Source organism: Caretta caretta, chromosome 6 (genome assembly GCF_965140235.1).
Source record: "Caretta caretta isolate rCarCar2 chromosome 6, rCarCar1.hap1, whole genome shotgun sequence".
Taxonomy (NCBI): Eukaryota; Metazoa; Chordata; order Testudines; family Cheloniidae; genus Caretta; species Caretta caretta.
The window spans coordinates 15,787,270-15,841,200 of NC_134211.1; the positions used below are offsets into that span (position 1 = coordinate 15,787,270).

The 53,931-nt window shown below is 43.2% G+C and overlaps 1 protein-coding gene across 1 annotated transcript; it reads left to right on the top strand.

Annotated features, from left to right (window-relative positions):
• The first annotated feature begins 4,334 nt into the window (after positions 1-4,334).
• Positions 4,335-43,034, top strand: LOC125638285 (NACHT, LRR and PYD domains-containing protein 3). The gene is made up of 11 exons (XM_048853829.2): positions 4,335-4,375; positions 6,039-6,334; positions 8,368-10,081; positions 12,814-12,900; positions 13,299-13,466; positions 22,659-22,829; positions 24,554-24,724; positions 26,640-26,810; positions 27,933-28,106; positions 34,026-34,196; positions 40,592-43,034. Exons 2-11 carry the CDS (start codon positions 6,073-6,075, stop codon positions 40,677-40,679), a joined length of 3,177 nt encoding a protein of 1,058 aa, XP_048709786.2. The 5' UTR covers positions 4,335-4,375; positions 6,039-6,072; the 3' UTR covers positions 40,680-43,034.
• Positions 43,035-53,931: the final 10,897 nt, after the last annotated feature.

A 53,931-nucleotide genomic window follows, 5' to 3' on the forward strand; every position in this document is an offset into this window, starting at 1 on the left:
ACACTCATAAACAGCATTACAGAATGCTAGTTAATTGGAGATGAGTGAAAGGGGGTGCAAGTGTGAGACTTCATGGATGTTATTCAAGGGGGAAAGTGAGCCACTCTAATCTAGAAGTTAGTGGTCTCAGACTAGGTAACTGGGCCCAAAGCAGACAACCAGGTTCTAATTAAAATCTAATTGTTTGGATTCTGGTCATGTGTCTTTGGTGGCCCATTTGGTATTTGCTTTAGGCTGGTGGAGTGGTGGTAGAGAACCAGAAAAGAGCTGGTAACTGAGCTCCGTGTAAGAGCAAACTGGAAGAAACCAACATCAGTGGGCTGGAGTAAATCCACAGCAAAGGGGATCTGCTGCATCCATTTGAGTTAGATGGGGATGGATTTAAGGATGAGGCATTGCTGGTGCTTTGCTGTGAACTAGAATTGAGGCTAGTTGGGCACAATCCAGATGATCAATTAGTTTGGTGATTGATTTGTTTGGTTACCCAGAATAACACTGGTTGTGTTCCCCATTTACCAAGATTCCATTTGTGGATGTGAAGGGAAGAAAAACAGCATTGATGGTGACTAGGGTAATTATATTTGAACTTCCAAGAGCAGCACATGTGAGTATGGTTGTAGATGGGGCTCAAATGTTTTATTTATCTAAAAAGAACTTTTAAATCTGACCCTTGCTACTGAGATTAGGATTCCAATACTGGATTGTCCATTCACAGGGAGCTGATCTGAATTCTCACTATATACTCCTACCTGCAATTAACCTCTCTATACCCACCCATGTTGATAATTCATCTCCATTCTGGCCTCCCAACACCTTTGGCTAATCTATTATAATCTATTTGGCTAATCTATTCCTAGCCACCCTCCTTCCCTGGACATGCACTTCTCCTACATATCTTTCAATACAATACATCAAAAAACCCTTTCATACAATAGTAGTAGAAGGGGCTAATAATCCAATTTTACCATTTATGTCATGAGGCGCTGTATATTTGATTCGTTCAGATATTCTATAATGTGTATTTTTGGCCTGATCCTGAAGCACATTGAGTCCTCTCTACTCCCACTGACTTCATTTGGAGTTGAGGATACTCAGCATCTCACAGCATTGGGCCCTTGTAAATGGGAATGTATGGATCTGTCTGTGGGTTTTGTTAGCAGCAGCTCAGACACTGGAGGTGGAGTTCCCAGAAGAGCAGACAAAAGCCAGAGCCCTTCCTGCCAATAGATAAGAGCCTAAATTTTCCCTTCAGGTTCTTCCTGTCTGTCTAGTCCACCTAGACTGAGCTCATCTCTGTGGCAGGTGAGTTAGTACAGTGGGGGCCTGAGCCAAAGTCCATAGAAATCAATTGGTGTCTTTCCATTGACTTCACTGGGTTTTAGATTCATTCTACTTTGGGGGGAAAAATGGGTTCTCTAACAGTGGCAAAGATGGGTGGGGAAATTGACAATCATCCAATGATTCCTCTGTGGATGGTGGTTACAGCGGTTGCGTTCAGTCCTGACCCCTGGCGATGAAAGGGGTATGGCGTACGGTGGCTCAGTTACGGACTGTTACAGTGGGATGGGTGATCAGCAGCATACATGGTTGGGTCATGTTCCAGTGGCCAGCAGACTGATGCCCATGCCACAGAAACCACTGTTATAACTGGCATTAACTGCCCCGCTTTTTAACATTCTCCACACAAAGAGCAGGGATGGGATGGGATGGAGGTGCATAATGAGCTGTTCTTTAACTCCTTTAATGTCCAGGTCATTGCTGGGGAAAACACGTGGTGTCGTGGAGAAATTGTATGGTCCGTTCTGGTGTGGGACTAATTCTGTAGATGAACAATAGGTCTTCGGTCACCCATCTTGTTAATCTGGCACTTTTCACCACCACTAAATTCACTTACATACATGGCTTGTGGTCCTCATCCCCAGTAATTAGAACTCAGGTGATAATATGCTCATGTCTCAAGCCATAGTCCTTATCTGTGAGGGGCAGGGACTTCCATTTACTATATGTCTGCATTGTGCTCAGCACGATGGGGCCAAAGGCTGCCTGGTTTCTAGGCACTACCACACCATAAACATAAAATAATAAAAGCAGGCGTGATGTTGCACTCCACATTCTTTGTGGAAATATGCTTATGAATATGACATAACTGGAATATGCTTTATGCAAAATGCTTCACGTAACATATAAGTGGAAAGGTTACAATTTATTGAATGTGTGTATCCTATTTGTATGCATGTATCATTTCTGTATCTGAAATTAGGAATATTGACCTGTGTATCTGTATTTCATATTTGCTTCTTTGGGTCTCTCCCAACGCTGCAGGAGATGCTCATGCAGCATTTTAAGTGTAAATGTGCCCTGAGTGATCAGGAAAATCTTCCTAACTGTGGGAACAGTAGGACAATTGAACAGCCTGCCTAGGGAGGATCTTCACTGGGAGTTTTCAAAAGGAGACTGGATAGCCACCTGTCTTGGATGGTCTAGACAAAACAAATCCTGCAGCTTGGCAGGGGGTTTGTCAAGGTTCCTTCCCCACTCTGAACTCTAGGGTACAGATGTGGGGACCTGCATGAAAACCTCCTAAGCTTACTTTTACTAGCTTAGGTTAAAACTTCCCCAAGGTACAAACTATTTTACCCTTTGACTTCCGCTGCCACCACCAAACTTTATCTGGATTCCTGAAAAAACATAGTTTGGAAACGTCTTTCCCCCCAAAATCCTCCCAACCCTTGCACCCCACTTCCTGGGGAAGGTTTGGTAAAAATCCTCACCAATTTGCATAGGTGACCACAGACCCAAACCCTTGGATCTTAGAACAATGAAAAAGCATTCAGTTTTCTTACAAGAAGACTTTTAATAGAAGTAAAGGAATCACCTCTGTAAAATCAGGATAGTAGATAACTTACCTTACAGTGTAATTAGATTCAAAACATAGAGAATCCCTCTAGGCAAAACCTTTAAGTTACAAAAAAGACACACAGACAGGATAGTCATTCTATTCAGCACAGCTCTTCTCTCAGCCATTTAAAGAAATCATAATCTAACACATAGCTAGCTAGATTACTTACTAAGTTCTAAGACTCCATTCCTGTTCTGTCCCCGGCAAAAGCATCATACAGACAGACACAGACCCTTTGTTTTTCTCCCTCCTCCCAGCTTTTGAAAGTATCTTGTCTCCTCATTGGTCATTTTGGTCAGGTGCCAGTAAGGTTACCTTTAGCTTCTTAACCCTTTACAGGTGAGAGGATTTTTCCTCTGGCCAGGAGGGATTTTAAAGGGGTTTACCCTTCCCTTTATATTTATGACAGGGTTAGAGTAGTCGACCCTGCAGGCCCCTCTAACTCAATGATTCTATGACCTAACCCCCAGTGTAGACCGTGCTAAGTTGATAGGAGAATTCACCTGTTGACCTAGCTACTGCCTCTTGGGGTTCATTATAGATTGTGGTGGTGAACCATAAATCCAGTGGTCCTTATTGAGTCCATGATCTTTTTGGTGTCTAGCACAGTTATGAATTTAAGCTCCCAGGCTCATCTTTGAAGGTATTGTGCAGGTTTCCTTTGAGGATGAGGACTGAGAGGTCAGCTACAGAGTGATCGCTTGGGCTCATTTCAACAGTTTGTAACCCACTAGGGTGACCAGATAGAAAGTGTGAAAAATCAGGACGGGGGGGGTGGGTGGGAATAGGTGCCAATATAAGAAAAAGCCTTGAATATCAGGACTGTCCCTATAAAATCAGGACATCTGGTCACTCTATAACCCACTAATCCTCCTTTGTCCTAGGACTGCAGAAATGTTAACTGCCCATTACACCTTGAGTGAGCTCTTGCAACGTGTTAACTCCTTATGTGTTCCACCTTGTATTTAGCTGCGATATCTTTCTCAGAGCTGAAGAGCAGCTCCGTGTAAGCTCAAAAGCTTGTCTTTTACCAATAAAAGATATTACCTCACCCATCTTGTCTCTCTGATATCCTAGGACCAACACAGCCATGTCACTGCAAACACCTATTTCTTTTCACACTTCAGTTTTTCCCATTATTTTAGCTGCAGTTCTTTATCATTTCTAGGGCAGTGCTACTTATCAGTCACTAGTGTAGAGATTGTGAGCCACACATCAAATCCTATTTGTTCCCCTTCTTAAATAAGGTGGATCTTAGGGGCTGGCAGGGTTTTGGTCAGGTCCTTCTCCAATTAAAGTACCATGGGGTTGTGCTATAGAGTAAGTCCTCCAGACGTGTAGAGGTGCCCCGCTTCCTGCATACATGCAGTCTCTGTGATGCTTCCTGCAGGCTTGATTCTCAGCTGATGCATTTCCTTCCGTGCAGTAAACAAAAAGAAACCCTCCGAGGACACGGCTGTGGCTGGCTTTGCAGGGGTGGGCAAACTTTTTGGCCCGAGGGCCACATCTGGGTGGGGAAATTGCATGCAGGGTCATGAATGTAGGGCTGGGGCAGGGGGTTGGGATGTGGGAGGGGGTGCGGTGTGCAGGGAGGGGGCTCAGGGCAGGGGGCTGGGGTGCAGGATGCAGGAGGGGGCCCAGCTCCGCTTACCTGGAGCGGCTCCGGGGTGGCAGTGGCGCACACCGGGGCTAGGGCAGGCCCCACGCCGCTCCCAGAAGCGGCCGGCACCATGTCCCTGAGGCCCCTGGGGGAGGGGGGTGGGCAGAGGGCTCCATACACTGCCCTCCCCTGCGGGTACCTCCCCCGAAGCTCCCATTGGCTGCGGTTCCCTGTTCCTGGCCAATGGGAGCTGCAGGGGGCAGTGCCTGCAGGTGAGGGTAGCGCATGGAGCCCTCTGCCCACCCCCCTCCCCCAGGGGCCGCAGGGACGTGGTGACAGCCGCTTCCAGCAGCGGTGTGGGGCCCAAGGTGCCATGGGGGTGGCAGTCTAAGGGAGGGATAGCTCAGTGGTTTGAGCATTGGCCTGCTAAACTCAGGGTTGTGAGTTCAATCCTTGAGGGGGCCATTTAGGGATCTGGGCAAAAAAATTGGGGATTGGTCCTGCTTTGAGTAGGGGGTTGGACTAGATGACCTCCTGAGGTCCCTTCCAACCCTGATATTCTATGATCTATCTCGTGGGCCAGATCCAAAGCCCTGATGGGCCAGATCCGGCCTGCGGGCCGTAGTTTGCACCCCAGCGCTACAGAGTAGTAGAAAGTTTGTTGCCTCATTTCTGTACGTAGCTCCTGTTCGTAATCCAGGGTTTACCTTGACATCACTCTGCTCATCAGTAAGATATGACCTGGTACCATGAGTTGTCGGCACAGCGTATTGGACCAGAGAGAGATAACGTAGCAATGGTAGCAAACGGCATGTGCAACTGCAAGTAATGTCCCCACCCACCCTGAGAATCGGGGGAAATGCTGAATGTACCTGGAAAAGGTTCAAACAGCATTTCAAACTGAGGAGGGGTTGAGGGAGGTGGGGCCACAGTCCGGACACCGGGACCCCTTCTGAGTGTGGGCCTGGTGCCATGGAGCCACTGGCGCCGGGGTAAATCCCGTACTGCTTAACTCCACACCTCCCTTTCTTTGTCATTTTAAAGCTTTCTCATACCCCAAAATACAAGCCAGTAATCAACAACTGAAAATAAAATTCATCTCCTTCAGAACTATTTAGATTAATCTTAACCCTTGAGTCAAACTTTCTGCCCTAGGTCAACTGTGTTAATGCTTGGGTTTGGTGACAGACATTATTTTGTTGCTACTTAATTTTTTAATTTCAGCATTTTTCTTTGTCCCTCCCTAACTCTGGCCAATGCGCCCTGCTCCCAGCTGGGACCCCCATCCTACTGCTCTTGCCAGAACCCTATTGATTTGGGGAGAAATTTGAAAACTGGGAAAGCCCGATTTTAGTGGAAATCAGGATTTTCAGATTACTCCTTCCCCAAAATCAATAGAGTTCTGACCAGCATGGGTGGGCGAGGGGTCCAGCTATAGTGGGGCTGACTTCCTGGCTGGGTGTACAGGTTAGCCTATGTGAACAACAAAGTGTGTGATCTTCAAGTAATTTAATTATCATCCTCTATCTACGGTTTCAGATTATTTCTAGAGTCCTCAACCCAAGCAAAGGAAATGGATGAACTCCTTCTAAATGCTCTGGAGAATCTCTCAGAGGAAGACCTTAAAAAATTAAAATTAAAATTATGCTATACTGACTATGAAGGCAAAGGGACTATCTCCAAAAATCATCTGGACAAGGCTGCTCATGTCACAGATCTTATGCAACTCTTGATAGAATTCTATAGTGAAGATGCAGTGGATGCAACTTTATATTTTTTTGACAAAATGTGTGTGAGAGATTCTGCTGCTCGACTCAGAAAGGCTATAGAGAAAGGTAAGCAAACCTAAAGTTAATGCAGCTTTTGAATCTTTTCCTTTTGGCTGATTGTGTATGGAACCAAGGAAGTAGAAACCTATGTGGGAGAGATGTGAGCCCAATTCTGCTCAGTTGCACCGATGTAAACAGACTAAATCCACTTTCTTTATTATGACTTTTAATCCCTATGGAGCTGGGCAAGACCTAAACAGGTGCCCTAAAGGTGAAAGGCTCATTAGTTGATCGGCAATGCCCTAGAGCATCCACTCTTCTAGATAAGCTAATGTTATACCTTTGAGAATAAAAGCTTGTTTTCTAGAAATATACATTTATTAAGTCAAATTTGGATTCTTTTGGAGCGTACACAGTCAACGTCTTCCATTCTCTGGACACACAAGCAAAATTTCCTATGCACAGCTCTCTATCTCCTGAAAACAGAGTCTATAATCAACAGTCACAGCCTATTTGTAATAGGACTGCTTCCATTAAGCAAAATGCAAGCACTAAAAATACATCACCACGAATTTTAAAACATTAAAATTTACTTTTAAATACAATGTTTTTCAATATATGATCTTTCCAGCAATTGTTCCAAGCCCCTTGCTCTTTTTTAAAAACTACATATTTATTGTTATGGCAAGTGCCACTGTTCCTGGAAGAAGGGATTGCCCTGCATGCTGTGTGACCACCTCTGTTCCAGGGCTGGTGCTTTATTTACACACACATGTTACACTTACAGTTTACCCAGACTCCATATCACTGATTTCTTCTCCTTATGGGAAGCCACCTTGCAAGGCCCTGAACATCTGCTACTGCTCTGTAGAAGGGCAATGCTGGTGTCAGAAAAAAGAGCAAAAATTTTCATATGTATTCCACTCACCCCACCTCACATCATCATCAGGCTTTTACACCCTCAGTCTTTGAATCTGCAGTCCAGATCTCTTCCATGTTTCATAGAATCATAGAATAACAGGGTTAGAAGGGACCTCAGGAGGTCATCTAGTCCAACCCCCTGCTCAAAGCAGGACCAATCCCCAATCAAATCATCCCTAGGAGTTTGCCCTAGGAGTAACTGGCAGTGGAAAAACATGCTGTTATCCTCTGTGTGAACAAGCCCAAACAGGGAGAAAATGCACACGCTGTCACTGGGTTACATGAGTATTTGTGAGACAGTATTGGAGTGATGGGCACCTGTGTTCCTGGTTTCTTTTCCTGGCTCTGTGAGCACAGTGTTGTCTAATAGTTACAGACAGTATCACCAAGTGTAATACCCTGGTGGTCATCTGTGGGGATTGAACACCAGACCTCTGGATATAAATGTATGAACCTTCACCACTTCAGCTAAAGGGTCAGTCTTTTTTGGATGAAGGTAGTTGCACTCATATATCTCTACATGTGGTCTCACCACTAGGAGGGTGATACAGAGCTACTCTGTTACACAAACACATAACTTGGTTAAATTCTTCTGGAAGTCCCTGTGACAAAGTGGATGAGACTTGGGTCTATTGGATACCTGGTTTCTGTGCCTAGTCCTTCCTGAAGTTGCCTTGTGCAAGCTCTTGGGTGTCTTATCTGTAAAGTCTGGGAATGATTATTACCTCCCCTAAGTAGCTGTCTGAGGCCATAGACCTACTACCAACAGTTGGGGAAGGGCTAGGACTAGAACTCAGAGTGGCTTGACTTGCACCTCCATGGGCTTTATGCTTGCTTGTGTGAGACTTTTCCTTCCCTATCCCCTTACGTTTTCACTTGTGATTGACGGGTTTCACCTTACAGGTGGCTGCATTTCAGTGGTAGTTGAAAGGATTAATTCCTGTATATTTCCCCCAATTCAGCAAAACACTTGTATATGCACATATATAACTTTAAGCTAGGGCTGCAGAGTCTGGAACATAGGTAAGTGATTTGAGATCCTCTAGGATAAAAGGTACTATATACATTTTATGTACTCTTATTATTATGGTTTAAATAGAAAAATATTAATGTGTTAAAATTAAGCTCTCAGCTTCTAGTTCATTGTTTGTTTGTAATGCTTCTTGTCACTGATTTAGATTACAGGGTGAAGTATAAAGAACATATTAAAAAACAGTACCAGTTAATAAAAGAAAGGAACTCTCGTCTTGGTGAGAATGTGAATCTAAGCAAAATATATACAAAATTGACTATTATAAGCAAGCTTCGTTGCAAAAAGGAGAGAGAACATGAAATAATGGCCTCCGGATGGAAACATGCAAAAATCATGACTGAACGAGCTCGCTCTTCTGTTACCATGAACTCTTTATTTGATTCTGATGAAAATGGACAAACACCACAAATTGTTGTTCTGCAGGGAGCTGCAGGTATTGGAAAAACAATGACTGCAAAAAAGATCATGTTAGACTGGGCTTCTGGAGATGTGTATGAGAACAGATTTGCTTACATTTTCTACATAAATTGTAGAGAAATAAACTATGGAAGTAAGTCAGGAACAGTGATTGACTTAATTACTAAAAATTGTCCTGACAGAAATGTACCAATTAAAGAGATTTTGTTCAATCAAGAAAAACTTCTCTTCATAATTGATGGTTTTGATGAGCTGAGGTTTTCCTTTGATCAAAAGGAAGATAGTCTGGGCACAGATCCCAGGAAGGAGATGCCAGTAGAAGATACGTTGAGCAGTTTATTTAGGAAAAAGTTGCTTCCTAAATCCTACTTAATTATCACTACGAGACCCACTGCTCTGGAGAAACTCCAACAATGTATGGCGTGTTCACGCTATGCAGAGATACTGGGATTTTCTGAAGACGACAGGAAGGAATATTTCCACAAGTTCTTTGGGAATAATATTGATGCAACAAAAGCCTTTGATTTTGTGAAACAAAACGAGATGCTTTTCACCATGTGCTTTGTCCCCATTGTGTGTTGGATCACCTGCACGGTTATGAAACAACAGCTGGAGGCAGGTATAGATTTTGCACAAAATTCGAAAACACTCACCGCTGTGTATATGCTTTTCTTATACAGTTTATTAGAGCCACACGGCCACAGTCGAAACCAAAACATGCAATATAATCTGAAGAAACTTTGTTCCTTGGCTGCAGATGGAATTTGGAAACAGAAAATACTGTTTGGGGAGGAAGAAATAAAGGAGTACGGTTTAGATAAATTCTACTCTCTCCCCCTCTTTCTGAATGAGAGTGTTTTTAAAAGGGACATTGATTGTGTCTGTGTCTACAGCTTCATTCACTTAAGCTTTCAAGAGTTTTTTGCTGCTTTGTTTTATGTACTGGAGGAAGATGAACAAATGAAATATTCAGTGACTCCCAACAGAGATGCAAAACTGTTGTTAGAAAACTATGGACAATCTGGAAATTATTTAATGTTAACAGTGCGATTTCTGTTTGGGCTCTTAAATGAAGAGATAATGAAGGACATCGAGAAAAAAATTGGCTTGAAGATTTCACCTAAAATAAAGCCAGATTTACTGAAATGGGTAAAACCAAAAAAATTGTCATTTTCCTCATTGCACGATGAGCTGATTTATAAGCTTGAAGAGTTTCACTGTTTGTACGAGATCCAAGAAGAAAGTTTTGTGAAAAGTGCTTTGGATCGTTTCACCGAAATAGATATATATAATTACCCTTTAACCCAAATGGATCAAATGGTTATTTCATTCTTTGTAAAGAGTTGTCCTACACTGAAGTCACTTTGGCTGTCTGTATGTAAATTTGGAGTTGAAGACAAGAATGAAGAATTAACCCCACCACCAGCTAAGCGGTTATGTCTGTAAGTATTAGCTGACTGTCACCAATTGTTTGTAAAATTTCTTTAATAGTGATACCTGTTTCTTTCTTGTTTTAATAATTCTCAAATGGCTTACGTGACCCACAAACAAAACACCAATTCTAATTTCAGAAAGTTAGTGACATGATTGTGGAGGCTTCCCTGGGTGTTAGTATCAACAAAAGTGCACTGATCCTATAAGCAGACCCCAATACTCGTGGAACATCCTTTAAACCCACTGGAGGGTGGAAGGGGGAAGAAGGGGTAACTACTGTGTGTAAGAGTCCATTTCTATGGACCAGTCTGCAGCATTGGGGCCAAAGTTACCTTACTCTTTTGTCTTTTGTCTGACACTTTTTTTGTCTTTGCCCTCTTAGTAACTATTTCATTTTCCATATACATACCACATACCTGATAAGATAGCTAGCAATGGGCAGGTTGTACTAGTCTAAAGAAATATGACTGTTAACGCTGAGATTTATTTATTGAACCTGATTCTTATTTACATTAAGGCCACTTTACATCACTGTGGTAAAGGATATACTACCCTTACACTCAAAGTGAGGGGAATAAGTGGACTTAGTTTAAATGGGAATGGGGCATATTCTCTATGCTTTAATATTGACAGTAGTGTTACTTTTGCTAGCTGAAAGGCATAACTAGTCCTCCGCTTTTGTTTCAGGTACACTGTGTGCCTGATATATAATTCTGTACAATAAAAGTAGAACAGGTTTAGAATACTTTTCTGAAATGTGGCATGCTGGCTGACACCACAAACTTTTGTGGCCAGAAAAGATTTTTTTAAAAGCTATAAAGATGTCTGAAAATGTCTAAGAATTAATTTCTTCCATGTATAAATCTAATAACTGATACAAAGCTATGACATTAAATGTACATATAGCATTTTATATTTTCACACCAAAAACTTCATCAAGATGCATGAGTATATTTTCTTACAACACAAACGAAAACCCAGATCTGACTAAGTCAGGGCACGGGGGTGGTGGCAACAGAAGTATTACTCCCCGCCAAAACATACCAATTTCCCAAGGCTACAGAGATCTAAAAAACAATTAAAATCTTTAGAGTGTGGGTATACATGTGTTGTTTCTTTAAATCTATAATAGGACGCCAGCCGCAGGGAACTGGGAGAAGTTCCAGGCGAACATCTACAGTGAAGCAGAAAAAGACAGTAGCGGTGGGAATAATGTTCTGTTTTGTTCTTTTTTCAATGTGAAAAGAGAGTCATTCTTTCTTTCTGTGATTCTCTAGCTCTGTCATATGACATGGTGTCATTGACTATCCAATCAAAGCCTACCTTTTATGGACTATGTAAAGATGTTTCTCATTAGTGAGGTGTATTTTCATGCCTTGTATCAATTTTCAGCTCCCAGCTGTTTCAGTGCTAAAGCTAGCTTAAAAACACTCTCCATGCATTTTTAAATATTGGGATGTAAAAGATCGGCAGTCTTTGCCTGAGAACCCTATCTTTTAACAGGAGTTGATCCGAGTGGAAGTTTTTAAGTATTGACTCAGTGTTGCAAGTATCTGACTAATAATAATACTGTTCTCTTCCATCACCATATATATATATATATATATATTTTTTTTTACAAGTGTCCTCACCCTTTCAATATTGCACCAACCAGACTGCCTTATTCCCCACTTCCTTTCTGTCCAATGACATGGTCATATGAATCCAAAGTCCCTCCTACTCTTTCCTCCCTTTCTGGACCCCCTAGGTATCACTTACTGGCTGGTGTGCATTTTTGGCACCATTCAGACATTGTGAAAGAGGCTATCTTTTTCTTCTATTTAATTAAACCTTACAAGAATCATTACGAATATATTTTATGCATTTTCCTCTTCAGAGGGAAATAGTCTAATGCATTTAGCACACATTCTAAACAAAATTTAATTATACAAAGCTGCTAGTGTACTTCTAAATACGTTAAATAAATGCAAAAAGGCAGAACGCTGGACTTAAATAAAGGCAATAAGACGAAGTATTAGGGTGAGAAAATAACTTGTATATTTCACTGACATATGTCTGGGAGGGGGTTATTGTTCCACATACTTTGAGAAATATTTTTTTTCAAAATTTGTCTCACTGTACTACTTATATACATGTGCTGTCATAAAATGTCCTTGACCCATGCTGCTGCTCTCTGGAGTCAGGACCTAAATAGTTGCCCTTTCTGATAACTGAAATGATGCTAAACTCAGTACAGTGTAATTGGAGTTATGCTTTCTGAAGTTAAATCACTATAAGACTTTAAGTAAAATTCCTCTGATTTTTTTTTATTGCATCTTTAAAAGTGATAAGCAATCAGGGCTTGAGTTTCAGAAGTGCTAAGCGCCAGCATCTGCAGTTGATGTCAATAGAAGTTATGGCTGCTCAGCGTCAGAGAAAACCAGACCCTTATTCAGGAACCCAAAAGCAAATAATCTTTGCAGAGACCACAACTTGCATGAATGCCTAATACAGCATGTGAATGTCCAAATAACCACTGTACTGCAGGTACAGAAAATGAACTGGTTCCACTTAGAATAGGTTGTACAATTTGACTGTGATATTGAAAGTGCATCTTTCTGAGCTCAATATATTTTTCTTTAGGGGAACTTACAATGAACTGCAAATGTAGCAAAATCCATATACTTCATATAGAAGCCCCATTCAAAGTGCCATGTTCAGGAAAGAAATTTAAAAATCTATTTTCCATTTTTTTTTCTAGGCAAGAACAGGCTGAACCAAATAATTCACCTGTCTACCTGCTGTGTCAAGCACTGAAGGATCCAAACTGCAAATTAAAGATATTGAAGTAAGAAACTTTCATAGAATATCAGGGCTGGAAGGGACCTCAGGAAGTCATCTAGTCCAAACCCCTGCTCAAAGCAGGACCAATCCCCAACTAAATCATCCCAGCCAGGGCTTGGTCAAGCCTGACCTTAAAAACTTCTGAGGAAGGAGATTCCACCACCTCCTTAGGTAATGCATTCCAGTGTTTCACCACCCTCCTAGTGAAAAAGTTTTTCCTAATATCCAACCTAAACCTCCCCCCACTTTCTCCTTTCCCTGTTTTAAAATCTTCTTTTTACTTTTCCCAGGAATGAAGTAACTGTGTAGATGCTAATTAGTCAGTGAGTTGGGGCTACCAGGGAAGGCCACTTATTAGAACAGCCAGAACATGTGTTCTCTCTGTGCTCCATTCTTCTGCAGGTTAGAGAAGTGCAATCTCACAGTTGCTTGTTATAGGGATCTGTCCTCTGCTCTCAGCATTAATCAGACCCTGAGAGAGCTGGACTTGAGCTATAATGACCAGAGAAACCGAGGAGTGCAGGACCTATGTAAGGGACTAAAACATCCAAACGGCAAACACTCAGGTAAGTAGCCACAAGTATATACATAGCCCACCATGTATATGTGGCTAGCTGATTTTAGGTGTATGAGGAGACTGAAAAACAAGTGTGTCTCTAGGACTTAACATGTCAGTAATTCACATTGCGTGTGCAGCCAGGAAGGTTTATAACAGAGAGAATTTAGATAAGAATGAGTTTAAACAAGAGCACTCTGTCTGAACCCCTCTGAACTCAGGGGAAAACAGTTTAAACTTTTTAATAAAGAAAATCAAACACAATGCATTTTCCAAGAAAATTTGGAACATCATATTACTCTTTTTGATAATAGCCTAGTTTAAGTACTTGTTATTTTAAAAGTTATTTTACATTAATTTTCATTTAAAACAAAAGTACAGAGCCCCATGGTATCCGAGAATCCTAAATATCCCAATAGACCTAATTTCTGTCTGACAGGCATCATCCCATGGTGATAGCCTAGTGCATGATAAAACCTTTGAACAAAAACTGGTATGTTTACAAATGGTCTGTGATAAGCTGAAGGGCTGCCATTCTGGAACTGAAGCCAAAGAAATGTGAGTTGTTCCAAAAAGAGAGACTCAATCTGTGATGGGGGTTGGGAATTTCCACTGACAGAAAACTCAAGCTTTGCAGAGCTCGCAGACACTCACAGATGTGCAGAGGTCTGTGGGGCTTTGGTTCAGTTACAGAAGGGTCCTCTTTGGGTTTTCCAAAGGATTTCAATGGTGAGGTGAGAGAAGGAAATGGTTTGACTGCTCAGCAGTGTGAGATTTAGCATTTTTAGAATTGAAATGCTTGTGACTGCTCCTATCTTGGCCTACCCATGTTGCAAAACCCCTTTCATGCTGCAAACAGATGCTAGTGCTTATGATTTGGGGGCAGCGTTGACACAAGAACACAACGGATTTGAAAAGGTGGTGGCTTATTACAGCAAAAATCTAAATTCCCAGGAGAGAAATTATTGCTCCATGCAAAAGGATTTCCTGGCAACGTTTACATCTATAGAATATTTTCATCACTATTTGCATGGGAGGAAGATTATGGTTGGGACAGACCATGCAATCATGAAATGAATGGGCTTTTCAGTTTTAGGAATCCGGAAGGGCAATTTGCCAGGTGGTTGGAAAAACTGCAGTGCTGTGATTTCAAAGTTACGTAAAAGCCTGGGCACAAACGTGGTAAAGCTGACGCCTGTTGATGCCTTGTCCAGTTGGCTGTCTTGAGAGGCTTATTGCAAACACTGCCCTAAGCAGGAGAGCAAGGAATTGGTAACTCACATGCATGAGCGTGCTCAGGAAGAGGTGGCTGTCTCCTGTCTTCCTATAATTTACAGAAGAGCAAATGTACCTTGTTTATCTCCTGGAACCAGTGATACGGGGTTGCAGGAATGAAGTAACTGTGTAGATGCTAATTAGTCAGTGAGTTGGGGCTACCAGGGAAGGCCACTTATTAGAACAGCCAGAACATGTGTTCTCTCTGTGCTCCATTCTTCTGCAGGTTAGAGAATCTCCTGTTTATCTCCTGGAACCAGTGATACGGAGTTGCGGGAATGAACTTTAGAGCAACAGAAAGCTTCCCAAAGAGAGGATCCTGATATCAGAATGGTGCATGATAGAAAAATCCATTGCTAATCTCAGGCTACTTTCCAAGGTGCATCCCCTCACTGTTATACCAATAAAATAAAAACCAGCAGGATCTTATTAAAGGGGAAAAGGCAAAATGCCACATTTATTGTGAATACAGAAAGAATCACAGTAAGCAGTTAGTTATAGCTATAACATTCCATTCAATTTCACATTGATTCACACATTCATTCATACACACGCACACACACACACAGGTTCTGCAAGGTTGTTATCATAGTTACCAGCCTTAGAGTTGCTCATGCCAAGCCACTGGCCAGGTGGCCTGGACATGAGGAGGGAGCAGGGCCTTGTCAGATGCTCATCTGATGCTCCTGGAAGTTAGTTTGCAGAATCAGACCCCAAAGTTTTCACTTTCTAGAGTCCATTTTTATAGGAATTTCTTCCTATGCCAGTCTATGGGAATTGCTTCATCGTGCTGTTGCTGAATCAATCAGCAGATGGCACATTCCTGACGGCTCCATGCTGCCAGATGTTACCTTGTTCTTTGGTTCTCCCATTCTTGAGGCTGTTGGGTGGATTCCAGTCTGCCCTCCGGGGGTCCTCTGGTTATTTCCACTTGACGCCTTCTTCAGCCGATGGACATTGGATTCTTAGGCTGGCACCTCCCTGATCATTCAGTTATTATCCACACCAAGCATCCATCCACATACATCCTCTATCTCTATTTTAATCACAATTGTTAACAAAGTGAGATGAATACAACAAAAGGGCGGGGAGTCTCTGGGTGCTGTTTCTGTTGTTACAGAGTATTGCTTTGAGGCTCTCTCTGTGTGAGTAGTTGTTGTTACAAAGAATTGCTTTGAGAACAGACTCTGTTTTAGGATGTACTAACACAGTTAGCAGCTTGCAAGTTTCACACAGAGAGGGAGAGAAACAGTACCAAAAACCAAGAGACCTTTTAATTTGTAATACCCTGGAATTTAAACTATGGGGAATCAAACTCATTTGTGATTTTAATACAGAACTTCTTTAATATGATCCAACATCACCACAGCACAGTTGAAAGCTAAGTGGTAAAACTTGGAGATTAAAGATGCAATACTGTATGGGAGATGGGAAAAAGACAGGTGAGGGTACAGGTACCAGATCCATTGAAAATTGAGGTTCTGTCATGATTTTAAAACTCCTGGGCATTTTGGGGATGTAAAAACCTTAGCCAAGCTAAGAGAGAATTTCTGTTGGGTAAAATGTAGAAAGGATGCAGAAAATAGGGGCAGGAAATGTGATGCTTATATTGCAAAGAAAGGCCCCAGGAGAGCCCCAAAGCAGCAGTATCTGGTGCAGGAGCCAATGTAGTGTGTTGCTGTTGATGGGCTTGGGCCTTCATGCCTAGGACAGACTGGTAATCAATATTTGCTTGTAGTGATTTTGTGAATTAATACATGTGCTGAAGCTTCTCCAATAAGAAATCAAGAGGCTGTGACACTAACTGGGGTCCTAGTGAATGAATTCTTCACCGAAATTGGGGTCCCGGGTGAATTGCACAAAGATCAAGAGAGAAACTTTGAATCCAAAGTAATTCAGCAAATGTATGGGATTCAAAGGATTCACAAAACTCCTCCCGCCCCATCCCACCTACACTCTAATGGGATGGTAGAAAAGCTCAGAAGGACTCTGGGGTTCAGCTGGGTACCCTTGTAAAACATATCCCATTCCTTTTGATGGCTTATGGAACAGCAGTCAATGAGAATATTGAATGTACCTCAGGACTCCTTGTGGTTGGGCATGAGCTGCAGACCCCAGCAAACCTCTTGTAGGGAGTTCCTGAAGAGGAAGAAAGGGACTTTCACTGTGTAGAAACCCTACAGCCCAAGACTGAGAAGTTCACACCCTTTGCTAGAGAGAATTTGAGGATAGCCTCTGTAAAAAGAAAAGACTATGTTGGAAAGTCATATCGGGACACCTTTTAAAAGCAGGGACTGTGTCTGGCGAACAGAGGACCTACATTCGGAATAAATGTAGAAAGCAATTGAGCTCTGCTAGGAAATAGGTGGCTGAAACAATGGGGATATCACCCAAAATGTAGGCAGAGGGCAAGTTGTCATAAATATAAAGGGAAGGGTAACAACCTTTATGTGTGCAGTAATATAAAATCCCTCCTGGCCAGAGGTTTACCTGAAAGGGGTTAAGAAGCTCAAATAACCTATTTGGCACCTGACCAGAAGGACCAGTGGGGAAAGAAGATACTTTCAAATCTGTGGGGAAAGGCTGTGTTTGTCCTCTTTGTTTGTGTGCTCTCTTGAGCCAGAGAGGGACCAGGGCAGAAAAATTTATCTCTTATAGACAATCAGAAATAAGCATCTAGGATTACAAAAATAGTAAGTAAACCAAGGAAAGGCATTAGATTATCTTTTGTTTTGGCTTGTGAATTTTTCCTATGCTAGAGGGAGGTATGTTCCTGTTTTTTGTAACTTTGAAGTTAAACCTAGAGGGGAATTCTCTGTGTTTTAAATCTTTTTATTTCCCTGTAAAATTACCTTCCATCCTGATTTTACAGAGGTGATTCTTTTACTTTTTTAAAATAAAATTCTTCTTTTAAGAAGCTGATTGATTTTCAGTGTCCTAAAGACCCAGGGGTTTGGTCTGTGCTCATCTGCACCAATTGGTGAGGATAGTATTCTCAAGCCTCCCCAGGAAAGGGGGTGTAGGAGCTTGGGGGGATATTTTGGGGGGGAAATAGGACTCCAAGTGGTCCTTTCCCTGAATCTTTGTCTAAATCACTTGGTGGTGGCAGCGATACTGTCCAAGGACAAGGGAAGGATTTGTGCCTTGGGGAAGTTTTTAACCTAAGCTGGTAGAAATAAGCTTAGGGGGTCTTTCATGTGGGTCCCCACATCTGTCAACCCCAGAGTTCAGAGTGGGAAGGGAAGCTTGACACAAGTCTTGAGTAAAAGCTGAGCCATGTGGCTGAAGGAACCAAATAGTTTCCCTGAAGACTGCTAAAGTGAACATGGGGCTGGGCTATTGATTGGTGGAGCTGTGTGCCGCTGTCTGGGGGAGAAGCAGCAGAAAGTTAGACACACCCAGAGAGATACCTATAGTGTGAGCCTGAGAAAAGCAAAGACAGAACTTTAGGGCTCAGTGCTAGAGCAAGGGTTCTCACACTCCATTACACCACGACCCCCCCTTACCCCCCCCCGACAACAAAAATTACTTCATGACCCCGGGAAAGGGGACCAAAGCTGAGCCTGCAAAGCTGAAGCCTGAGCCCTGCTGGCCTAGGCTGCGGGGGAACAGAAAATCTTGAGGGTTTCAGCCCTGGGTGGGGGAGCCTGCAAAGCCAAAGCCTGATCCCCACCACCCAGGGCTGAAGCTCTTGGGCTGAAGCTTCAGCCCCGGACCCGAGCAAGTCTAATGCCAGCCCCGGCGACCCCATTAAAACAGGGTCATGACCCACTTTGGGGTCCCGACCCACAGTTTGAGAACCCCTGTGCTAGATTAAAGAGGCAAACAACACACTGATGAAACCCTGTTTATTTACAAAGAAATACCTGACTCCTTCATCAATTTCCTCTCCTAACAGAAATGACCCACAGGACTCCAAAAGCCAGCTAACTGCTTGGGTGAAAAGGGGGTAACAATACTATAAGGGAAGCTGGTTGCAACCCCTATGTTGAGGTGTCCTAACCTCTTCCAGTAGAAAAGATTCTTGTGCCTTTTTTCTTTTTTTGTAAAGCTCTAACTGCTCCCATTGTTTACAGCAGGCCTGAAAGAGTTGCCCAGAGCGTGGTGTGGGAGGCAGAGGTGAAAGTGGGCCAGTAAGGGCCAGTACGGCGGACCGGTCAGAACCGGCTGCCACTACCGGCCCGTAAATGGCCGCCGTTAAAGTGCTGCAGCAGCGCTGCTGAACCCTACCGGCAGGGCTGCCGACGGTGGGGAGCAAAAGGAGCGGTGGGCCTGGGGCTCCTGGCTGCTGCTACTGCTGCGGCAGTGGCCGGGATCCCCGGGTCCTTTAAATTGCCTCCAGAGCCCTTGGGCCCTTCAAATCACTGCTGCAGCCCCTGGGCTCTTGGCTAATGTGGCAGCAGGAGCCATGAAGGGCTGGCTGGTGGAGTCTGGTCCCCAGCCCCGCCCTTTGTACCCAAGGCCCCGCCCCTTCTGGGGGCCCAGAGCTGCTCCCCCACCTTGCCCAGAACCCTGGCGTTCTGGTAAATCTGGGCACTTACTTTCACCCCTGGTTGGATTAGAAGTGGACGAGAACCAGATTGCATGTTGGCTCTAGCAACTCATCAACTCTCCCACTGTGGTCATTGCATGAAGCAGGATCTCCCACAGTTCCTTGGAAATGTGCAGGTGCGGGAGGGAGAAAGGGCTGAGCTTTCCCATCATGCTCCAACCACCCCTTGGATCCAGCACATGTTGCCTGTGGCCCATACAACCCCTTCTTTCCTACCCCGAGATAACAGCCACCTTCTGCTGCAAGCTAACATGGCTAGTACAGTGGCTCAGATGGTAGAAGTCTGTGGTGAAGGTTCAGGTCCTGCTGATGCAGTGATTGTTACAGAGGTACAGCATACAACTGGTTTTTCCCTTTGCCCTTTTAAAGAATAACTTTGGCAGTTACATACCAAAACTGTGTTATAAAAAAAACATTATTGAAGTTGCAAAATTAAGTAGTTGAAAGTTAGGAAACACCAGAATGAAGGTTGCCTTTGCATCCTTAATTTGGCCCCCTTGCGTTTGTGCATTATGAAAAATTAGGTCTGTCAAACAATTAAAAAAATGGATTGTGATTAATCGTTTCAATTGCACTGTTAAACAACAATGGAATACCATTTATTTAAATATTTTTGGATGTTTTCTACATTTTTATATATTGATTTCAATTACAAGGCAGAATAAAAAGTGTATGGTGCTCACTTTACATTATTATTTTTGATTACAAATATTTGCACTGTAAAAAAGGAAACAAAAGTATTTTTCAATTCACCACATACAAGTACTGTAGTGCAATCTCTACCGTGAAAGTGCAATTTACAAATATAGAATAATTTTTTCAGGCAACTGCACTCAAAAATAAAACCACGTAAAATTTTAGAACTTACAAGTCCACTCAGTCCTATTTCTTGTTCAGCCAATCACTAAGACAAACAAGTTTGTTTGCATTTATGGGAGATAATTCTGCCTGCTTCTTATTTACAATGTCACCTGAAAGTGAGAACAGGGGTTCACATGCCACTATTGTAGACAGCATTGCAAGATATTTACTTGCCAGATCTGCTCAACATTCATATGCCCCTTCATGCTTTGACCACCATTCCAGAGGACCTCTGGTCCTGTTCACTTATTACCATTTAATTTATTGGTTTATTCCAAAACCACCTCTAGTGATACCTCAGTCTAGGACAATTCCTCAGATATGTCACTTAAAAAGAATGGCTACAGGTGTGGGAATCTCCCTCACATCCTCTGCAGCGAAGACCAATGTAAAGGATTCTCCACAACAGCCTGTAGTTTACCTGTACTTTATCAACTTCTGTCGTCTCCTCTTTACTAGGAAATAGAATATCCCCTTTAATAAATCCTCCCTTAAGAGGTGTCTCTGTCCAAACCATGTGCTCCACTGCACCTGTCGGCTTTCCCTCCAACCCTCAGTTTAAAATCTCCTCTATGATCTTTTAAATTTTATATGCCAAAAATCTGGTTCTGTTTTGGTTTAGGTGGAGCCCATCCTTCCTGTGCAGGCTCCTCCTTTCCTAAAAGGTTGCACAGTTCGTAAATAAACCAAAATCTCTTCTCTGAACATCATTGTCTCATCCATGCATTGAGACCTTGTGGTTCTGTCTGTCTTATCTGTCTCTGCATGTGGAACTGGAAGCATTTAAAAGAATCCTCCCAAAGAGGTCCTGGACTTTAGTCTCTTTCTTACTTAGCAGCCTAAATTTGTCCTCCGGGACCTCTCTACTACCTTTCCCTATGTCCTCCGTGTGACGGGTCAGATCACAGAGACCCCCTTGGGAACTGCCAACTGATGTGTTGAGACGACTCCTGAGCCTGTTTCCCCTGCCAGCTTGGGACTTCAGTGTCCTGCCTGGTTTGAGCCAGACTCGCTAGCCTGCTGCAAACCCAGACCCAGGTCTGAACCATGTCCCCTAAAACTGCAGGCTTAACTGAAAACAGCTTAAGATGGGTTCCTGTCTCCATCACTCAGATACCCAAACCCCAAATAAATCTGTTTTACCCTGTATAAAACTTATACAGGGTAAATTCATAAATTGTTTGCCCTCTATAACACTGATAGAGAGATATGCACAGCTGTTCCCCCCCCCCCCCAGATATTAATACATACTCTGGGTTAATTAATAAGTAAAAAGTGATTTTATTAAATACAAAAAGTAGGATTTAAGTGGTTCCAAGTAATAACAGACAGAACAAAGTGAATTACCAAGCAAAATAAAACAAAACACGCAAGTCTAAGCCTCATACAGTAAGAAAACTGAATACTGATAAAACCTCACTCTCAGATGTTTCAATAAGCTTCTATCACAGACTGGACACCTTCCTAGTCTGGGCACAATCCTTTCTACAGCCCTTGTTCCAGCTCAGGAGGTAGCTAGGGGATTTCTCATGATTGCAGCCACCTTTGTTCTGTTCCACCCCCTTATATATCTTTTGCATAAGGCGGGAATCCTTTGTGCCTCTCTGGGTTCCCACCCTTCCTTCTAAATGGAAAAGCGCCAGGTTAAAGATGGATTCCAGTTCAGGTGACATGATCACATGTCACTGTAAGATTTCAAGCCCTCATTCTTCCCAGCCTGATTCACAGGAAGGCCTGCAAGCAAACGGAGCCATCCACAGTCAATTGTCCTGGTTGATGGGAGCCATCAAGATTCCAAACCCCCATTAATGGCCCACACTTTGTATTACTATAGTAGGACCTCAGAGTTATATTTCATATTTCTAGTTTCAGATACAAGAGTGATACATTTATACAAATTGGAGGACCACACTCAGTAGATTATAAGCTTTGTAATGATACTTTACAAACGACCTTTTGCACAAAGCATATTCCAGTTACATTACATTCACACTCATTAGCATATTTTCATAAAATCATATAGAGTGCAACGTCACAATCCGTACGTTATCTGTCTCTGCATGTGGAACTGGAAGCATTTAAAAGAACTGCCACCGGCTCCTCCTCAGTACTGTACATAAGTCTATTGAGATGTCTTGAAGTCTGCGATCTTCACACCTGGCAGGCAATTGACCATGCGGTTCTCCTGATGATCACAAATCCCAAACTATCTATTTTTCTAATAACTGAATCCCCCATTACTGGTACCTGTCTATACTTAATAATTGGGGTTCCTTAGTGCAAGAGGATACCGTGACGTCATGTGGAAGGAGAGTCCCAACTGCTGGTTTGTTTCACAGAGAGGAGAGGACTCTGATGTTCTCTTCCCCAAGACTTTCATCCTCCTCAGCAACACAACTTTAACCTTACAGAATAAAGAAAAAAAATCTTTTTAGATGCTTTTTGACCTTAGTGAGTGAAACACAATGAATTGAGCAGAAATAAGTGATTTTCTTCTGTTTATCTCTGGCTGTTGCAGGTTGGAGAGGTGTGGTCTCACAACTGGTTGTTGTGGGTCTCTCTCCCACATGCTCCGTACCAACCAGACCCTCTCAGAACTGGAGCTGAAGTGGAATCAACTGGGAGATTCAGGAGTGAAACTGCTGTGTGAAGGGCTAAAATGTCAAAATAGCGGATTGCAAAAAATAGTGTAAGTACCAGCTGGTTTTCTGCAGTCTGAGGCTGCTATACCAAATTACCTGGGAAGGTTGTGCTATGCTTGTCATGGAAGGGTTTTAAGAGCAGGTTACACAAACACTTGCCAGGGATGGTCTAGGTTGACTTAACCCTGCCTCAGCACAGGGGGATGGAATCCCCTGAGGTCCCTTCCAGCCCTACCTTTCTGTGACTCTCAGTGTCGTATTGGTATTGCGCTTAACTTTTTTTTTTTATTTGTGTGACAAGAGTACTCAGAGGGCCCAGTGGAGCCTCACTGTGCTGGGCACTGTATGAACACCAAGGAAGACAGTCTCTTCACTGAAAACTAGACGCTTTTGGGACACAGATCATCTCTCTTGGAGCCTTCTCCTCATGTGATACCACCACAGTTGCAGTCGGTGGAGGAACTTCAGCTAAGCTGGTTTAAAAGGAAGGGATCTAGTGTCTTTTGTGAAGTGCCCTTTATTCTTGAACACGCTGTCCTGAACCCTTAGGTCTGATAACTCAGGTTTGGTGATTTTCAGAGCATGCTGTAAGACTCAATTTTCTTGGGCTTTCCCTCATTGGTATTAGTAGTACCATAGCACCTAGGAGTCCTGGTTTTGGACTGAGACTCCATTGTGCTAGGTGCTGTACAAACAGAACACTCAGGGGTAGGGGGCTTTAGGAAAATTGGTTAGGACAGTGGCTCTCAACCTTTCCAGACCACTGAACCCCTTTCAGGAGTCTGATGTGTCTTGTTTTTAAGTTTCACCTCACTTAAAAACTACTTGCTTACAAAAATCAGACATAACAATGCAAAAATGTCACAACACGCTATTACTGCAAAATTGCTGATTTTCTCATTTTTACCATATAATTATAAAATCAACTGGAATATAAATATTGTATTTGCATTTCAGTGTATAGTATATCGAGCAGTATAAACAGGTCATTGTTTGTATGAAACTGAGGGTATGTCTTCACTACCCGCCGGCTCGGTGGGTAGTGATCAATCTATGGGGATCGATTTATCGCATCTCGTCTAGACGTGATAAATCAATGCCTGTACTCCACCTCGGCAGGAGGAGTAAGTGGAGTCGACGGGGGAGCCCCCGCGGTCAACTCGCTGCTGTGAGGATGGCCAGGTAACTCGAACTAAGATACTCCGACTTCAGCTACGTGAATAGCGTAGCGGAAGTTGCGTATCTTAGTTCGAACCTCCCCCCCAAGTGTAGCCAAGGCCTGACTTTGCTAGTGCTTTTTATGTAGCCTGTTGTAAAAATTAGGCAAATATCTCGATGAGTTGATATACTCTGGAAGACCTCTGTGTACGCTCAGGGGTACACGCACCCCTGGTTGAGAACCACTGGGTTCGGAAGTAGTTGTTTTCTGATGGATGGATTACATGGATAATTTATGCAGAGAAGTGAGTGAATTAGAGGATGGATAAGTCTATATACTATGTTGACATATACCAAGCCTATGTACTCGGGTGGCTAGCCTGTGCCTCTGCTGACTGTACCACCACAGCTGCATTAATTTGAGTGTCCTAGCTCTGCTTGAGTTACTATGGGTACAACTGCACAAGCAGGGAATCACACCTCCAGTCCCATAGTGCAGACATAACCTATGATTCTCCCAGTACCACAGTACCGGCATGTTGTTGCCTGAGAAAAGTTCCTCTCTAGAAGTCAGGAAAGACAGAGTTAGTTATTTTCCATCTCTCTCTCGCAGATTGTGGGGTTGCGAACTTACAGCTGATTGCTGTGGGGAGCTCTCCTCTGTTCTCACTACCAGAAAGACCCTGACTGAGGTTAACCTGAATTTAAATGAACTGGGCGATTCTGGTGTGAGGCTGCTGTGTATGGGGCTGAAACATCCAGACTGCAAACTGCAGAAACTGTGGTAAGAATTTTCATGCGTCCTTTAAGAATCTGACAGGATGTATAGCTGGTGTGTGTTGCCAGATCCCTTCAGGTACCTGATATGAAGGACACCCTTCAGGCACGGGTATGTGTAGCTATGAGCCATCTGCCAATAACCTTCTGTCCACCCTTGCGCATGGGTCATGGCACTGTCCGGTTTCCCACTCTCTTCCCTGTTGGAGGAGCCAGTGAGCTTCAGATTCTCTCTGTCAGTGCGCACTCACCTTCCTGAACCCTCGTGAGGAGGGAGGTCGCTGGGGCCTCACTGAGCAGGGTGGGAGGAGATGCAGCAGCTCCTTTCCCCTTCTGAAATGATCAGTTGCTGGTGGCTCCACTTCTCCCCCTCCGCAGTGCCCTGCAGGGAGTCGGCCTTGTCCCATTCAGAGTGGGAAGGGTGGGGAGAGAGAATGAGTAAACCATGCATGAAGGCACGAGGTGGGGGAGGCATATCTGAGTGAAGGGTGTTTGCTTTAGATCAGTGATGCGCCTGAAATATCCAGTTAGCCCATGGAAGAGTCTCCTCACCGATATGTTAGTAGCTCTATTACTTGGGACATTAAAAAATTGTCCAGACAAAACAAATGTCTTGTAGGCAAAAATCCTTCATTGGCAGGGGGTAACCAGGTTAGCTAATGGAGGCTGTTGATTTACGAGCCAGGGGCGACACATGGGAGGGGTGAAGTGGGTCATGTGACTGCCCGCGCATTGGCATGGCCCACACTGGCCCCTCTCCTAGGCTCCGAATCTAATGTGCTGGGGAGAAGAGGAAGGGGTGATGACAGATCACTCTTCCTCCCACACAAAACTTTGATGTGAAACAGCCACAACTAGAGGCAGCCTCTGACATTTGCTGGGATGGACCTGCTATACCCAACTTCTTTGAAGTACGTGGGAGATATCTGTATTAATTTTGTCTGTGTGAGAGTTTGGTTATTGTATTGCTTGCTAAATGGTAACCAAGACAATGACTGTAGATGGCCCCAATTGCTGGTACTGACATGGAGGATGGAGGTGTTAATTCCTTTGAAGTTCACCTCTACCAGTGTGGAATCAGGGGATTTGGCTGGGTGAGTGAGGTCCCATCTTGTGAACTCCATGGGGTCCAGCAGGAAGACTTGCATGAAGAGCTTGAAAGTGTATAAACGCTGAGCCTCTGAGACAGAGGATGCAGAAGGTCTGCAGAGTAGCAGGCTATAAGGCCCCCAGGAGAACAAGATGTGGGGAGGGGTAATCAAGGCTATGTCAGGCCTACATCAGTCATGAGGGAGATGCTAAGCCTAGGTAAGACGTGTATAGGGTGTTTATAGTTTTTACTCTTTTCCTCCCAGTTTATGTTCCTATGGATGGATAAATAATACTTTGTTTCAGACAAGCTGTTCAGAGGCACTACATTTTCATAATGATCTGGACTCCCGAAGGGAAGTCTATAGCAGGGGCTAAAACCCAGTTAGATGTGTTGAGGAAACACAGCTGGTGAACAGGAGTTGGTGGTTGACTTTTTCTGACCATGAAATGACATCTCTCAGAGGAAATGATTGTGGGGCGGAGAGAGAGGGGTGAATGGGAAGAACCACGGGGTGGCCATCAATCCATCCTAAATTTTGGCTGTCTGTGGAAAGGGCTAGGGTCCGTGCTGCTTAGACAGGAAGTCAAACTCCAAAGTTTTTTGTTAACTGGCCAATGGCAGAATTTTGAGGTCTAGACAGCTGGACCATTCTTAATGCTGACTGGACAACAGTGAAGGGTGAGTGATGTGGCTTAAGTGGGAAGCCACAATCAATCTGGCTTCTTATTAGTCTCAGTGCTCATTGGCTAGGGAGATGGGCTAGAAGGCAATTTTACTTCTTAAAACAAAAGCTGTGATCATGTCCTCTCTGTGCTACTCTCTCCTGCAGGTTAGATAAGTGCGGTCTCACAGCCAACTGTTGTGGGGTGCTCTCCTCTGTTCTCAGCACCAGCCAGACCTTGATAGAACTGAGCCTGAACTTGAATAAACTGGGCGATGCAGGGGTGAAGCAATTGTGTAAGGGACTGAGACATCCAGACTGTAAACTGCAGACACTGGGGTAAGCGTTTACAGGCTTTACTTTATGTGAAGAGTTTGCAGGTCATGTGTGATGCCATCTCCTTTCAGGTACACAGAGATTCTGAAAGCTGAGAATGTCTCTAGCACTTGACATATCACTGGCCCATAACATGGGTGCAGCCTGTAAGATGTTGTTCTGTTTGGAAATGATGAATTTTAAAAAGATGATCCTGAATTGAAGAATTGGATCTGACACTTCTCAATCTTGGGTTTAAATATTATTATCTCATGCACTGAAGGAATCCTCTAGCCTGGGTATGAGACTGATGGACTGGGGATAACACTGCTTATAAAAGCCATCGAGGGCAGTGAAACTCTTAGAATTGTGTCACCCAAACTCTTTACCCCCTGAACTCCATCACAGTCCTCGTTACCTACCTCTGTGTTATAGCCAGTAGTTCTCTGTCTCTCTCAGCTTGTGGGGGGAGGGGATAGGGTGACCAGATAGCAACTGTGAAAAATCGGGACGGGGGTGAGGGGCAATAGGAGCCCATATAAAAAAAAAGCCCCAAATATCGGGACTGTCCCTATAAAATCGGGACATCTGGTCACCCTAGGAGGAGAGAACCTGCTAATTTGGAGGGTTTCATTGGCAATCCTTCTTTCTGTACTGAACTGCTTGTTCCTTGCCCCCCCCACCCTACACACACATCAGCAGTTCATACCTGTCCCTTAGGGTTAATGGTGCAGTTGGAATCCTGCATTCCAGGTGCAGATGAGGCACGCTACCTAAAAATGTTAAAGATCTGGTCCCCACCCTATCAGAAAGCATTGTGGACCAATGGACACCTCTCAATGGGCACTGAGTAGATGGGCTGAAGTCCCAGCAATTATCAGGGTCAAGTGGCTGGACTTGACTCTCCCCCTACCCTCAGCCCCAAGTCTCACAACACTATTTTCTGTGCTCAGACCTATGCTTCTGTTTTATGTAGCAATTTAATACAGTGTTTGCATCTTTACAGCATCCTACAAGAGCAATATCATTTAAACTACACTTCCAGAATGAATAAACTCTTTCTAGACTCCCATTGACATCAGTAGATAAAAACTGAGCAGGGAAGAAATGAGAAGTAATTTTCCTCTTTGTTTTTGGTTCCTGCAGTTTGTTTAGGTGTGATCTCACAGCTGATTGTTGTGGGGATCTCTCTTCTGCTCTTGGTATGAATCAGGTCCTGACAGAGCTGGACCTGAAGTGGAATCGCCAACTGGGAGATTCAGGAGTGAAGGTGCTTTGTGAAAGACTGAAACATCCAGGCTGCAGACTTAAGAAAATAAGGTAACAGCGGTGTCTGTTAGTTAGTCTGTGCCTGCTAAAATAATACCATCATAATTTTAGCTCATGCAATTAGCATTACAGTACCACATTGCATGCACTGCCAATACTGGACTAGCACCACTACCCTTCCTGCGGAAGGGAGAGAGACTCACTGCCGTACGGTTTGGCCATATTTTACTAGATTAAAAAATGGCTAGAGAACCAGTGGTGAGTGTCTCATACCAACTCTGGCTGCAGCATCAAGATTTTTTTTTTAAAAAACTCCTAATCTTGGTTGTGTGGGATGCCATGAAAAGTTTTTATCTCTGCCATAGCATCCGCAAAATCTCAGACAGGTTAGTTCCCGGTGGTAGATAGTCTGATAAATCCAGCCTGTCTCATTTTAGTAGCAGACCTGAGTCCTTCCTGTTGTGAGGAAACTACTTTGCACACAAGATTGATCAAATTAAGGACTGGCCCTCTGCTTCAGTGGTGGCAGAACAAGGTCTTGAGGGAACAAATGGTCTTCTGCTAGAGTTTCAGCCAGTGATGCTCCCTCAGGTATTGGAGGTATTGAGTGAGCGATGTTTCAGCCTGTACTTTGGATCTATGGCCTTCCAGGCTGGTGAAGGCCTCTGAGGAAGTACTTGGGTCCCTCACTTATGGAGATTGTCAATACCTCTCTGCCTGTTGCTTTGAAGGAGGCATTACTCAATACAGACAATCTTGCTAATTATTGACCAGTATCGTAGAATCATTGAAGATTAGGGTTGGAAGAGACCTCAGGAGGCCATCCAGTCCAACCCCCTGCTCAAAGCAGGACAAACACCAACTAAATCATCCCAGCCAGGGCTTTGTCAAGCTGGGCCTTAAAAACTTCTAAGGATGGAGATTCCACCACCTCCCTTGGTAACCCATTCCAGTGCTTCACCACCCTCTTAGTGAAATAGTGTTTCCTAATATCCAACCTAGACCTGCCGCACAGTAACTTGAGACCATTGCTCCTCGTTCTGTCATCTGCGACCACTGAGAACAGCCTAGCTCCATCCTCTTTGGAACCCCCCTTCAGGTAGTTGAAGGCTGCTATCAAATCCCCCCTTACTTTTCTCTTCTGCAGACTAAATAAGCCCCTCCTCTTAAATCATGTGCCCCAGCCCCCTAATAATTTCCATTGCCCTACACTGGACTCTTTCCAATTGGTCCACATCTGTTCTGTAGTGGGGGGCCCAAAACTGGATGCAATACTCCAGATGTGGCCTCACAAGTAGAGGGGACTAATCACTTCCCTCCATCTGCTGGCAATGCTCCTGTGCAGCCCAATATACCGTAAGCCTTATTGGCAACAAGGGCACACTGCTGACTCTTATCCACCTTCTCATCCAGTGTAATCCTCAGGTCCTTTTCTGAAGAACTGCTGCCTAGCCATTCGGTCCCTAGTCTGTAGCATAGCATGGGATTCTTCCTTCCTAAGTGCAGGACTCTGCACTTCTCCTTGTTGAACCTCATCAGATTTCTTTTGGCCCAATCCTCCAATTTGTCTAGGTCCCTCTGTATCCTATCCCTACCCTCCAGCGTATCTACCTCTCCTCCCAGTTTAGTGTCATCTGCAAACTTGCTGAGGGTGCAGTCCACACCATCCTCCAGATCATTAATGAAGATATTGAACAAAACTGGCCCCAGGACCAATCCTTGGGGCACTCCGCTTGATACTGGCTGCCAACTAGATATCGAGCCGTTGATCACTACCCGTTGAGCCCGACAATCTAGCCAGCTTTCTATCCACCTTATAGTCCATTCATCCAGCCCATACTTTTTTAACTTGCTGGCAAGAATACTGTGGGAGACTGTAACAAAAGCTTTGCTAAAGTCAAGGAATAATATGTCCACTGCTTTCCCCTCATCCACAGAGCCAGTTATCTCGTCATAGAAGGCAATTAGATTAGTCAGGCATGACTTGCCCTTGGTGAATCCATGCTCACGGTTCCTGATCACTTTCCTGTCCCCTAAGTGCTTCAAAATTGATTTCTTGAAGACCTGCTCCATGATTTTTCCAGGGACTGAGGTGGTGCTGACTGGCCTGTAGTTCCCAGGAACCTCCTTCTTCCCTTTTTTAAAGATGGACACTACATTAGCCTTTTTCCAATCATCCGGGACCTTCCCCGATCACCATGAGTTTTCAAAGATAATGGCCAATGGCTCTGCAATCACATCCGCCAACTCCTTTATCACCCTCAGATGCAGTGCATCCGGCCCCATGGACTTGTGCTCGTCCAGCTTTTCTAAATAGTCCTGAACCACTTCTTTCTCCACAGAGGGCTAGTCACCTCCTCTCCATACTGTGCTGCCCAGTGTAGTAGTCTGGGAGCTGACCTTGTTCGTGAAGACAGAGGCAAAAAAAGCATTGAGTACATTAGCTTTTTCCACATCCTCTATCACTAGGTTGCCTCCCACATTCAGTAAGGGGCCCACACTTTGCTTGACCTTCTTCTTGTTGCTAACATACCTGAAGAAACCCTTCTTGTTACTCTTAACGTCCCTTGCTAGCTGCAACTCCAGGTGTGATTTGGCCTTCCTGATTTCACTCCTGCATGCCTGAGCAGTATTTTTATACTCCTCCCTGGTCATTTGTCCAGTCTTCCACTTCTTGTAATCTTCTTTTTTGTGTTTAAGATCAGCAAGGATTTCACTGTTAAGCCAAGCTGGTCGCCTGCCATATTTACTATTCTTTCTCTTCACTGGTTTCATTCTTTTCTCTCAGATCTCAACAAGTAGTTGTGGTCTATTGCTCCTCTTCTGTTACCCGCACAAATTTTCTGCCCTTCACACACTGTAGGGGCACCCACTTTTACCTGTTTTTAGGGTTCAGGCATAACCCTGTTAATTTGAATACCCACCCGTACCCAATTCCTAGGCCTCAGGGCGTAACTTCCTGTGGGTTTGCAGGACCTTTTACCAGTGAAGGAGCCTTACACAGTAATATCCTTACTCTATTTATTAACAATTACCAAGCAAGCCGAATACACACGCTAAGCACACAATGCTATGCTCACCAATCCTGATCAGGCAGGTGAACTTTCCCTGTTGGCCAGGCAAGGTCAGTCTCATCTGGGTTCTGGTTGCTGCACGTCATGGTTGTGCAGAGGATTCTTAGCAGCTCTGGTCTTAGGCTGTATTTTGGGGGTGAGTTCTTCTTCCAGGTCTTTCCTTCTTCTTATTCTTCTTTTCCTTCTTTTCCCCTCTGCTGGTCTCCTTCTTGGACCCCAGTTTATATAGTGAAACTTGAGTCCTGCTTAGCGATACCTTAACAAATTACTTTACTAAAATTTTACTAACCAATTCTGATATATTGTAACATAATTCTCTAACCAATTATATCCCACCACCTTCATTGATTTACATCTAGAAAAATTAATTATACAGCAGACAGAAACAATTAAAGAACCAGACACAGACCATACAGACAAACAATAGGGAAGTGGGGACCATAATGACAAAACAATAAAAAAATGGGGATTTCACAGCCCCCACTATTGATAAGTGCTTTCTTGTCAGACAGAATGCATCAAATCAAGTTTTTCTTTAACCATCTTAAGATCTGTTTCTTTATCTGGTGATAGTGGGTGCCATTAGGACTGGGTCTCTTTTTCTTAACAGCCTGATATTACACTATTTTAATGTAATTTGGATAGAATGAGAGGATGTGACTTTCTGCTACTCAGCTAATAGCTGCGGCTCTTTCAATCTGGCTGCAGACAAAGGCCGTAGGCTTTTAGGACTTACAATATGGCTACAGGCCTTATAATATGCTGCAGGAAAAGGGCCTGATCCTTACAGTTTCCTGAAGAGCTCTTAGGTGTGGGGTGCCATGTGGGGCCATTCTGTCACCCATCTTGTTCAGTGTGTCAGTGGGGCAGTGAGGAGAGTCTAGTGAAGAGGCATGGGGTTTGGTGTTTTCAATATTCTGATGACATCCAGCTACAAGTCTTTCTTCCATCTAACTCAGATAATACAGTTCAGTGCTTCAGCCAGAGTCTAGACTAGATTGTGGCATGAATGGGAGCAAGCTGGCAGAAGCTTAACCCAGACAAGACTGAGGTGATGATGGTAGGTTGGGGGAAGAAGATGGAGGACGCATTTGAGATAATATCAATTCCTTTGATTTGGAGGCGAACGTCTGCTGTTAGTTTCTAGGGTTTGTAACTTAGGGATAGTTCTAGACCCCAGCTGCTGTTTGATGATCATGTTACAGCAGTGACTCAGTAAGCTTTCTATCATCTGTGTCTGGCTAGCAGGTTACAACCCTTCCTTTTGGATGTAGGCCTTGCCATTGCTATCCATACTTCTGTTCTTTCAAAATCAGACTATTACAATATGCTCTGTAGGGTTACACCTTAACCCATTGAGAGTCTAAAGCGGTGTAGAACAGGGTATCTCGATTGGGAGCACATGACACCAGGGCTCCGGGATCTCCACTGGCTGCTCTTTGGTCTCCAGGTGGAATTTCAGAGTATGGATTATGACCTGTAAAGCCCTACAAGGCCTAGGACTGGTCTGCCTGAGGGATCACCTCTGTCCCCAGGCCAGACTGCCACAGCCATGCTCAGCAGAGACACCTCAGCTGGATCCCCCTTTATAAAAGGATGGGGGGGGGTGGCTGGCAGGCCGTTCTCCGGTGGGCTCTGGGACTTGCTGCCCCTGCTTGGTTGGAAATAGCTTGAATTGGGTGACTTTCTGGGTATGCGTCAAAAAACATCTGTGGGGTTTTTGCAGAGGGCTGAAGATACGCTTCCCAGAATGATAAAGGGGTGGAAAGGAGTTTTTATAAGTGGTCGAGTTCCTGTTGAAATGATTACTTGACTGCTGCTGCTGCTGGTTTGTTAAGGCATATCAAGCCTTGGACAGGTGCCTTTTTTCAGTTATTAATTAAATTGAAATAAAGGAAATTAGCAACACATGATCAGGAATCAAAATATGCACTTTGAGAGAGATGCTGAAAAGGACCGATGCACTTTACTAGCATTTCCCTACTTTTTTCATTTGGACGTAATAACGTTTTCTCCAAGTGTGGAAAGATAAAGATATTGTGGATCCCAAAAGAAAACAAAGAATATTGCAGTAGAACAACCAAGGCACGTGCATCATTGCTGCACTCAGTTGGGCTTCTTTATACTTAGATTTGCTTTGATACAATTCATTTCAGTAGGCATTGTGTCAAGTCTCACTAACACCAATCTAGAGTCTTTACATAGAGGTAACTGGATGTAACATACACAGAGGAAACAAGATGTAAGCTAAAGTAGTGTTGAAATATGTTTCTCTCATTAAAACAAGGAGTGCTGGTTTTCAACAATTATTCACTGCCACAAAACTTCGGTAGTGTAGTGTTAAGGGTCACTGCTCGTGTTTTGTACCTTTCCAAAATGTCAAATGCACCTTTGAAAACCAGGAGATAAAGAGTGAGGTGCATAGTCATCAGGTAGCTTGTCTCTGGGTGTGAGGGATGTTGACTCCTGCAACATAAGGCTCACAGTTTTAGCCATGAGGAACATTTCTGGAGAAAGAGAGCTGATACAGAAGCTGTGACTCCATCTGCTTAGCCAGAAGGGAACAAGAGTTCTGTGCAGCAATGAGAGAGGTTTAAGCCAGTTTTCCAGCCACATCCTTCTGCAGGTTGATTCCCCAGCCCTTTTGTCATGACCTACAGTCAACACCTCATTCACAGAATTTCACTTGTGGAATACATGGAAAATGACTTAACAGGTGCATGTGGCAAGGAATCCACTGAGAGGACTTTTATTGCTTACTGTCACATGGCTTCCTGCTGGAGCCCTGTGACTTATCTCTACATCCAGGAATAAGAATCTGTCTAGACACCTATTGATGTCAGTGGGAGAAAGAAATAAGGAGTAACTTCTCTCTCAATATTTTTGCCTCTTGTAGATTTTCTTGGTGCAATCTTACAGCTGATTGTTGTAGCGATCTCTCCACTGTTCTCAGTACAAATCAGATCCTGACAGAGCTGGACCTCGGGGAGAACAACCTGGGATATTCAGGTTTGAAGCTGCTGTGTGAAAAACTGAAAGACCAAAATTGCAAGCTCAGGAAAATAAGGTAAGTAACAATCGGCTTCCTTTTAGTGTCTTTTAAAATAATACAATCCTGATTCTCACTTTTGCTACTAGGATTGCAATATTACAATGGATGCAGTACCAACCCTCGATCAGCACCACTAACCTGCATGGGGAAGAGAAGAGAGAGACGGGGCTGTGTTGATCGGCCATCTTTAGGCAGACCAAAAGTGTGATCATATACTAGATGTTATATATACTAGATGTCATATTTCATAGGCAGGAGTTGTAGACCAAGCTGGATGAGCAAGCATCTTAGAGAGGTAATTAAGAAAAAGCAGAAAGCATATAGGGAGTGGAAGAAGGGAGGGATCAGTAAGGAAAGCTACCTTATTGAGGTCAGAATATGTAGGGATAAAGTGAGACAGGCTAAAAGTCAAGTAGAGTTGGACCTTGCAAAGGGAATTAAAACTAATAGTAAAAGGTTCTATAGTCATATAAATAGGAAGAAAACAAAGAAAGAAGAAGTGGGACCGCTAAAAACTGAGGATGGAGTGGAGGTCAAGGATAATCTAGGCATGGCCCAATATCTAAACAAATACTTTGCCTCAGTCTTTAATAAGACTAAAGAGGATCTTAGGGATAATGGTAGCATGATAAATGGGAATGAGGATATGGAGGTAGACATCACCATATCTGAGGTAGAAGCGAAACTCAAACAGCTTAATGGGACTAAATCGGGGGGCCCAGATAATCTTCATCCAAGAATATTAAAAGAATTGGCACAAGAAATTGCAAGCCCATTAGCAAGAATTTTTAATGAATCTGTAAACTCAGGGGTTGTACCGTATGATTGGAGAATTGCTAACATAGTTCCTATTTTTAAGAAAGGGAAAAAAAGTGATCCAAGTAATTATAGGCCTGTTAGTTTGACATCTGTAGTATGCAAGGTCTTGGAAAAAATTTTGAAGGAGAAGGTAGTTAAGGACATTGAAGTCAATGGTAAATGGGACAAATTACAACATGGTTTTACAAAAGGTAGATCGTGCCAAACCAACCTGATCTCCTTCTTTGAGAGAGTAACAGATTTTTTAGATAAAGGAAACGCAGTGGATCTAATTTACTTAGATTTTAGTAAGGCGTTTGATACTGTGCCACATGGGGAATTATTAGTTAAATTGGATAAGATGGGCATCAATAGGAAAATTGAAAGGTGGATAGGGAATTGGTTAAAGGGGAGACTACAACGGGTCCTACTGAAAGGTGAACTGTCAAGTTGGAGGGAGGTTACCAGTGGAGTTCCTCAAGGATCGGTTTTGGGACCAATCTTATTTAATCTTTTTATTACTGACCTGGGCACAAAAAGTGGGAATGTGCTAATAAAGTTTGCAGATGATACAAAGCTGGGAGGTATTGCTAATTTAGAGAAGGACAGGGATACCCTACAGGAGGATCTGGATGACCTTGTAAACTGGAGTAATAGGAATAGGATGAAATTTAATAGTGAGAAGTGTAAGGTCATGCATTTAGGGATTAATAACAAGAATTTTAGTTATAAGCTAGGGACGCATCAACTAGAAGTAACGGAGGAGGAAAAGGACCTTGGAGTATTGGTTGATCATAGGATGACTATGAGCTGCCAATGTGATATGGCTGTGAAAAAAGCTAATGTCATCTTGGGATGCATCAGGAGAGGTATTTCCAGTAGGGATAAGGAGGTTTTAGTACCATTATATAAGGCACTGGTGAGACCTCACCTGGAATACTGTGTGCAGTTCTGGTCTCCCATGTTTAAGAAGGATGAATTCAAACTGGAACAGGTACAGAGAAGGGCTACTAGGATGATCCGAGGAATGGAAAACTTGTCTTATGAAAGGAGACTCAGGGAGCTTGGCTTGTTTAGCCTAACTAAAAGAAGGTTGAGGGGAGATATGATTGCTCTCTATAAATATATCAGAGGGATAAATACCAGAGAGGGAGAGGAATTATTTAAACTCAGTACCAATGTGGACACAAGAACAAATGGATATAAACTGGCCACTAGGAAATTTAGATTAGAAATTAGACGAAGGTTTCTAACCATCAGAGGAGTGAAGTTTTGGAATAGCCTTCCGAGGGAAGTAGTGGGGACAAAAGATCTATCTTGCTTTAAGATTAAACTCGATAAGTTTATGGAGGAGATGGTATGATGGGATAACATGGTTTTGGTAATTAAATATTCATGGTAAATAGGCCCAATGGCCTGTGATGGGTTTTTAGATGGGGTAAGATCCAAGTTACCCGGGAAGGAATTTTCTGTAGTATCTGGCTGATGAATCTTGCCCATATGCTCAGGGTTTAGCTGATCGCCATATTTGGGGTCGGGAAGGAATTTTCCTCCAGGGCAGATTGGAAGGCCCTGGAGGTTTTTCGCCTTCCTCTGTAGCATGGGGCACGGGTCACTTGCTGGAGGATTCTCTGCTCCTTGAGGTCTTCAAACTACAATTTGGGGACTTCAATAGCACAGATATAGATGTGAGGTCTTTTTTAGGAGTGGTGGGTGAAATTCTGTGGCCTGCATTGTGCAGGAGGTCAGACTAGATGATCATAATGGTCCCTTCTGGCCTAAATATCTATGAATCTATGAATCATATACTGGAACATGAGGTTCTAACATCAAAATCTGCTCCATTTATATTTTCCTCAGAAAGGTAGATGCAGAACGCAAGTCTGGGATCCTGTCATCATTTAAAATAACCCTCTTCCTTCATTCCTCTCATTTACCACCATGAGGATAATTAATTCTGGGACAAAGTTGGAAGGGAAAAAGAAAGACTCAAAGAAAGAGAGAAAGCAGGGACAAATAGGTCAGGATTGTCTGTCAGGTAGCCCAGTTTCTTCATTCTTTAGTGCAAGCCTGCCCCTCTCTCTAGGCAGCAGCCCTCACAGGTGTTAGCAGCACTGGCAAGTGTAGTTAAGACAGACATCAGGAACATGAAGAGCTTGGTTCAGCATACATGCCAGGCAGTTATAAATTGTTGTAATGTTCCTTTGTTCACAAAATTTCAGACAACTAGCTTAGTTCCCTGTAAATCCAGCATGACACTCAGCTACGTGTTCTAAATCTACAAATACAAGAGGACGTTATGAAAAAAATGATGAAAGATGGACTCAGATAAAGGGAGATAAATTCTGTGGAGACTTTGGGCTAGTACAATTATTGATACATTAAAAAACACCCCACGAGGCAAAAATGGAATATTAAAGCTGAAAAGTTAAGCTCTTAAAGTTTAGGAAATGCCAGAATTGAAGTTGCTTTTACAATGTTAATTCAGCCTCCTGGTGTGTAGGCATCATGATAAAACCTTTAATTATGTGATCACAAATTCTTTTTATTTTCTACAGGCTCCTTGCCTCATTAACTGCACAGGATAGATAGTGTTACTGAATGGACAGTCATTCAATGTTCCTTGTTAGCGTTTTAATAGACATGTTCAAAGTACATAATCTTTTTTTAAGATATGGTTTTCTTTTGAGACTTCTTTGAGGAAAAGAGAACAACTTGTAATGTGTGTTCCTCTTGTACATATGTCAGAGTTAAAGCTGTATAATAGTTTATGAAGCCTTGTGTGTAGTGGAAGGAGGATAGCAATAGGTAAGAATTAATACATTTTTATACTGAAGTTGTTAGAGAAACAAAAGTGTTTTATTTTGTTTTTATTTCCTAGCTTTTCAGCACTGGAGAAAAACGTTGTTAAAGCAGAACAGAGCAACCTCAACTAACAGCACACACAGATTTTTTTTTTTTAAATCTGTGAATTTCCCTAGTTTTTAAGAAGACATATCTTCTGAGCTGCTGTTCTAGTTTGTGGATTGTTTCTTGTCCTCTTGTGCAGTGTGATTTGTTTACGCTCCTAGTTTTTAAGGTGACTGTATAAATTGGAGATGAAAAATGGAATCCAAATAATATACTGCTTGGTAAAGAATGTTGGCAATACAGCAAACATGGCAGCAGCAGTCTGTGTTCAACAATGGAAAATCTTGACATCTGATTAAGTGTGGCCAGTGTGACTCCTGTAATAGCCATCCAAACATGCCATAAAAGGCACCATGTCATCCATGGAAGGGAGCTCTAAAGCCTTGCCAATGGGTATATATTGACTTTTCAGGAAAAAAAACAACAAGCAAATGATCCTTATTCTTGCTAGCCAGAGGTAGTGCACATGACAACAACCTCTTCTGGAAAAACACCTGAAAGTGGTTTGCAATATGTTTGCCACCTACTTGTGGAGTTTATTTCAGATAATGGTTCACAATTTATTTCTGAGGACATTTCTATGGCAAAATTCTGTGAAACGTGCTAGGTCAGCTACCTGTCACCCAGCTTCAAATGGATTGGCAGAGTGTTTTGTGCAGTCACTGAAATAAGGATTACCCAAAAATGGTAGGAAATTTGCAAAGCCCAAGTGGCAAGGATATCCTGTTCTCATATAGGTCAACCCCCCAGTCTACCACTCAGAAAACTCCCAGTGGAATTGTTTTTAAGATGTCAGTTATGTACTAGACCAGACTCATTGAGAGCACTCCATGAAAGACCGCAAACAGGGAAAAACCCACAGCATTAACCTCCCAGGTTTGTCTGCCTAGGGCAGACAATGTTGGTACAAAATTATAGGGCCGGGATGAGGTGGGGGAAAAGGTGTGGAAAAGCAAATACTGGGAGCAGTGAGAGGTAAAAGGAGAGATAATGTAGAGGCACATTGACCAACGATTATCAGACAGAAGCCCAGCACAGTTACAGCCTCTGAAGTTAGAAAAAAATATTACAGGTGTTGTTAGCCAGAGGAGGAGAGAGGAGTTGGTACCAGACAATGTTAGGAGAGGGGGACAGCAAAAGGTGCTCCTGCTGGGGGTGAGCCAAACTTGCTCTTCCTGATTAGCACCAACAGCTGAAGGGAAATCACAGACCTCCCATAAAGGTAAACTTGTGATTTTTTTTTATTGTGTTTGTTATTTAGGAAATGATGTGGGGTAGTGAAAACTGTGGTAACATTGCAAGCTATCGCTAAGGTTGTAAAGGGTTTACTTGTCCAGCTTGCAGCCTAGAGGGGCTCTGTACGGAAGCATGTGATCTGGGCCTTGAGCAGCTGATCTGTAAAGAGCCAGCCTAGAGCATGGTGGGGTGAGTTGTGCCTCTCTGCCTTAGGGAGCAGCCTGGCTTTTCTCTCTCTCTCTCTCTGTTGGTTCTTCTGCGTTAGGGTTCTGGATTTTAAGAAATGTTATGTTGCCCAATGCTCCAGAAAGAGAATTTTGTTTTTATTTAACTTCTGTTTGCATGCCATGAACAGAACACTCTTGTAGGGGAAGTTTAGTTGAACTTTGCTGGGGACCCTCTGTGGAGGGTCTTATGACCTCAGGAAAATAAAATTTCCCTTACCCATATAGAAGGAGCTTCACTGGCATGGCCCATCTTTGTTAGTCTTACTCTATGCTCAATAAAGACTGAGGGGTGTGTGTGTGATGAAGTCCTGGGAGGGCTACAATTACTTTGGGGAAACACTTTCTTGAGTTTGGCCTATTTCTCAGCTGAATAAGTCCGTTTCTGAGTCTTTGTTCTCAGAACTTTGTTGATGGGGGCAGAGTTGTGTTATATGGATAGACTTATCTGTGCATCTCCACACTTAAAAACGCTTTGCTTTCTTTTAAATTTAATCATAACTGAATTTCCTGGGTTTTTAGTTATTTTGTTAGCAAAGTTCTCAGAAGTAACTAAAAGGTAAAAACGTATCTTTTCTTTCAACCTTAACTCCAGATTAAGGAAATTGTTAGGTTTTAAACACTTTTAAAAATTCTTAACATGCATTGGAAGCCAAATATGCTGTAAAACTCTTTAAACTCCACAGGGCTTTGGGAATGGGAGAGCAAGGAGCACGTGAGGCAGGAAAAGGGGGAACCCTTGGGAGTTCAGTGCTGTAGCTGACTCCTCAGCCGGCCTTTGAGAGCCAACCTTCCGCCGCACGCCCCCATTAACCTCTTCCTGCTCCATTCTAATATTTTCAGGACCTTCTTCAGACTGTAGAAGGTCAGTGGGAACCATGATGCTTATGTAGAAATGTATAAGAGAGGTGACTTGAAATAGTCAGGTGAAGGGTTGCAGAAGTTGCTGGGGCTAGGAGAATATAGAGCCATCTGATGTGCTGCACGTGCAGGCTCAGGAACCAGATGAAGGGGTATTACATACTTTTTAAGGAGGAAGGTGCATAGATTTTTGCAGAATTTGTGCAATGACTAAATGCCCTCACTTGCATAGTTGCTGAATACGCATTGCCTTTCTTACTGAATGAAAGTGTGCGTGGTATGTTGCCCTTCAAAGAGACTGTGGACTCGGGGAGCATTTGAATTGGGAGCTGGATTGCTCCTTTTGTATCTGATAAAATCAATACTTTTTTCATCCCATAGGTTGCGGTGTAGCAATATGAGTGAAGAAATGAGGAGAGAGTTGAGCGCTGTGGAAACAATGAACCCTCATCTGGTCACACAGCTATAATGTTGTGCCCCCCAAGAAGGGCAACAGCTAACTTACCTTCAGGGTGTTAATGATTGTTTCTACTGGGTGGAGCAATTGATAATATGGCAAGTATACTGCAGTCATGTTTGTTTAAAAAAAAAAAGGCAGAATTTTGTTTGCCTGATCATGCTAGGAGAAAAACAGCAGGCAGTTCCTTGCTAGGAAACCCCCAAGTCTGCTATGTAGGGACCTGTGCCCAAGAAGCCCTATCTCTTTGATTCCTCTCAGGTCATGTTCACAACTTCTGCTGGCTTGCTCACTCCAACACACACAACCTGCGGGCAGTATCCTAGTCCCTGTATTTGTATGGTTTTTTTCCCCATACATTTATTTTTTTGCCTTATTTTTAAAATAGAAATTCCGGTCTTGGCAGACTGTGCAGCTGCATCTACACTAAGATGTTACATGATACTTCTGTAACGTGATGCTCAAAGCAGTGCCTCTCTGTTACTGGTAGCAATGGTGGGAGTGGGCACAGCCATGATTACCACCGTGTGGTAAATCTTCACATTAGTTAAGCATTGATTTGGACAAAGTGTGGTCGACTATGCCTTCCTGCACTATTACTGCCCCAAGGTACTGAGAGATATACTGGCTGCTCCAATCCCCCGAAGAGTACGTAGCACGCCACTGGATCAGTGTATGAGCGGCTCAGTCTGCTGTGGAGGACGACGACGACTTCCCTGATAACTTTTAGCCCAGTGGTTAGGATACCCACCTGGGATGGGGGAGGCCTCCAGTGAGGGGGAGAAGGTATTTAAACAAGGATCTTCCACATTTCAGGGGAGCGTTCTAGCCATTGGACTATGGGACAATCTCAGAAGGGGTTTCCTCAGTCTTTCATGTTGAAGTTGTTCCATGTTAAGTAAATAATTAAATATTAAGCGAGCCCAGAGAAAGAGTTAGAATATTTCTATGCCTACTGGTTAGGGGTACTCACCTGAGAAAGGGCTGATCCCTTTTCAAATGCCTTCTGCCTGTCAGGTAGAAGGGGGACTTGAACTGGAGGTCCCCCACATGCGGGTGAGTATCCTATCCTCTAGGTTAATGGATTTGGGGAGAGGCGTGCCTCCTCCTGGTTTTGTTTCAGCCTCCGCATGTGACAGTGGCCAAACACCTAGCTTCTCCCAGTTCACAGATCACAAGCAGAGAAGTCCAGACTACAGGGAGACACCTAAGTGCCTATCTCCGAGAGAGAGGCAAGTCTTAGCTCACACCCCTTTTTTCAGCATCTCCCATTGGCTAGTGGAAGTGGCTTCCCCCCTGGCAACGCTGGTTTTGTCGAATGCAATCTAAGGCACCTTTCTCCCCCCATTCATTGTATAGGGAGTCTAGGTGCCTAACTCAGGCTTTGTGGATCACAGTGTTGTTCCTGTGAGTTTTCTAGGCACCATGGTGCTCAGTGTCTGTGTCCATTCATGGATCTCACCCCTGGTTACTAAAAATAAATGAATAACAAAAACCAGTCCAAATGATCAAAGTAGCCAGTTGGAGTAGGGCTGGGCTCACAGGGAGCCTGATGCTGAGAAAAGTTGATCATCTGCAATTCCAGTTAAAGTCAAGATTAATCCCAGGTTGGGGGCCTAATTTACTGGCATTTCTCACTTACTAGCATTAAATGATTTAGGGCTAGATTTTAAAAAAATATCAGCTCCCTGCAGCAGTTCCTGTTATTCTTAACAGGAGCTAGAAACTAAACACCTTGAAAATCTGGCCAGGTAGGTGTTTAAAAGGGAGCTGTTGGGTGCTGAGCTAGCCCGAAATCTTTAGTGAGATTGAATGTAGACAACCCCAGTGTAGCAAATTTGTTTGGTTCTATGTTTTCTGTTAGTTTACTCTGAATCAATAGAAACAGATTTATTCACAAAGCTTTATCATTTGCAAAGCAATGCATTACTTAGTTGAAGGCTATTCTGTTCATCCCCTGTTGCACTAAACCAATGTTAAAACAAAGAGGTCCTCAAGATTTAAAATGAATTTTGACACTGGTTTTTTATATATCACCTGATTCAACTTTCACTGGGAAAGTTGATGAGAGTTGGATCAGGCCCTCTATGAAGAAATATGGTCCTGCTGCTATTATTGTCCCTACCTAATAACAAAGTGAACTATGCACGCTGGACGGAAATGCAGAGACCTTCATTTATTTTAATAGGGTAGCTAGCTACTGTTGCTTTGCAATCTTAAGGGAAGAGATGATAGTGATCATCTCTATAGCTTACACTGTCCTGAGTTTAATTTTGGAAACATCTTCCTCTGTCATTGTTTTTCTTTCCTGTGCTATTTTGTTTATGGATTTTGTATTATTAATAAAGTCATTTTAAAAAAGTTTAACTACACTTGTAACAAGATGAATACATTATGATTGATTGTCACCATATCTGGTGCCGTATTTTTCATAGTGGCTGGCTCTCCTCATGCTCACAATGACCCTCACCTGTCTTTCTGTGGCACTGTCAGGGAGAAGTAGCATAGTCCCATCTGTGCCCTCATGTTCAAGCTGTACCATATTAGCTTGCCAGAGTTCAGAGCTCAGTTCCTCTCTCCAAGGCACCTTTCCAATGACTGCATCAGTAAACCACATCCAAAACCTATTGTCTTACATAAAAACAAGTTTTACTGGCAATTTCACAGAAAGTTTTTACTCAGTGATTTTTCTCTAAGTGTAAAGATAAGCAGTGCTAGCCAAATATAACACAAAGCATTGCTGACATGGCACTGGACTCAGTAACAAAATACCGAACATTACCTGGGGCAGCAGCAGCCCCTCTTGTTCTCTGAACCTTGTCACGGATTAGGGCTGGTTTCATTGTTTACGGGAAGTGACCCTATGCCCTGATTGTACCAGGACAGTCAGTGGTCCTAGGCCAGTTTACACCAGCTGAGGATGATGCCCAGTCTTTTGAGTTAGTAGCCCGAGTGGTGCACCTGCAACACACTCAAACTCATCAGTGCAGGGCTCTTATAATCATTGGGCCTACACAGGTATCTTAATTTACCACACAATTCCTAACAGGCCCCAAAACTTCAGGGGTAGGAAGAGTACAGGCCACCATACGACATGCTGTGACTGACTGTTGAAGTGCTCTGTCACAGCCTCCCTCAGCTGCATAGCTCCACGTTGAACTCTTGTAATAGCCCTTTTGTCTGTGTCAAAGTCAGATTCAGGACTCACATAATTTGTCAGACCACTCTGTTTATTAGCAAAGTGCTTTGCCAATGCACCCAGATATATGTGAGCCCCCTGCAAAAGCTCAATCTAACTTATTTATACAGAAGCGAAAGCCAATTTAACATAGGAGACAAAAGGAAGCAGAAACTGACAAATATACATACATATCTTATTTGCATACTAACGTTTACCAATATTCTAGCTCAGTAGGAGCTCTAAGTTAATTAGTCTGAGGACCCACTGTCTCACACTCCTTAATGCTTCTCTTCCTGACAACTATATTTCAACAAACTCTTCAAGCAGCATTTCTTTAGTGAATTATAATTTCAATATAATTCATTCTACTTTCACATCTGGCTGTTCAAACTCAGCAGATGGCTCTTCCATGTCCACCCTGGTGGCAACCTTTGACTCACAGATATTATGCAGCACACAACAGGCAGCTATAACCATTGGAATATTTTTCTCACTGAGATCCAATCTTGTGAGCAAACACCACCAGCGTCCCTTTAATCTACCAAAAGCACATTCAATTGTCATTGTGCATCTGCTGAGCCAGTAGTTGAATCTTTTCTCGGTGCTGTCAAGGTGGCTGGTGCATGGCTTCAAGAGCCAGGGGAACAAGGGGTAGGCTGGGTCCCCCAGGATCACTATTGGCATTTCACATAGCCAGTGGTAATCCACCGGTTGAGAAAGCATGTCCCTGCTTGCAGCTTTCTGAATAGTCCCGTGTTCTTAAAGTGTCATGCACTTTCTCTATCCAGCCAAAATGGATGTTGGTGAAGCATCCCCAGTGATCCACCAACGCTTGCATAACCTAGAAAAGTTGCCCTTTTCGTTGATGTACTCTGTGACAAGGCGGGCTGGTGCCAAACAGGTATATGCATGTCATCTGTCACCTCATGGCAGTTTGGGAACCCCACTGCTGCAGATCCATCCACATGTTCTGCATGTTACCAAGGATCACCATCCTGCAAAGCAGGAGACTATTAATGGCACTGCCCACTTGCATGACAATAGCCCGCACTGTGCATTTTCCAGCTCCAAAATGGTTTCGCACTGACCAGGAGAAATCTAGCATGGGAAGCTCCACAGTGCAATCACTACTCGCTTCTCATCCGTCAGAACAGTTCTCATTCTGGTGTCCTTGCACTGGAGGGCTGGGTGAGCTCGACATACAGATCCAGCAATGTGGCCTTTCACATCGGAAAGTTCTGCAGCCACTGCTCTTTGTCCCAAGTCTGCATTACGATGCAATCCCACCAGTCAGTACTCATTTCTTGGGCCCAGAACCGGCACTCCACAGTCTCCAGCTGTTCTATGAATGCTTTCAGCAAGCTTGAATTGGTTTTTGCTACGTCCCACAGCACTCTGTCCTCCACTAATTTGTCATGTCCCCCATTGCTGTGGTGGTTCTTTTGGTTCTGCAACTACCGGAGCATTGTTCATCCTGTTTGGAATGCTCATGACAATAGTGCAGAGCTGTGTGCGTGCCCTGCTTCTGTCAGATATGGCAGACAGTGAAAAGTGCCTCATGGGTTTGTGGGATTTTTTAAAAAGGCATGAAAATTATGAGATATGGATGGAATTGAAGTTGCATGATGGGAACTTGACCCCTTGCTCCCAGTCACCCCTGCGTGATTCCTTTCTGCCCCACCATGGGTTGCCAAAATATCCCCAAAAGTGTGCTGCATGATGGTGAGTTGCACACTGGGATACCTACCCACGGTGTATCAACACAAACACTCCTGGTGAGTGCACGCAGCACCAGCACACAGAGCCAAGTATGCATGGCTGCAGCCTTATGTCAACATAACTTACGTTGACCAAAGTTTGCAGTGTGCACATGGTGTAGGTCTTGAAACACCAGGGAAGTTCTAGAAGACTGGAAGAAAGGTAATGTTGTGCCAATATTTAAACAGGGTAAATGGGATTATGTGGGTAATTATAAACCTATCAGTTGGACATCGATTCTGGGCAGGATAATGGAGTAGCTGATACAGGACTTGATTTAACTAGATGATTTAGTTGGGGTTGGTTCTAATTTGAGCAGGGGATTGGACTAGATGACCTCCTGTTGCCTCTTCCAACCCTAATCTTCTATGATTCTAAAGGAGGACTATAATTAATGCAAATCAGCATGGTCTTATGGAAAATAGATCCTGACAAGGTAACTTTTATATATTTTTTTGATGAATTACAAGTTTGGTTGAAAAAGGTAATGTTGATGTAATATGCTTAGGCTTCTGTGAGGCATTTGACCACATGGTACGGCACAACATTTTGTTTAAAAATCTAGAATGACAGCAAATTAACATGGCACATTTTAAGTGGATTAAGAGATAGCTGACTGATAGGTCTCAAAATGTAATTGTAAATGGGAAAGTCATCTTAGAAAAGGTGTGTTTCTAAGAGGTCCCACTGAGATGGGTTCTTTGCCTTTGTTGTTTAACATTTGTATTAATGACCTGGAAGAAAAAACAAAATTATCAGAAATAAAGTTTGCAAATGACTGTGATGTTATCTGATTAAAATATGACCATGTAGATCATTGTTGCAACCACTGTTATATATTTGTGACGAATCTTGTACAAAATGTGTCATGTAAGATATCTATGAAAAGGTTATAATTTGCTGGTTATGATTATGCTATCTGTATGCATATATCACTTTTGTTTTGAAGTTATGAGTATTGGCTCTATACCTGGATTTCAAATGTTTGCTCCTGGGGTAATGCCCACAAGGTAGTTAGCCAGCACATCTTGGAGGGACTATTCAAATTAAGTGGCTCATCAAGAAACACTTAACTGACAGGTTTCAGAGTAACAGCCGTGTTAGTCTGTATTCGCAAAAAGAAAAGGAGTACTTGTGGCACCTTAGAGACTAACCAATTTATTTGAGCATGAGCTTTCGTGACAATGAACCATGGGAGATTCCATCAACACTGAATGGACTGTCCTGAAAACATTCCATCTGAAGTATAGGTAATGGCCTCCTGAATGACTAGGCGAAATTCATAGACATGTGATTCCAACCAGCATCTTGTTACTGTACTTTCTCACAGTAAGAACAATGGGATTCCCTCCACATGCAGAAGGGATAAAAGGCCCTGGAAACTCCTCCATTTTGCCTCTTTCCTGCCCAAACCGCTGGACTATGGACTATACTAATGGGAGCATTCTAACCAAGGGACTGAGGACCTTCCAATGATTTGGAAGCAACCAGAGACTTGACTTAAGCCAGCAGTTTATTCTGTCACTGCTACAAGCCTGAACCAAGAACTTTTCATTTATTGTATGTATTTGATTCCTTTAACCAATTTTAACTCTCACCTTTCTTTTTATGAATAAACCTTTAGATTTTAGATACTAAAAGATTGGCATCAGGGTGATTTTTGGGTAAGATCTAAGTTATATATTGACCTGGGTGTGTGGCTGGTCCTTTGGGATCAGAAGAACCTTTTATTTGATGAGGCTGGTTGCAAAGAACCACTCACCTCTAAATCCAGTGTTTTTGGTGGTGATATAAAAACTGCAATGCCTAAGGAAACTGCTTTTATGACTTCTTGTTAGCCAGTGTGGTGAGACAGAAGTTTACTTTTGTTGCTGGTTTGGTATATCTTATGGAAGAATAACCACCAGTTTTGCATTGTTTGCCCTATTTCTCAGCAGTTTGTCCTGAATTTGGCATCCTCAGTTGTGACCCACTGAGGCACAGTTACAATGACACAATAATTAAGGAAGTGGTAAATAATGAAAAGGGCAGGTCACTGATACAGAGCTATCTGGATTGCTTGGTAAGCTGGGTGCAAGCAAACAATATGTGTTTTCATATGATTCGATGCGAATGTATACAGCTAGGAACTAAGAAGACAGGCCGTACTTACACGATGAAGGATTCTACCTGGGAAGCAGTGACTCTGAAAGAGATTTGGGGGTCACAGTGGATTATCCAGCTGAACCTGAGCTTCCCAGTGTGATGATGTGAAAAAAAAAGACTAATGCAATCCTTGTATGCATAAACAGGGGAATCTGGAATAGGCATAGAAGGGTTATTTTACCTGTTATTTGGCACTGGTGAGACTGGGGCTGTCATGCCATGGCCAGTTCTGGTGTCTGCAATTCAAGGAGTCTGATGAATAAACTCATGGAGTGGAACCTATATAGATTAACAGAGAGAGGGTTAAGGGGTGACTTGATATCAGTCTATAAGTAGCTACACAAGGAACAAATATTTGATAATGAGCTCTTCAACCTAGCAGAGAAAGGTATAACACAATCGAGTGGCTGGAAGTTGAAGCTAGACAAATTCAGACTGGAAATAAAGCTTACATTTTTAACAGTGAGGGCAGTTAACCTTGGAACGACTTACAAAGAGTCATGGTGAATTCTCCATCCCTGACCATTTTAAAATCAAGATGGGATTTTTTTTTAAATGATCTGCTCTAGGAATTATTTTGGGGAAGTTCTCTGGCCTGTGTTATACAGGAAGTCAGACTGGATGATCATAGTGGTCCCTTGGGTTGCGCTTCCTCTCTGTGTTTTGAAAGAGAGATTTGTGTAGCCTAACAGGCAGACAGATCTGGGCTTTAGAATAAAGTTCTAAATTGCTAACTAAACAACCAGATACACCAGTACCTGGTGAATTTGATTGGTTTTTTAACCTTAGTGCCTTAGTTCTGTGCGTTCTTAGTTCTTAGTTCTGGCCCTTTTACCCAGCATAAAGGGTCCAGAGCAGGAATGAAAATATCACCCAGTGCTTTTTTTTTTCCCCAGGGAAAAAAGAAATAAAATAAACTCAAGCCAAAAAACAAATAAAACGGTCTATCCTGATTTCACTATGTACTTGTACAGTTGCACAAAGTCAAAAGTGTATGAAGCTTGCAGAACGTCCCAGTAAAATAGCAACGTGTAACCTGTGTGACATTCAGTAGTCCTATAAATATGAAAGTACCTCTGAATTTAGAAGACATTTCATTCTACACATACGACAAAAACATTTTTTTTTCTTTTGGTTATAACTGTTATTATTTAACACCTCTTTTTTTCTAAATTAACCTGGGTATTGGGCCTCAGTGTGGAATAGAAAAGCCTCCTAAGGAATTCTCACCTGCAATCTTCAGCTGCTTTTAAAATTATTTGAGTGAAACCAAAACAATAATAAAACCCCCACAAACAAACCCAACACTTAATATATTTTTGCAGAAGTAAAGGTTGCATTTTTGCATATTCATCTATTTCAGATATGGCCCAGGATTTCATAGCAAAATTCCCTACAAATAGCTGAGGACTCCATCTTATACATTGCACTTCTCAGATTATTGCAAGGAAATTAGCAGTGATCCTTCCACATTTTCAGTTTGTTTGTATTCACACAAATGGGGAAGAAAATAAATGTGTTTGTGTCTAGTGAGAAAGTCAATTATTGATGAAGTACCGATAATTTATTTTCTTTAATTTTACTATCAGATGGTTTAAATCAGGAGCAAGATTCAGCGACACAGAGAGCTCCAAAGTCAAGGCAGAAAGATGTCTTAAAGCTGGAGCAAGAAGGGTACATTGAGCCAGTCCTGGAGCTGGAGGAGACAGACGGACTTAACGGTATTTCCTCTCATAATTTTTGCACTGTACCTAAATTCAGTGGGTGAAATTCTGGTGCCTTTGAAGTCAATAGAACATAGGACTTGAAGGAATCTCCTCGGTCATCGAATTCAGTTCCTGCTGTCATAGGCAACCCCATGACATTATTTCATTCATAAACTTTTCAAGCTCCATCTTCAAACTAGTTAGGTTGTTTCCCCCTATTCTCCTATTGGGTGGCTGTTGAAGAACCTCTCTCCTCCAACAGGAATTTGTCACTGACTTCAGTGGAGCCAGAATTTCACCCAACATGCTTCACTTAAGTTTACAAAAATTATCCATTAGGACCTTCAAAAACCAAATACATATGAGATTGGCCTAAATATCACAAGAGTAAAACTATAATTATACTATACTTCATGGTTTGTAAATTTCTTGTCTGGTTTATGAGCCTTTAGGGGAAAGCTGCCTCCTGATTTAGTCTGTGGAGTGCCTTAGGGTCAAATTCAACACTAAACAAATATGCAAACTGCAGACTTCCCCCCTATCTGCTTGAAGATGACTCCCCTTATCTTCTCCTAACCCCTGCAAGGGTGGAGCTGCCATTTTGTGCCTCTTCATCTCTCTCCCTTACCACTATCCTATCCCCTTCCCCTCCCTGCCCCACTAAGTCCCCTCCTCCACTGCACATTCTTCCCATTGCCCCCCAGAGGCTTCTGTCCCCAGTGCCATCTTGCATTCACCTGCCCCCACATTTTCCCTCCCTGTCCCCTGCCCTTACAGTATCTTACCCCTCACATTTTCCCTCTTTCACCCCCTATTTCCCTGAGATCTCCTCAGTTCTCCCCCCCCCCCACCTCTCTGAATAGCCTCTTCTCCTCATGAGGATGTCTCCTGCTTCCCACGTTCCACCCAGTTCCTCAGAGTTACTTGTCCAGCCATTAACCACAGAGTCCAGAAAGTGGCCATTGTCTCTGAGGGCACCCTGGCTTCAGTGTAACGGAAAACTGTGGGAGATGGCAGCCATCTCTATTTGGGGCAGCCTTACTTCCACATGCAAAACCTGTAGTGAATGATAGTCGTCTCATCCCAGGGTAGTTTGGCATCAATCTCATTTAAAGTAATGGGAGACAGCGATTATTTCTAATATGGGAAATTTCAGGATTTTTAAGCCAGGAATAAGGAGATCCTATTGGACTTTACAAAGACACCATGTAACTCTAAATTCACAATAAGAGTTGGTAACATGGCATACTGGCTAAGTTCACTTACATCGCACTTATCATGGTTCTTACAAGGGCAACCACTGCGCCCCATCATGCACACCTCTCTTTAAGAGGGAATCTGGTTGTGATCTCTCTTCTGGGTTTTTACTGCCCACTCGGGAAAAGAAGTCTGCCATTTGCATGGGCCTTACTGGGTCGGTGGCCAACTTGAAAATCGTAGGGCTGCAGTGAAAGTTACCACCTCATGACCCGGGCATTGATGTCCTTCATAATGTTAAGCAATCGAAGTTGCATGTGGTCAGTGACCAACTGGAAGGGGTTCCCCCGTAGATGATACCTGAGTGCATTGATCGCCTACTTCACTTCCAACGCCTCCTTTTCTATCGTTGAATACTTCTGCTCTCAGGGAAACAACTTCCTGCTCAAATAAAGGACTGGATGCTCCTCTCCCTCAGCTTCTTGGGACAACACTGCTCCCAATCCCACTTCTGACACGCCAGTCTGTAATATGAAGGCTCTGTCAAAGTTTGGGTGGAATAGGATGGGCTCCCTAGTTAGTCGATCCTTCAGTTCCAGGAAGGCTCTCTCACACTCTGCTGACTACTGTATCTTGTGAAGCTGGAAGCTCTTTTTAGGTCGGGTAAGGGTGACACGAGCGTTGCAAGGTTTGGCACAAAGTAGCGATAGTATCCTGCTAGGCCCAAGACTTGGCTTACCTGCCTTTTTGTCATAGGGGCCGGGCAGTCCCCTAAGGCTTGTACTTTATCCAACTGGGGGTGTAGGGTACCTCGGCCCACAGTGTACCCCAACTATGTTACCTCTCGCTGCCCAAGATGGCACTTGACTAGGTTGGTGGTGAGTCCAGCTTCCCCTATAGCTTGCAAGATGGTTGTGAGATGTTGGAGATGTTCTTCCCACATGAGGCTGTCCACAACTATATTGTCTATGTAGGCTGCTGCATATAGGTGGTGGGATTGCAGCAGCCTGTCCGTAAGTCACTGAAATGTGGCTGCGGCCCCACAGAAACCAAAAGGCATGGTGACTAACTGGTACAGTCCAAACGGGGTGTGACCAGCAGTGCGAGGGGAACCCCTCACTGGAAATGCCAATGTCAGGGCAGGCTGCAAAGGGGAGAGCAGATACTCCCAAGACTGGTGGGTAACACTGAAGTTAAACTCCCCAGACAGTCACAAACTGTGCTTCTGATCCCCACACACTGGTTATCAAGAAGCAAAAAAGAAATCACACCGCCCCCTTTATTGCATTCCAGTCTCTGGCTCCCAATCAACACCTAGGTCCAGTACAGTGAGAAGTTATCTAAAAACTCTGCTCACATATACAAAATGTTCTTCTGACCCCAAAGGGTCAGCCATGTCACCAGGCCAGTATAGGTTTGGATACTACCCAAAATACCACTCTGCCAGCCAGGTTTCTTATAAAGAAAAAAGAAAGAACAAGAAGATAGATGTTAAATGGTAAAGCAGTTACATATATACAAAGATTTGAAAGTCCATATATCAGGCTCCTATCAGTACTTGTGAGTTTGCTGGCTTGAATGTCCCTCTGGAACGCAACCCCAGCTAGGATGGGTCATTCAGTCCTTTGTTCAGAGCTTCATTTTGTAGCAAAGTTCATCCAGAGATAAGAAGCAGGACTGAAGACAAAATGGAGAAAATGCAGCTGCCTTTTATAGTCTTTTGCCATGCAGCCTGTGCTTCCTTTGTTCCAAACACAAGCTGCCCTACACATGGCTTGAAAGCCTTAGAGTTCTGTCCATAGGCATGCCCCTGCCAGAAAATGACCACATGGTGACAGGGATGCTGGAAGATGGGGAGGCCAAGGGGCCATGACCCTCCGCCTTTTTGCCATGGGCCCAGCCCCCTGCTCCTCTTACTCTGGGAGAAAGAGACTTATTTTAGTCTTTTTTCTTCACCCTTCTTGGCCAATACCAGATACCTTTGTAGGACCCTCTCTTAAAGTTTAGCCTTTTCATAGTCTGATAAACTGGATCTTTGAAGAACGTCTTTCATCTCTGAATCCAATTGGTGAGGAGGAGTGGTTCTGATATTTTCTTCATCACTAGAGGCATGTTTCATCACTAGAGGCGTGTTTGTTCTAGCTGATGGCTAGGAACGAGGTACAATTTTTCAACCATTTTATTTAAAAGGCCTGACAGCAAAGCTCAACAAAGGTTTGATAAAACCCCTGAACTGTTTTACAATCATCTTTTATTCTTTTGAGGAACAGGTTTTTTTAATAGCTCAGTGTTTTACTAATCCCCCATTTTCTTTTTAGCATGCTTACTTGTTAGGGTTTCTGGGGGACTTTTCCTTTTACAGAGTTGAGTGCTATTTCTGAGCTGGCCACTACCAGGTTGTCAGAGGCTGAGCACGGAATAACCTTCCTTTGATGCGGTCTGGCTTTGATGAGGAGTTTCAAAAGAGCTAGGTTTCTGTGTACATGGCTAGACATGCTCATCAGGGGGATGCTCTTTTTTTAAAATGGCTGAGGATTGTTAAAAAAATAACTACTTTTATGTTTTTTTCAAGGTGTATACATAGGGCCAGTCTGGGGGAGAAATGCTTGTTCTTAACCTGTAGGCTTTGGGTGCAAAAACATTTAAATCCACCAGCAGAAACCTGTGGACTTTTTGATAGCATCCTCAAAAGCCTCCCAAAAGAATTGTGTTTTCCCAGGGTACGTTTGCCATGCCTGGATGGTAACTTGCAGTTTATCTCCATGGTTTTAAAGAGAACCATAAGCTTTGTATTTAAAATAATCATTTGTCTTTTTTCCCCTGGCAAAACACATTTTGCACAATGTTCAAAATACTCAGCTTCCTGTGGTGTATGTATTTTGTAAAGGCTTTCTCAATTTCACTGCTTTCAGAAGAAGACTTCTTCAGGTCATCTCTAATAAATATGCCTCATGAAAAGGAAAAAAATACTTTTTTTTTCTTCAAAAATGGTCAACAGTGCCAAATGTGTATGTGTCAACATATGAAACTGGAGGACAAAAGAGGGTGTGGAAACCTGTAAAAATATATATATTGATGAATCCTATCGAGCTGTATACGACTAATGTCTAGAGGGAAAATATATAAAAAACCCACAACGTGTGATTGATGACACCATTAGAATCTGCAGGTCCTCATTAGAGCTGCATGCCCCAGTCCCCCTCAGCTGAGTTTCTGGGTTGTCTCAAAAAGAAAAGGAGGACGTGTGGCACCTTAGAGACTCACCCATTTATTTGAG

Coding starts and splice junctions, on each gene's coding strand:
- LOC125638285 (XM_048853829.2), top strand. CDS start 6,073: ATGGATGAACTCCTTCTAAATGCTCTGGAGAATCTCTCAGAGGAAGAC. Junction 26,811..27,932: donor TGTAAACTGCAGACACTGGG/GTAAGCGTTTAC, acceptor TGGTTCCTGCAG/TTTGTTTAGGTGTGATCTCA. Junction 34,197..40,591: donor TGCAAGCTCAGGAAAATAAG/GTAAGTAACAAT, acceptor TTCATCCCATAG/GTTGCGGTGTAGCAATATGA.